Here is a 72089-nt window from a genome sequence, read left to right on the forward strand (position 1 = left end):
TGAATTCCAGCGAAACCAGTAGTCCTTGATGCCTGAAACAATACCAAACTCGAATCTTTGAGACCAATAAACAGATGCTCCAACCAACGCCTTAGCAACGTGTCACTTTCCTTGGCGCTTTTATCAGTCAATCCATAAAGGTTACTAGGACCACCGAATCCTTACAATGCTGGATAACCATCCTGCGGAACCCTGACCGCAGATCTTCCACATATACTCCTGACACGGTCTTGATCATAAACCAAATTGACACTGCACACTACCAACCCGCAATTAGGGAAATGACCTTTCGCTACCCAATAAAATCCTCGGTAGTCTGGCGAAAATCTAATAACTCTTGCGTCAAACTTTTGCGCTTTAAACGCCTGGGCGAACTCTGCCCGAAATCTGGTTGAAAATTCATCCCATGACATAGTATCGACCGCCTCACCACTCGACTCACTATCAACCTTTTCCCGCCAATCGCAAGCTCTGAACTTCCCAAAACATCAACGCACGCCTCTAACATGACCGCCATCTCAATGCAAAAGGCTCCCTGCCTCTTATCAAAAATCTCCAAGATGCCCTCTTTGACCGTACCGAAGATCAAAGGAGTCTGGTCCAACAATCTGCTCGTATTCTCAGTGGATATAAATTCTCTCATCTGTTCCCCGAGCTAACTAGCTCCTGAACCCGAGCCTGATCCCTCACCGGCGCCAGAACCGTCGACTGGTCAATCCCTAAGTGCCACCAAGCTCGCAACGTATCATCATCAGAATACTCCCCACTCACGAGGGATCACACACACTACAAGTTCCCTGGTCTCATCTCGGCCCTTCTTGAATCGAGTACGGATCCTCTGCTTTCAGTAGTACGGGCCCATACTACCTTCCACATCTATCCGTACTTTCCTCAAGAATTGCCTCAACTCCACTAAATCCCTTTCACTACTACTACTGATCTCATGCTAAACTCATCCTAGGCTTGCCTTAGGGAAAACTTCTGTCGCACCCCGTCCTCAGTTGCTGAAGGAATTCCCGTCACTGTCAACTAGATAACTCATGAATATAGCCACATGCAACAGAGATCAGATAATCCTTCGAGTAAAAGACTCATCCCTAGAACGGTTGGACTCAGACAAGAGATGCGCAATAGAGTCAAGTCTATCACTCTGAGATTATCCGGTCTGTGCCCCATGTGACTTAGCATATTCACTTACTAACTAACTCACATTTCCAGGAGTCCAACAAAGCACAAAGCAAGCAGCATTCGGACCATAGAAAACTAACCACATAAACCAATCAAATTGTTTTATCCTCTACTCAGGAATCTGTAGTAGCATGCAATTAATAAAGCTCACACACATATATCAGGCATAACATAAATAGGCTATCGTACCACTGGCTGATCAATTCTAGCATGCAATTCTACTAGCTCATAAAAGCATACAAAGGCATCTCTTCCTAGATCCTCAGCTCTAATCTAGCAGGCAGTTCTCATATTCATATCATAACATAACATAAACTTGTATGGGTAATTTGGGAGTACTTACTTGAGCTCGGGTGATTGCATGCACCACATCCTTTCCTCTTTTCAAAGTTCTTTTCCTTATATATATATATATATATATATATATATATATATATATATATATATATATATATATATATATATATATATATATATATATATATATATATTAAATTTATTTCTTTTCCCGAAAATCCTTTTATAAAAATGGTTTTTCTTTTGAAAATTCTATACCAATTCCTTAGTTTGAGTTCAGAAACACCCGAAAGTGTGCCCGAATCCCTCAAACCAAGGCTCTGATACCAACTTGATGGTAAGCTTGTTCAGTTCGCGATAATCTATGCACATCCGAAAGGACCTATCTTTCTTTTTCACAAATAAGACCGGGGCTCCCCAGGGTGAGGAACTTGGTCTGATGAATCCCTTGTTGAGTAGTTCATTGAGCTGGTTGGATAACTCTTGCATTTCTGCCGGTGCTAGACGGTATGGGGATTTGGCTACGGGGGTAACTCCGGGAATTAAGTCGATTCGGAACTCGACTGGACGCTCGAGAGGAAATTCCAGGAAGACCTTCACGGAAGACATCAGGAAAGTTGCAGTGAAACATCCCAAAAATATGACCCAAAAATTTCGTTTTCAAATCATTATTTAATTATAAACCATCCAAAGTCATAAGTAAATCATAAATCATGTAGCATAAAACATCATAGTATCTGTCTCAAATCAAAATCTCATAACAAACATCAGAGTAAACTCCTAGGCTGTGACTGTGGTGTGTGTCATGCGATCATCCCGAGCCCTTCCCTTTGCTAGTGGAAGTACCTGAAACCAAAACTGAAAACTGTAAGCACGAAGCTTAGTGACCTCCCCCCAAAGTACCACATACCATACAATAACACATATGACACATACTGGGCCTTGCCCACTGCATCGGGCCCCGCCCGACATCGGACCGGAGTCCGGCATAAATTGGGCCCTGCCCACTGCATCGGGCCCCGCCCGACATCGGACCGAAGTCCAGAATAACTTGGGCCCCGCCCGACATCGGACCGAAGTCCAGAATAAACTGAACATAACATAAACATGAACATATAACATAATCACATATACTGCATCGGGCTTGCCCGACATCGGACCAGAGTCCGGAACATATAACACATATCATAAACATGCATGAATCACGAAGACGTCAAGCATACATAACTACTTCTCCAGACTACCCCGGCATCGGACCGAAGTCCGGAACTAGTATCATCTAAACAGGCCGGCATTGTGGTCGTAGACCCGTTCCTAATGGAAGGAAACTCACCTCTCAATCCGGCTGCTGAAAACTCGTGCAAGGTAACTCTGTCCGCTGCTCCAACTACTCCCCGACTATTATGTCCAAACAAACACTTAGTCAAAAAAAACTGAGAATCCTTCTAAGGGTAAAATGACTGTTTTACCCCTTTTTATCTAATTTGGGCGATGACCTAGGCCCAATCCTTTCTAGTCCTTTCAAACTCACTAAAGCCCATTAAAGTCCCCAAGTGGCCCAATTTTCTAAATTGGGCCCAACTCCTCAAATGGGCTTTCCTCTCAAGCCCAACTAGTCCTTGGGCCCTTAACTGACTCCTAAAGGCCCATCACGGCCCAACTACGGCTATGTCCAAAGCTTGGCCCAAACCGAGGCCCAATAACATAAAGCCCACTACCTGAGCGTACGCTGAGCGTACCCTTCTGTACGTTGCGCGTACTGCTTGAATGGCTTGTACGCTGCGCATACTGGCATGTACGCCCAGCGTACTCTCCTGTTAAGCCACCTTCTCTAAAACAACTTAATCCCTTAAGACACTACGCTCAAACTACAGATCTGAGTCCAATACTTCGCCCTAACCCGTAAAGTCGATCACTTGGTGGCTTGCAACCCACCAAATGAACCCAACTCTAAAAAAATAGTAATAAACTTCCATAGAAATGGCTAGATCTCATGCATGGCTACATAAAGGCCTCAAAGCTTGAAACTTTACTGCTAAAGGAACACTTTGAGCTTCAAGGGTGGCAACCCTAAGTCCAGAAACGGATTTTCACCATAAAAATCCATTCTTGAAACCAAAAAGGGACAATATCCATGAAAACCTAGATCTATGATGTAGAAGCACCAAGATGAGATCTTTATACCTTCAATAGGTTGGAAATGATGTAAAACCTCTAGATCTACAAGCTCTCTTTAATCTCTTGTTTCTTCTCTAAACACCTTCTTCTTCAAAAACACCAAAATACTCCTCTAATGGCCATCCAAGCTCCAGAATCACTCAAATGAGGGCTAAGGGTCGATTTCTAGGGTTTAGAGGGTGGAGGCTGAAGATATTAGGGTTAGGTTATGAGATAAGGAGCTTAAATAGGGTCCAAGACCCTAAATAGGGTTCTGATCTGACTGGCGTACGCCCAACGTAATTATGGTACGCCCAGCGTACTCCGAAGAACATTCGCGACCATCCTGGTCAGTACGTCCAACGTACTCCGAGGTACGCCCAGCGTACTGCCTTCTTCACCAGTACGCCCCGCATACTCTTTGTGTACGCCCCGTGTACTCGGCTAAGCCTGAAAACCACGAAACTTCTGAAGGCCATAACTTCTTCGTTATAAACCCGATTCCAACCATCCTTATATCCACGGAAAGGTGGCGAGAAGCCCTACACTTCTATCAACTCATATATTCCTTAAGACCTTCCTAACAAAAGTCCATTTCCACAAAAGCCCAAACTAACACTTTACCGAAACACCCTAGGCTCCAAAACATGAACCGAACATCCGGATCACTTCTAATACATCACTCGCACCCAAAATGGGCCTAGATCTTACCTTTTTGAAAGCCATAATCCTTATGATGACCAACCTCCGGGTCACATATTCAGATTAGGAGTCAATTCGGAACACGTCGTTACATGCAGACTTTGGGGATACCCTCGAGGTCTTTAACTTCCTGCTTTTTGATAACAACATGGGCTATGAATGCATAACACTCCTTTCGCAGATATTTTTGGACTTTTATGCACGAAATGATATGAAGGCTTGAGCTGAGTTAATCACCATAGATGATGATGGCTTCGCCAGATGGCAGACTGAGGCTAATGGTTTTTTCATAAAAAAGAATATCAGCACGATTGGGGCTCAACCAATCCATGTCAATGGTGACATCGCATCGTCTCTGAGAGGTATGTGATAAGCCAGTTCGAGAGAGAGGCATTTGTTAGGGTGATAGTGCGTCTTGCGTGTATGTGTTAGTGCATTCTGTTTTGATCGAACGAGAGAACATTTTAACTACTTTTTAAATGACAACAGTTTTAATAAACAAACCACGTATCATACAAACATACAATACTTAAATATTTTTGAAAATACTCCCAAAAGTCCTAGTAAGGATCCTTGTTGCTTTTACTGGCCCAGTTGTCAAACTCCTCCTGCCCCTCCGTCATTCCCCCTCGGTTGGACAGTCCCTCTTGAAGTGTCCCGTTTCACCGCATAGATGGCATACTGGGCTCACACTGGCATTGGCGTACGAGGTGCTGTGTCGGGCCAGAGCCAGACAAAAACTGGTAGTGGGTCCTCCCATGAGGCAGTTCTTGCAATACATCTTTCGACACACTCCAGTATGATGGAGGTTGCACTTATTACATTGCGAAAGGGTTCCAACATACCAGCTTATACGGACTGGAGTGACAGATGCCGTGGCGGATGTTGAGGCAGATGTCGTGACTGATGTTGTAGCCGTAGGGGCAGCCACGAGTTGTTGCCTTTTAGCGAGTTTTTGAGATAGGTTGCACTCCTCTTTCTTCCAAAACTTTCATTTCTTGCTCTTAGGTTTGTGGCCTGAGGTGTCTTTGTCGGTAGACACCCGCTTGTGTCCCTGATCGTCACTGCGATTAGTATTTCCGGCACCGCTTCCTCTTCAGCTAGCGTTGTTAGCATTGAGTTGTGTCATGACGGCTGTCACGGCTCCGGTGACCGCAGCTTGAAAAGTAGCAAAGTCTATCTGCAGAATTGGTGTCTCGCCAGTTGGCTGATTACCTCCTACTGAAGACATGATTCTGTTGCATGACGAGAAATGATCTTGTGAGCAACGAGGGTCATTCCTTGTTGCATTCTTAAAATTTATATACACTCATACAAATTTTTGTGTTTTTTTGAACCATTTTCAATGTCTCTGCTAAACAATCCTGAGATGGGGTTATGCTAGTGGGTAGAAGTAGGTTTTATACAAGTGATAAATTTGCCCAACCTAGTACTACTCTTGCCTAGGCATGCTTAACAGCGAAGTTCTGATGGGATCCAGTGCATTAGTGCTGGTATGATCACACCCTATAGGTCTATGAAGAGGCGTCTTCCTTTAAAAGATACAAGGGAAAAATGACGATAAACCTTTTATATTGATCATGAGTCGGATATTTCGAACAAGATATATCTTAATCCTATAGCGTTAACAGAAATCTACAATAAAGGTTTACTAACATAAACCGGGAATTGCAGCTCGATCATTTGTGAGGATTAGTACTACTTGTAACGACTCTGCGCAGTGTTATAGAATTATAAAATACCCTTATAGTATTTTAACTATGTGCTTCATTAGTATAGGGTTTGGTGAGTTTTAGACTTGTCGCAACACCATAGTCACTCCCAAACACATGTTGGTCATATCTCGGACAAATATAGTTGATCAGGTTATATTGGCCCCACATATGATTACATAACTATTCAGGTCTAACCGTAATGTCTGACTCGTCCTAAATACTTTTATGTAGTTCTTATTATGATACAGCTTCTAGTACGTATGTATACTTGTATACTTCTTGTAAAATACTTAAATTTTAAAGGTATACTTTTAGTTTCAGAGCGCTTCGGCCCCTTTAGTGTAGTGTAATGTTCTTTTGTACTTGAATCCGTATATATGTCTTGTAGAGTAAAAATAATTATACTTAAATAATTATTTACAATTGTACTCTTGTTATCCAAAAAAAAATATCATTATATACTATAAATTAGTTCTACTGTAGTTTTTATGTTTGTTACGATGTACAGTTCTTGAATTTGTAAAAATGGTGTATTGAACCCGAAACTATACCTATTATAGTTTTGTATGTTTGTTTACTCGTATGTAGTGAAATCTGTAAAAGTTCGATGATGCTTCCAAAGTATGTCAACATAGTTGAATGTATAACATGTATATTACTGAAATACCTTTCAATTATCATTTCATTTTGAAAACTACCCTCATGCTCGACATGTTACATAAGGGATTAAAGTATCTAAATATTTTAAATGAACAGTAATGATTTCTCGATTTGTAACATTTACAAAGGTTTTTAAATCCATTTGAAATTATTTGTATAAACACAAATTTCTAGCGTTTTACTTGTATTCTCCCCCTGAAAACATTAAAAGTAGTAAAAGATATGGGTATGAACTCACTGTTGGTTGCGCGAATGTGCCGGACAACGAGACTGAAAACGAGGACCCTCGAGTTGATGTACGCGACAATTAACGGGATCCTAATAATAATTAAATACATATTTGCATTTAAGTTAGCGAACCCACTAGTTAAAGTGTTAGAAAAACACTTGCTTTTGACGTTAGGATTAGTTACCGGGAGTGTTGAAGTGAAACGAGGGTTGTTGGTTTCCAAAGTCTTCACTGCTGGACGGAGTTCACGGCCGAACACGGTTCACGGCCGTACACGGTTCACGACCGTGAATGATTCTTGGTGTTCTTGGTGTAATATGAAGATTTGAAGGGTTCACAGCCGTAAACCCTTCAACGAAGGTCTGTTGATTCCGCGAAAAACAGACTTTTGAGGCTTCCTAACAATACCCTAAGGCCGATTTGATGATTTTTGGGAGAAAAAGAGTATGAATTTGAGTTTGCGGTTAGAGGGTTTGAGAGAGAATAGGTGTGTTTTCGGCCATTAATGTATAAATGAGGGTAGGAACACGTATATATAGGCTAGGTTCATGGTCTGTGGTAGGGTCCACCAGCCGTGATCGGTTTACAGTCGTGATCGGGTTCACGGCCGTGAACACCAATCAGACCGGATTTTGCTGAATTTCGAAGAAAAGCTCGGGTTTTCGCGCGATTTTGGTTCCGACTCTTATATAAAATTTAATTATATAAATTAATGATTTTCCAAGCTATAAGAATTTGACGGAACAAAATAAAATTCAAAACTTATTTAACGGAATTGGGCTAACGTTAACGGAAAAAGGTTCGGGTTGTCACACTTCGAGCTTACAGTTTCAGTTTATTGTTTCATGTTCAGCGGATGACCGCGGAAAGGCGAAGGCATGACCGTACACTTCCTCGATTGATGATTATGATTTCTGGGAACTCTGATGTTTAAACTATTTTGGAAACAAATTGTAATAATAGAATGGCTTTAAATGATTTAAAAAGTTTTAAATTGGCTCAGATTTTATAGATGTTACAACTCAAGTCGATTGACTTATAAAATTAAAAACTATCAATTTATTTCACCAAAATTCAGCAGACTAAGACTCAAATTACCCTGATCATAAAATTTGGAGAAAGTTACACGAATGGTCCCTGTGGTTATGTGTTACTTGCACGTTTGGTCCCTGGAAATATTTTTTAACTCGGACCATCCCTGAAACTTTAATTTGTTACACGCCTAGTCCCTCTCTTAACTTGTCTGTTTGTTTAGCCATTAGAAACGCTCACATTGAGGGCATTTATGTCCTTTCACCTTTGAAGGGGATTAAATGTAACTATCTTCAAAAACATCCCAGAAAATGTAAAAGTAGGAGAGCGTATGAATCTCAACATTGTTTAATTGCAAAAGTTAATAATTTGCACACCATCTTTTACCAGAATTTATTTGATTTTGCATAAGAAATTGATGTGAAACCAAAGAATCAATAATTCGAAATATGGACAAAATGAAAGCGAGATATATCAACGAACGTCAATAAATTGGTTTGACCATATTTTTCAAAATTTAACCAATCGAAACATATAATCGCATTCGCTTCTCGATCTTGCTTCAATGAAAACACATATGATTGAGAATTCGAAACTTCATCATCACCATTGAAACACAAAATGAGAATCAATTTGGATCCATCCTCTATAGTTCGAAATATCATTTCTGCAAGAAATCAAATACGAGGCCCCATCGAAACTAAATCATATGTTGAATAAATCGATTTCAACGAAACCATTTCCTGCGAAACTCAAATTCGATCATCGCCCTGATTTCGAAATCCTCCATAGATTCACCAACGAAATCAGATAACTATTCACGTTCCAGCAATATCATCAACATCGAAAACAACTTCAAACCATCTACGCCCAATTAGTCGATTCACCCAAAAAAATCTGAAAATCAGCTCAACAACCCAAATAACAATCATATCCTAAACATCAACACCACAAAGGATTTTCATATCAAACAGGACATTTAAATAATCATTATTGACACAAGGGTAGAACCGGAAATATGAAGAACATGATGATGAATGATGAACCCTAAAATCCGCTGTCAATGAATGGTTTTTTTCTAAGGAATAGAAATCAATTGATGATATTAGAATGATAAGTTCAGTCGATTAAACGGGAGGAATTAATTGCAGATTCCAGGCGATGAAAACTGAGAAAACTAAGAACGAGGAAGGGGTGGATTTTAATGTAGTGGCAAAGGCGAAAGGACAAAAATGCCCTCGGTATGGAGGTTTCTAATAGCTAAATAGACGAATAAGTTAAGAGAGGGACTGGGCAGGTAACAAATTAAAGTTTCGGGATGTTCCGAGTTAAAAAATCTTTCTAGGGATCAAGCGTGCAAGTAAAACCCGTAACCATATGGACCATCCATGTAATTTACTCTAAATTTTGACATAAGGAAGCGAATTTTGAACCATTATAAACAAATAACTGAAACCAAAATTAAGAGAGTAAAGGGTAAAATTTTGACCTTCAACATGAGGATCGGCAAGAACGAACTATCCAGAAACCAAATCATTATAGAAGATGATAAATGTTCGTACTGCTGAGAGAATAAGGTTAAACTTATGATGATTGAAATAAGAGAGATAAATAGAATGGGAAAGCATAAGTAGCTGACCATGATTTCTTTCCAATTTTATTCGAGAGTTAAGGGGCTCCAACGCAGTGGCCTAGAATAAAGCGGGATCTTGCATCCATTCATGATACTTGAGGGCGTGCTGCCTCATGTGCGCCACCAATATCACTTTTGAACCCTCGAAGCTCACTTCCATTATGTCCCCTTCTCTTATGTTGGAAGTCGAGAAGATGGTGCAGATGGAGGTAGTTGGCAACCGCTGGTGTGAGTGGCCATGAAAGTGAGAAGCCAATTTCGAACATGGAGAAATACGGGAGGTCGACGACAAAGGCACTGACACCGATGAGATGGGCTCATAAAAGGAAGCGCGGTGATGGATCATATGTTGTCTGTATCTAAATAGCAGTAGTGGGCGGTAGAAACAGGTAACATGTAGCAAATATGACACAGTCATAGAAAAAAAACCAATAGGAAAGAGAATTGTTCAATGAACACAATTTATATATATATATATATATATATATATATATATATATATATATATATATATATATATATATATATAAAGAATTCTATTTATAATATAAGGAATTCTTATGAAATTTAAATTAAATTTAATGGTCAACAAGCTAAGTTTAAACGATTCAAGAGGAAAAAAAATTTAGACTGAAAATGAAACTTTTGATTAAGTAAAGTATGCATCCATTAGCGGGAAATGATTATAAAGTTGTTAGACGTGAAACTCGAAAAATTTATGTTATTGTTTCTAATAGTATGAGAGACTTACATAATTTTTTAATTTGAGATTAATATAATATTTATATTTACTTAAATGTAGAGTTATTAATTATAATTTATGAAGCTTCTATTTACACTTTTTACAACTTTTTAAAGTAGTTCTTCTTTATGTTTAAGAGCAACAACCACTTATATTTATCTTTTCTCGGAATTACAGGAGGTCACTACTCCTTTATCTTAAGCTTAATTATTTTTTAAAGGTTCTAAATGTATAATTGGCTTCGTATATCAACATTCTTGTAAATCTCTTCATATTATTCAATGTATCTCCCACACCTCGAGGCAATGCCATTAGTATGATTTTTTTTTAGAGATATGGACAACTGAAATAGATAAAAAAAGATTTGAATAAACTGATAAGCTTGACACTAATATTCTAAATTGTAATTTTCTTTGTTATTTTGAGTTAATTTCTAGTCCTTTACATTTCACACATTCAATAGTGCATGAAACATAGTTTGATTTCTTAAACATACTACATGTCATACGTTGAGAGTATTTAATAACCATTTCATGTGAGATTAGAATTCATGGTACACATAGCAAGTGAGGTCTTGTACATAAAATAATTTACATGTTGCAGGTATAAACTATTTCTCTTTAGTTATTGACGATTCTATTTTTCACTTCCGTTCAACCAAATTTCTCTCAAGAACTCTAACCCTAATTTCTTGCCATGGGGGCGTTGAGGGGGCAGTGTAGTTTTAATAACATTCAACTTTCATCAAAATCACATGGTACTTACATAGGTATGGTTGTTGTAACCATACAACTTTCAAAAACCATTCATTTAAAAAAAATTATTATAATATATATATATATATATATATATATATATATATATATATATATATATATATCCAGCCATGTCTAGAGAGATATTAAGTTTGTTCCCGAATCATTGTGAATTAGTCTATTAAGAATATTTTATTGGCAGTTGAAAGTAGAATGCTATAATAAAATTTTGAACAAAAGTATGTCGCTAAGATTTCCTTTAACCCTTGTGTTCTGGTATGTGTCTCATACTTGCATTGTAGATTCTGTATCCATCAAAAAATGGCCATGCTTCGGTTCTTTTTCTTCGGAAAATAGCAACGTACTTAACTCTTGCTATGAATGCCTACACCTCTCTTCTTGGTAGTATGAACCCACTATATTAATGGGTAGAGGGAGAGGGTGGTCGGATGCCAACCATCATCATCGAAGTACCATTTCCTTAATAAATAATTGGTCAACATTCAAAGATCCACACGCCTGTATATAATTGAAGAAGATAGAGTGTGAAGACTTAACAGTCATGACGTCGAGCAACACTAAAATGAGTTAATTTATAGGGTTCTTCAAAGAAAAATGAGTGGATGAGTGCAAGTAACAGTAAAACAAGGGCATCAATGTCAATTCCACAGATTTTAAGATCCATTGGTTTTTCAATAACCAACGACTTAACAGTTTGTGGAAATGCAAATGCAAATAAAGTACCATCTTTCAATCACATCTTATGTGATATTAGTTACATAGATATTTTTTTATTTTTAAAAAAATTTAAAGTCACGATCCGCCTTTGAGATTTAAAAGTAAATTTGATAAGTTTTAGAATAAAAAATTAATTAAAATAAGTTCAAATCTAATCTTTTTTGATTTAGTAGTTAAACAAAATCTTTCAAAGAAATACAAATTCTTATTTTCTTGGGCATAAATTTTATCATAATTTCTTAAAAGCACATATTTATGTAGATAGACAGATGATACATCCTAAATTTATATCTATGACCCCAACTGTTTGCACATAGTGTGCAAAACTGGTAATCTAGTAAACAGAGCCAGAAATCACATTTTGGAAAAAGGAAAATCAAATGGCAAGTCCATAATATAGGGCTTAACAAAAAAGTCAACACATGAACCCATCCACTCCACTTGATTCATATTCTTACAAAACTGCATGGTCATGGAACTTGATAATAGTTTATCATATAATACATCAATTAAGAAATATCAATAATCATATGTATTGAATTTGGGATTATTTTGTTAAGTCAGTGAAGCCAACAAGAATACCTAAATGACTACCTATGTTTTTTTTACTAAATATGGCTACAAGAATCATTGTAAAATAACTAAAGAACATATACTTACAGAATCAGTTATATAAAAAAAATAAAAAGGAAAACTATATTTGTATATTGTATAGATTCTTGATCTACTGTGTTTGATCAATGAATAGATTTAAAAAAAAACTAATGCATCAAAAAAATAAATGAAAAGACAAAAAAGGCAATCATACCTTAATGGTTGATAAAGTTTCCTGAACAACCACATAACTGAGTGTCATATTCCTTGACAGTTTCCCATGAGGCCATGATCACTCTACAACATAAGAGCGCACCAGTCAATTTCTCCAAGAAGCAAAACTACAATAAAAATAAAGAGGCTACTTTATTTAAAATGACAATGAAGTCGTATATGCAATGTGTTTCAAGTGTCTGGTATCATTTTTTATCCTTGTTCTTTTAACTATATTAAAAAAATATGCATTTAGTATCACAACAATTGCATCATAGTAATCAAAGTAAACACAACCATTAAATTAAATAAATATAAAAAGGTATTTACATCTGTTTGCTTAATATTTATATATATCAAATGTAGCAAAATAAAGACGAGACTCTATACGCTCCATCTTCTCAAAAGTCTGCTGAGGTACCTGTCTACTGATTTCCTGAGAATACAAGTAGTTTTGAAAAAAGAGTATCAGCATAAAAACTGGAGAGTTCATAAGCATGTTTTTGTAATGAAAATATGTCATTAAATCTGTAAAATTTTTGTATGCTTCCCAAGAAAATCCAATATTTTCTAACATATATTCTTATTACTGTGTTCTGTAGTAGTGTATAATGTATTAATTTGTATATCTGGTTACCACCAGCTGTATTGTATAACGTTGTTTTGAATGAAACCTTTTTGTATGAAAACCCTGGCTATCACCAGTAATGTATAGAATGTTCTGTTTAAAAACCCTGGTCACTACCAGTATATATAGTAGTTTCAATACTTAAAATAAAACTATGAGTTGAAATCCCTGGAATCCTCCAGTTGTATAAAACTATGAAAATAAAACTAAAGAAGAATGAAATCCCGTAAACAATAAGGTTAGTTTATACTATTGTGAGTCGCATAACCATGCTTGATATGACTGATGACCACTACGACGTTCTTCAGGCATCGGACAGTATGATATTTGTCACCCTAGGCATGCCTGCCTAACTGTACCTAGCAGTTCAGGTGTGGGATTGTAAGTCCCGAATAGATCTATTCACAAATCTCACGCTCTCCCTCCAGGAGACTCTGGTTATACTAAAGGATAGGATTTATTCCGTACTCCGAAGGGTACAATTGAAGAGATGTCTCACAATCTTGTATTAACTAGTTTACATGTGGCTTTGTATTGTTCTCTTGTATTTGAATCCGTTTGTATACTTGTAGTGTAACAATAATTATACTTAAATAATTATCTAGTTTTGTACTCTCTAATTTCCGAAAGTTGTAACGTCGTATATCATAACCTAAGTCTGGCATAGTTTATATGTTTGTTAATGTATAAACTCTGAATTTGTAAAATTGTGTATTGAAATCCCAAACTAGACCTATTATAGTTTGTATGTATGTTGTGTACTTGATTCGTGTATTGATTTGAAAACTATGCAATTATGGTTGTATGTTGAAAACGTCCCTTATGCTCAACATGTTACAAAAGGGATAAAATATCTAAATATTTTATAAAACATGAAAATCTTTTGGTTGTATCAATTGCATAAGTTTTAAACCTGTTGAAATTCTTTTGTATAAGTTCACTAAATCATTTGTGTTTGGATTGTATTCCCCCTGGAAACGTTAAAAATAATAAAAGCATAGGGGTATGAACTCACTGTTAGTTGTACGAAAGCGTCGGACAACGAAACTGGGAATGAAGACCCTCGGGTTGATATACACGACACTCAACGGGATACTAATAACAATTAATACATATATGTATTTTATTAGCGAAACCATTTATTATAGTGTTGGAAAAACACTTGTTTTCGGTTTAGGAATGTTACCGGGACTCAATTGAATCGAGGAAAGTGGGTTTTCAGTCAAGTTCACCACTTAAGAAGGGTTTGCGTCCGTGAAGGGATTACGGCCGTACACGGTTCTCGGCCGTGAACAGCCCCTTGAAGGGTTTACGGCCGTGAACGGTGTTTTTAAAGGAACTTTGAAGATTTGAAGGGGGTACGGCCGTAAACGGTTTGCGGTCTTTGAAGATTTGAAGCGTGTACGGCCGTAAACTCAAGAACAATGATGTTGGATTCGATGAAAAACGCGTTTTAGATGCTCCAAAACAACCTCCAAAGGTGATTCTTGATGATTTTCGGAAGAAAAGAGGGTGTTTTGGGGTTTACGGTTGAGAGTTTTCGGCTAGAAAAGTGTAAATGAAGGGTAAATGCTCATATTTATAGGGAAGTTCCATGGTCGGTGGTGGGGGACACCTGCCACTGGCCGTAAATGGGTGTACGGCCGTAAACTCGTTTACGGCCGTGGACATCACTCAGGCCGAAAACTATTGATTTTTCAAAGGAAACTCGGGTTTTTCGCGTGATTTTGGTTCCAACTCATATATAAAACTCAATTCTATAACTAAACGATTTTCCAAACCAAAGGAATTTGACGGAACTCAATAAAATTCAAAGTTTATTAACGGAAATCGGCTAAAGGTAATGGAAAAAGGTTCGGGTTGTCACATCATCCCCCCGTTAGAGGGAATTTCGTCCCGAAATTTAAACATAGAATACAAATCATGGACTCGGAAAAAGATGAGGATACTTCTATTGTATTGAATCTTCGCACTCCCAAGTGAATTCAGGTCCCCGCTTGGCATTCCAGCGGACCTTCACTATCGGTATGCGACTTTGTTTTGTTCGTTTGACTTCCCGGTCCATGATTTCGACTGGTTCTTCCACGAAATTGAGGTTCTCGTTGATCTCGATCTCATCAATAGGGATCACAAGGGTTTCGTCGGATAGGCACTTTTTAAGGTTTGACACGTGGAAGATAGGATGGATGTTGCTAAGTTCTTGGGGTAGACGAAGTTTGTATGCTACGGGACCGATCCTAGCGAGGATCTCGAATGGTCCTATGTATCTTGGGTTCAACTTTCCACGCTTTCCAAAGCGTATCATGCCTTTCCAGGGTGAGACTTTCAAAAGAACACGGTCACCAACCTGGAACTCCAAAGGTTTTCGTCTCCTATCGGCGTAGCTCTTTTTTCTATCTCTTGAAGCTTTTAGTCGTTCCCGGATTTGTATGATCTTTTCTGTAGTTTCTCGGATGATTTATGGGCCTCTAAGAGTGCTATCGGGGACTTGACCCTTAGCTAGCTGCGTGACACCCACTTTAGCCCAGCAAAGAGTGGATCTGCACTTACGGCCATAGAGGGCTTCAAACGGTGCAACCTTGATGCTGGTATGGTAGCTGTTGTTGTAGGAGAACTCGACCAAGGGAAAATGGGTGTCCCACAACTTACCAAAGTCTATGACACATGCCCTCAACATGTATTCCAATGTTTGAATGGTCCTCTCACTTTGTCCATCGATCTGTGGATGGTAAGCTGTGCTAATATCCAGCTTAGTTCCAAGAGAATATAAGTAGTTTTGAAAAGAGAGTATCAGCATAAAAATTGGTGAGTTCATAAGCATGTTTTTGTAATGAAAACCTACTATTGAATCTGTAAAATGTTTGTATACTTCCTAAGAAAATCTAATATTTTCTAACATATATGCTTATTACTGTGTTCTGTAGTAGTGTATAATGTATTAATTTGTATGTCTGGTTACCACCAGCTGTATTGTATAACATTGTTTTGAATGAAACCCTTTTGTATGAAAACCCTGGCTATCACCAGTAATGTATAGAATGTTCTGTTTGAAAACCCTGGTCACTACCAGTATATATAGTAGTTTCATTACTTCAAATAAAACTATGAGTTGAAATCCCTAGAATCCTCCATTTGTATAAAACTATGAAAATAAAACTAAAGAAGAGTGAAATCCCGTAAACAATAAGCTTAGTTTATACTATTGTGAGTCGCATAACCATGCTTGATATGACCGATGACCTCTACGACGTTCTTCAAGCGTCGGACATTATGATATTTGTCACCCCAGGCATGCCTGCCTAACTGTACCTAGCAGTTTAGGTGTGGGATTGTAAGTCCCGAATAGATCTATTCACAAATCTCACACTCTCCCTCCAGGAGACTCTGGTTATACTAAAGGACAAGATTTATTTTGTACTCCGAAGGGTACAATTGAAGAGATGTCTCACAATCCTGTATTAACTAGTTTACACGTGGCTCTATATTGTTCTCTTGTATTTGAATCCGTTTGTATACTTGTAGTGTAACAATAATTATACTTAAATAATTATCTAGTGTTGTACTCTCTAATTTCCGAAAGTAGTAACGTATATCATATATCATAAACTAAGTCTGTCATAGTTTATATGTTTGTTAATGTATAAACTCTGAATTTGTAAAATTGTGTATTGAAATCCCAAACTATACCTATTACAATTTGTATGTATGTTGTGTACTTGATTCGTGTATTGATCTGAAAACTATACAATTGTGGCTGTTTGTTGAAAACGTCCATTATGCTCAGCATGTTACAAAAGGGATAAAATATCTAAATATTTTATAAAACATGGAAATCTTTTGGTTGTATCAATTGCATAAGGTTTAAACCAGTTGAAATTCTTTTGTATAAGTTCACTAAATCATTTGTGTTTGGCTTGTATTCCCCCCTGAAAACGTTAAAATTAGTAAAAGCATAGGGGTATGAACTCACTGTTAGTTGTGTGAAAGCGTCAGACAACGAAACTGGGAATGAAGACCCTTGGGTTGATGTACGTGGCACTCAACGGGATCCTAATAACAATTAATACATATATGTATTTTACTAGCGAAACCATTTATTATAGTGTTGGAAAAACACTTGTTTTTGGTTTAGGAATGTTACCGGGACTCAACTGAATCGAGGAAAGTGGGTTTTTAGTCAAGTTCACCACTTAAGAAGGGTTTGCGGCCGTGAAGGGATTACGGCCGTGAACAGCTCCTTGAAGGGTTTACGGCCGTGAACGGTGTTCTTGAAGGAACTTTGAAGATTTGAAGGGGGTACGGTCGTAAACGGTTTGCTGTCTTTGAAGATTTGAAGCATGTACGGCCGTAAACTCAAGAACAATGATGTTGGATTCGATGAAATACGCGTTTTAGATGCTCCAAAACAACCTCCAAAGGTGATTTTGATGATTTTCGGAAGAAAAGAGGGTGTTTTGGGGTTTACGGTTGAGAGGTTAGAAAGGGAAATGAGGGAGTTTTCGGCCAGAAAAGTGTAAATGAGGGGTAGATGCTCATATTTATAGGGAGGTTCCATGGTCGGTGGTGGGGGCCACCTGGCCGTAAACGGGTGTACGGCCGTAAACGATTTTACGGCCGTGGACATCATTCAGGCCGAAAACTATTGATTTTTCAAAGGAAACTCGGGTTTTTCGCGTGATTTTGGTTCCGACTCATATATAACACTCAATTATATAACTAAACGATTTTCCAAACCAAAGGAATTTGATGGAACTCAATAAAATTCGAATTTTATTTACGGAAATCGGCTAATGGTAACGGAAAAAGGTTCGGGTTGTCACATTATTATTATTATTATTATTATTATTATTATTATTATTATTATTATTATTATTATTATTATTTTGCACTAACTAAGCTCCAATTCCAAGCATTTAAAAAACTTATTCTCCTTGTTTTTCACATTTATGAAATCTTTTGAAGCAATTGCCCTGATTTAACCAAAATGATTAGTTGGAAGGTGTAGAAGAAGAAATAAAGACATAGATATCTTTAGGAGATCAAAGAATTAAAAAAATGATTAATCACAAAAGAAAAAACCACAAAACAACAAATTAGAAAATATTAGGGTTGAAACCTACCTCAATCGTGTAGCCGATGGTTGCAATGAAACGAGAAGAAATTCAAGAGTAAGGGCAATTTGAGGAAATTAGGTTTAGACACCATCGTTCATCAAAATCCAAAAAAACATAAATCCTTCAAATAAACAAGCTTTAAGTTAGAAATAGAAACAAAGAAAGTGAGAGCAGCTGGTGGTAGATTTTTTATAGTTCTAACCTGAGAGGCGGTGGTCGACAATCAGAACGAAGGAACCCAACCTCCACTATCTTTATCGCCTTCGTTGAAGGTGTTTGCCAGCAACTTCAACTGCACAAAATACATATGAACCAACAACAATGTTAGAGACATGATAATTAAACATCAAACGCCTAATTTATACATAACACATTAAACCTAAATAAATAAAACTAATTGTTTAGCTTGTTCGGTATTAACAGTAAGAAAAAGAAGAACAAGATTAAAAAAATCAACAAACATGACTCTCTTGTTTTAAACAAACATCGTGATATTATTAAACAAAAAAACAGACGGCTTACTTCAAATGGACTAATCATCCATCCATAGATAACCATAACATGTTTCTACTGACAATACAAGGCTACCATCTATGAGACGGTCTGAAGGACCCAAGATGCTTACCAACATATAGGTTAAAAATGGCCGTCAGAGACCTTACTATTGGCGGAGGAAGAGTTTATTGATGTCGCCCAAAAGACATTTTCTTAACATAAAGGTGTTACTCAGCCGAATGGAGGTATGAAGAAGAAACAGACCAAGAGGATCAATTATAAATAAGTACAATAGAGGATAGGATCAACATACCTGAAAAGTGGAGGTGGGGTATGAAGAAAAAGCGGTGTAACCTACGTCTACCAATTAAGCAACATGTTTTCAGATGGCACCTGAAACCAAGCAAAAGCTTGAGATTTGTTGGAAACGCCGCCAAACAAGGAATATAGGCGGTGAGCAACCAAGCTGCTGACCACATATAAGTTAAGAATGACCGTTCATCGCCTAATTATTGGAGGAAGGAATCAGCTCGTCGGCGTGTACCAAAAGTAGGCGCCTTGGTGACACAGGCAGCCACCTCGATGAGGCAGGCAGCCAAGCTGCTTAACGCATATACGTTAAAAATGGCCACCCCAGTCTTTCAATCGGAAAGGGAAGAACTCACCGACGTGGACCAAAACTGAAACCTTTAACATATAGGTAATGTGTGTGTATATATATATATATATATATATATATATATATATATATATATATATATATATATATATATATATATATATATATATATATAAAACAATATATATAAAACAAGGTTTTATATATATATATATATATATATATATATATATATATATATATATGAAACCTAGTATATATATATATATATATGTATATATACTAGGTTTAAACCCGTAGAAATCACAGTTTAGAATGGAAAGAAACTATTAAAAATTCAAAATCGTATTGTCTTATCAAATATTTACAAAAACATTATTAATTTACAATATTATAAGTTTTGTAAGTAAGTTTATAATTTTGTTTTAAAATAAATATATACATTATTGTTAATATCCAATTTAAATTTTGTAAGTTCAAATAATATCCAATCGGTGGACGGGTTGGCTGATAAATAAAATTTCATTTAGTGTTTACTCAAATAAACATATAGATTTACGTATACTTTTTATCTTATTATTTTATTTTTTGCATATGGACTAACTACTATTTACAAACAATTTTTAACACTTTTAATATCAACATACATTGACAGAAAAACAATAAAAATGCAATAATGTAATTAAAAATAAAATATAATGAATTGTTCTTTCTTAAAAAAAGGCTAATCTAATAAACATTTAGAACATGAAGTCAAAGAACGTTGGACCAATAATAAGCAAAAAAATGGAATTACATATTTCGATGTATTTTTACCATCAACTTGTTTTTGTTCCTATTATTGAGTTGCTCCAGCAAATCAATTCATAGCAAAAAGTTTTCCTTGTAGCCTTCAACTTTCAATTTTTCTGATACTTTCCACAATCACATTGATGGAGAGCTTTGACAAAAAATTCATATTAAAATTATAGATAGAAAATGTTAACCTTGTTTTTGGGAATTAGAAAACTTATAAACTAAATAGAAAGTTGTATTTGTCCTAATCCCAAAATCCAATTTTAAATTTACTTCACCCATTCCATGATATTTTTTCGGATCCCCAACCATCTTCAAATTTGCATCATCAAGATTACATAATTCTATCAACACCCCACAATTGCGCCAACGACCACCGAGCACCACCGCCCTCCTTCACCACCAGAGCTATTTCCAGCCACCCCCATTGTTCCGTCCACCATCCGACAGACCTCCCCTATTACTTCAAAGATTCAGAAGCTGGAAAAGGAGCATATTGGCTATCTACCCTAGATGGTCAAGTATTAACAAGATCCTGGAACGCTATACATATTAAGACCCATTTGCCTAAACTCGATATTTTGGTCTAAGATATTCAGGTACATTTCCTTTCTAATTTCAATTATCAATTATTAGTTTTCATTATCAATACTAACTTAAGCCTCAGAGAGATGTTAGTTAAGCTAAAACCCACCCTTTACCCAAGATCTTTGTTTTGCATACATCGAAGATCTTGACCAATAATTTGGGGGCTGATCACTCCCTATAAGATCCAAGGTATCCAAGATACCTTCTATGGTTTAAAAATTGACGTCTTTTTACAAGATTAGGTTTAAACACCTCGCTTGGACACACGATTTCTAGCAATATTGAAAGGATATGTGGATCGACTTATGCTTTAGTAACCGACAACCTATATATTACTAAAAATAAGTTAGAACTTAAGAAAAATTCAATGGAATGACATGGGCGTGCCATATAGCTGAGAACTTATACCCATACATTTAACATTGACATGTTAAACATAAGCACAAGGGAACATCCTAAAGATATGGAAAAGCCCAATGGAACCATCCTAGGATGAGGTAATCCCAGTATATGCAACATTTCTATGTTGTCAATTGGTTTGAACATGGTCGTGTTCACTAAGCTAAAGAGAAGCATATCTAATATATAAAACAAAGCTTTAAAACAGTAAGGGCATCCCAAGATATCAAACGAAGTTATTTCAACCCAAGATATCATCCCAATATATCCTTCAAAAACCTTTGACATAACGTATACATTCCCTCAAATATCTTTGCACTTATTCTCGAGATTGTTTCACACATATTCTACTTAAGCTATCCCAAACACTCAAATTTGGATCTGTAGCTCATACTTCTAAAAACGTTTCTCTTTTATTTTTTAAAGATAGGACTAAGAATTCTAGTTTAGACTTATCTAAATTAATTATTTTTCTTTATATTTTTTAAGGTTGGAAAATCATTTTGCTAGGAAATTATCTTTAGCTACCCATCAATAACTTACCGTATATTTGAATCTTTGTCTTTTTTAATTTTACTTTTACTTCCTATAATATACTCTTTTAGAAATAAAATTTGAGATATCTTTAGAGATACTTCCGAATACTTTTATAATAAATTAAGGGAGGAAAAGGAAAAAAAAATCCTAAGTTAGAAGGAAAGATGATAGAAACAGACCCAACACGTAGATACAAAATCAGGTCTTAATTTCGTATTATACTAGATTATAACCTGCGTTAAACGCGGGGGAATGTATTAAAAAAATATAAAAACATTTATATATATTGCATAATAATTATAAAAGAAAGTTTATGGCTATTGTTATTAATGAAATGTGAAGAAGAAACACTGAAATCGATACATATCTATAAACGTTGCAGTACCTCTTTGTAGATAACGTTTTTTTTTCTTTTATTAGTTGAACGACCTTCCTCGTCACATATGAGTACCTTCAAACCTTTTTTGCTTGTTACATGAGAAACAACTACATATAACTGACCATAGGTGAAGACAGGTCTACGAAAGTATAATCCAACATTTGATAATGATTGTCCTTGACTTTTGTTAATGGTCATAGCGAAACAAACTGCTATTGGGAATTGTCTACGTTGAAAATGGAATGGAATTTTTTTATCGGATGGGGTCAACTTCATGCGATGTGTATAAGTAGTCTCGTTTAAAAATCTACCAGATATGATTTGTGCTTCAATGACGTGTCTTCCAAGCCTTATGATTTGTAATCTAGTACCATTGCATAGTCCTCTGGTTTGGTCGATATTAAGAAGCAACATGACCGGAACACCTTTTTTTAGTATAAGTTTATGGTTGGGAATTCCGGAGGCCTTAAAAGCATTCAACACATCCAGAGAGTATATTGATTCCTCAAAAGAATCTCCTGCCTCAGTCTCACATAAGGAATCTGAACTCAGATATGTTTTCCCTTCAATGTTCATCAATTCTAACATGTAGTCGTTGATAGCATCAACTTCTTCATTAGTAAGGACCAAAATAGCTTTATCTTGAAAATACGATGGATCATCAAGATTGTTCTGAAAGGATGAATAAATGCAGGATACAATTCGTAGAAACAGTTTTCAAAACTAAAGCAAGGAACTTGTGAATCTTATCATAAAATGTAATATTTTACAAAGGATTCATACAAAACATAAACAGGATTTTCGGTATTATTACATGCAAATTGTTAGTCTAAAGTTGGAGACACGTCCTTGGTAACACTCCCACCGGATTCGAGAGTGTAGGACTAGCACTTGTAACCATAATCTCTTGTAGGGAGAGCGTGACTATTGTGTATAGATCTATACGGGACTGACTATCCCGCACCTCGCTGCTAGCTACAGTTGGACCGTCAGGTCTACGGGTGACAAAGTCATAAAAAGATATTGGCCCCGTTACGTGCCATATCAAGTCTAAGTACGGTTATGACACTCACAACCTAGATAACAAAATTTACTTTTGTAATAATAAAACAAATGAACTAACCTTAAAGTAATAACTTATTTGATTACTAGAGGGTATTGATAGTACCCTTAGGATTTAGTTCACCACTTATTTATTAGTTTTATTTATGTAATAAGGCTAATACACCCCACATGGAACAAACAGGGTTTTTCAAGGAAATTACATCTAACGATACAAGTATGGTAGATACTTGTACACCTCAGACAAGAACAGATAACCAACTGTCAACTTTTAAGGAAAATATAGGATTTTCCTGGGATAACTCAACCTTACATAAACAGGCTGTTAAACAAATAACGAATGGATAATCAAACATCTTTCATAAGAAATACAGGATTTTCTTGGGAAACACTTTTCAAAGGATCAAATAAACATTTCTTTCACCAGAACTAAACGCTTATGAACTCACCAGCTTTATGCTGATATTTTAAAACTGCTTGTATTCTCAGGGCAACAATAGACAGGTACTCTTGCCAACTTTTGGAGAAGACGGGGCATTTTGGAGTCACGTCTTTTACTTTTGTTATATACTGTTATGTACAAACTATGTTTTCAAACAGATGTAAATAATCATATTAATGTAATGGTTGTGTTTACTTCGCTTGCTATGATACAACTGTTGTGATACTACGCATGACGTCACCTGCCCCCGGACGTTTCCGTCGTCCGTTCCGACGGTTCGGGGGTGTGACAGATTGGTATCAGAGCTATTGTTTATAGTGAACTAAGTATACCGAACCTTACATGGTATACAACTATAAACACTAAGGGGCCGAAGTGCTCTGAACTAAAAGTATACTTTTAAAATACAAGTATTTTTGCAAAAAGTATACAAGTATACCTACATACCAGAAACAGTATCATGAGTAGAACAAAACAAAAGTATTTGGATGTTGAACACTGCGGTTAAACCTGGACAGTTATGTAATCATGTCTAGGGTCAATATAGCCTGATCAACTATATTTATTCGAGACATGACCAACATGTGCTTGGGAGTGACTGTGGTGTTGCAACAGGCCTAAAACTTACCTAGTATCCATACAACAAGGTATCAAAAGAACAAAACATACAACTTAAAATACTATAGGAGTATTTTAGCCAGAGCTGAATACATTGTAGAAATTCATTCCTAATGTTGCTACCTATTCGTTTCTTAGCGATAACTTACTGGTATTAGTAACCTTTCTTTGCTTACCGCTTGGTAGAACACTTTATTATCAGGATGGGATATATTTTGTTTCATATATCTTGAGGACTTACCATCCTCTTCTTCCTGGTTGTTTTTAGAACAAGATGCCTCCCCGAAGAAGACCCATCAGAAGAAATGACAACACTCCTCCACCACCACCACCCCCTCAGTTCGATCCCGTTATGTTCCAGGCAGCTGTTACTGCTACTGTGGCTGCCGCGATGTCACAGATTAATCCTGGCAGATCTGGCAGGCAGGGAGGTGGTACTCATCCCCAAAATCATGAAGGTGGTCAGGGACACCAGAAGGAGTACTCTTATAAGGACTTCATGAACGCGAAACCCACATCTTTCGAAGGAAAAGGAGGGGTTATTACCCTGACCCAATGGTTCGAGAAGATCGAGTCCATTTTCGAAATCTGTTCCTGTTCTGAAGCCAACAAAGTAAAATTTGCCGCTTGCACTTTCGCCAACAGAGCACTGACCTAGTGGAATGGTCAAGTCAAATCCATAACCCTGCCAGTGTCGAATGCTACGGGTTGGGAAAGTTTAAAGGAACTCATGTTGGCTAAGTACTGCCCACGGGGCGAGATGCAGAAACTGGAGCACGAACTCTGGAACCTAAAGATGAAGGATTCTGACATTACTACATACACTTCTAGGTTTGAAGACCTAGCGCTTCTTTGCCTAGGAATGGTCACCCCGGAAAGCAAGAAGATAGAGAGATACATTTGGGGACTGACACAACCCACCAAAGGAAATGTCTTGGCTGCTAGGCCAAACACTTTTGACAGCACCAAGTGCCTGGCACAAACCCTCATAGATCACGGAGTTGATCTTGATAAAGTGACAACCACTCCCGAACCAGCAAAGGTGAGCGGTGAGAAAAGAAAATTCTGGAAGCAGCGAAAGGGCCAGTCTTTGCAGGAGCCCTCAAAGAAACAGCAAACGGTGGCAGTCCACACTGCTACTACTCCTGCCGCTGCTCCTGCCACTCAAGCACCTACCAGTAAATATGTTGGTACCCTTCCTCGGTGCGACAAGTGTAACTATCATCATAATCCCGGCCCATGCCGAGAAATGTCATGCACCAGCTGTGGCAAAAAGGGGCACACAACTCGAGTTTGCAAAACACCAGTACAACCAACCAATCAGGCATCTGGAGCAGGCGTTGGTCAAGCCTGTTATGCTTGTGGAGAAGTCGGGCACTACAAGAGAAACTGCCCCAAGGCAACAACAGCTGGTAGCACGGGGAGAGTGCTAGCGATGGGCCAAGAAGAGGCAGTTGTAGATCCCACCGTTGTTTCGGGTACGTTCCTCCTCGACAACTCTTATGCATGCATTCTTTTCGATTCTGGTGCGGAGAGAAGTTTTATTAGCCATGCATTCAAACATCTCCTCAAAAATAAACCTCAACCATCGACCTTATGCCAGTTTCCATAAAGAGCTTTGACGTCATTATCGGCATGGATTGGTTGAGCCCCAATCGTGCTGATATCCTTTGTTACGAAAAAGCTATCCGTATCAATCTTTCCTTTGGTGAAACTCTCATGATTTACAGTAATAAACTCAGTTCAAACCTCCGTATCATTTCGTGCATCAAAGCCCAGAAACTCCTGTGAAAAGAGTGTCAGGCATTCCTAGCCCATGTCATTAACGAGAAGCAGGAAGTTAAGGACCTCGAGAGCATCCCCGAAGTCTGCAACTTTCCCGATGTTTTTCCCGAAGATCTTCCGGGAATCCTTCCCGAGCGCCAAGTCGAGTTTCGCATCGACTTAGTCCCCGGAGCTACCCCCGTAGCTAAATCCCCATACCGATTAGCACCAGCAGAAATGCAGGAGTTATCCAGTCAGCTCAATGAGCTGCTCAGCAAAGGATTCATCAGACCGAGTTCCTCACCCTGGGGAGCCCCGATCTTATTTGTGAAAAAAAAGGATGGATCCTTTCGGATGTGCATTGACTATCGCGAACTGAACAAGCTCACAGTTAAAAATCGTTACCCTCTTCCTCGAATCGACGACCTCTTCGATCAACTTCAGGGAGCCAGTTACTTCTCCAAAATAGACCTAAGATCAGGGTACCATCAACTGCGAGTCCATGAGAGTGATGTTCCTAGGACAACATTTTGGACTCGGTATGGTCACTACGAATTTGTAGTGATGCCCTTCGGTCTAACCAACGCACCGACGGTATTCATGGACCTGATGAATTGGGTGTGCCATTCTTTCCTGGACAAATTCGTAATCGTGTTCATCGACGATATACTCGTTTATTCCAGAAGTGAGGAAGATCATCGACAGCACTTGAGATCGGTGCTAGAAACCCTAAGGACGGAGAAGTTGTACGCGAAATTCTCCAAGTGCGAATTCTGGATTCGAAAAGTAACCTTCCTAGGTCACGTGGTAAGTGAGGAAGGCATACACGTGGACCCCTCCAAGATCAAAGCGATAGAGAACTGGTCAGCACCGAAGACGCCCACAGAAATCCATCAATTCTTGGGTCTCGCTGGCTATTATCGCAGATTTATCCAGAATTTTTCCAGAATTGCCAAACCCTTAACCACTCTGACTCAGAAAGGTGTACCTTTCTGTTGGAGTGAAAAGCAAGACACTGCGTTCCAAACGTTGAAGCAGGCCCTGTGCAGCGCACCTATCTTGTCCCTGCCCGAAGGGACGGAGGACTTCGTTGTCTACTGTGATGCATCCAATCAGGGCCTAGGCTATGTGATCATGCAACGGGGAAAAGTCATTGCTTATGCCTCAAGATAGCTAAAAGCACACGAAGTCAACTACACAACGCACGACCTAGAGTTGGGAGCGGTGGTCTTCGCATTGAAGATATGGTGACATTATCTCTACGGAACCAAGTGCACTATCTTCACTGACCATAAAAGTCTGCAGCATATCTTCGACCAGAAGGAGCTGAACATGAGACAACGGCGATGGGTTGAGCTACTCAGCGATTACGAGTGCGAAATCCGCTACCATCCCGGCAAGGCCAATGTGGTGGCAGATGCCCTCAGCCGGAAGGAGTACTCATGTCGTAGAGTGAAGGCACTGACCATGACTATCCATTCCCATTTATCCGCGCAAATCAAGGAGGCTCAGCTGGAAGCCTTAAAACCAGAGAACATGTCGGGTGAAGCCTTGAGAGGAATGGAAAAGAACCTAGAGATCAAGGGAGACGGAGTCTATTATTTCATGGACCCCAAAGTTCGGTGGTTACAGAGAGGTTGTAATGAACGAAGCTCACAAGACTAGATACTCCGTTCATCCAGGTTCGGACAAGATGTACCTCGATCTCAAGAAACTGTATTGGTGGCCGAACATGAAAGCAGAGATCGCTACCTTCGTGGGCAAGTGCCTGACTTGCGCCAAGGTGAAGGTCGAATATCAGAAGCCCTCAAGTCTACTCCACTAGCCGGAGATACCTGAGTGGAAATGGGAGAGAATTACTATGGATTTTATCAACAAATTACCCAAGTCTCCGAGTGGTCACGACGCCATTTGGGTAGTTGTTGACCGACTGACTAAATCCGCCAACTTCCTGCCGATCAAGGAAAACTTCAAAATGGAGAGACTCACGCAAATCTACATCCGAGAGATAGTTCGACTGCATGGTGTGCCAGTATCCATTATCTCCGATCGAGATAGCAGATTCACTTCGAGGTTCTGGCAGTCACTACAGAAAGCTCTTGGAACTAAGCTGGATATGAGCACAGCTTATCATCCTCAGACAGATGGGCAGAGTGAGAGAACCATCCAGACCTTGGAAGACATGTTGAGAGCATGTGTCACTGACTTCGGTGAGTCGTGGGACACCCATTTGCCCTTGGTCGAGTTTTCCTACAACAACAGTTACCATACCAACATCAAGGTTGCGCCTTTCGAAGCCCTCTATGGTCGCAAGTGCAGATCCCCTCTGTGCTGGGCTGAGGTGGGCGACACACAGCTAGCCAAGGGGCAAGTCCCTGACAGCACTCTCACTGGCCCAGAAATCATCCGCGAAACCACAGAAAAGATCGTACAAATCCGAGAACGACTTAAGGTCTCATGAGATAGACAAAAGAGGTACGCTGATAAACGACGAAAACCCTTGGAGTTCCAAGTCGGAGACCGCATTCTGCTAAAAGTCTCACCCTGGAAAGGCATGATACGCTTTGGAAAGCATGGAAAGCTAAATCCAAGATACATAGGACCCTTCGAGATCCTCGCTAGGATCGGTCCCGTAGCCTACAAACTTCGTTTACCACAAGAACTTAGCAACATTCATCCTGTCTTCCACGTTTCGAATCTTAAGAAATACGTATCTGACGAAACCCTTACGATTCCTCTCGACGAGATTGAGATCAACGAGAACCTGAACTTCATGGAAGAACCAGTCGAAATCATGGATAGAGAGATCAAACGAACGAAACAAAGTCGCATCCCGATAGTGAAGGTTCGCTGGAATGCCAAGCGGGGACCTGAATTCACTTGGGAGCGCGAAGATCAGATGAAACAGAAGTATCCGCATCTCTTTTCTAATCCATGATTTGTATTCTATGTTCGAATTTCGGGACGAAATTCCCTCTATCGGGGGGATGATGTGACAACCCGAAACTTTTTCCGTTATCCTTACCCAGTTTCCGTTAATAAAATTTGGGTTTTTATTTAATTCCGTCAAATTTCTTAGTTTGGGAAGGACCTTACGTTTTAAATAAATTTGAATTGATTTATTTTCGTTCACGTTAGTATTATTTTTGTTCTAACGGAATATTCTAAGCTCAGTTCAATCGAGTTTTGGATTCAAAAACGAGGTTTTCTAAGTCAAAGCATAGCATCCGGGCCAAACAACCCTTCGAGAGGAGTTTGCGGCCGCAAACTCAGTTTATGACCGTAAACCCTGTTTACGACCGTAAACCCTGTTTACGACCGTAAACCCTGTTTACGACCGTAAACCCTGTTCACGGCCGTAAACCCTCCACCCCACCCCTTGGCCGTAAACTCACCCCTATATAAGGGATGAGTGGCCTTCATTTCTCACTTTACACACTCCAGAAGCTTTCTCTCTCTACTCTCTCTCTCTCTACAAACTTCGAATTTGCTCAAGGATCCTCAAGAATGTAAGTGATTCTTCACTTTGATTGTGTTTCTACCCTTATTCTAGTGATGAATCCATGTCTCGTCTCCTAAATTTCATCATTTTCTAGATTTTCTCTCTCACCAAGAACACCAAGAACACACACTAGTTCTTGGTGGCTAAAAACCTCATTCCAAGCTTCTTAACAGTAAGTAACTACCATCTATACTTGTTAACTACTAGAAACCATCGATTTTCGCCTAAAAATCGACCTAAAACGCATGAACTGAGTGTTTACGGCCGTACACCCTTCAATGGCCGTAAACTCCATTTTTAATCGATTATTGACCTTTAAACTCTTCCTTGAGCTGGGCACGAGGCTTAGAACACTTCCAGAAGGCTAGAAAGGACCTTGAAACACCGAAAATCGCACTTTTCGCCAAGTGTTTACGGCCGTAAACCCATGGGCCGTAAACCCATGGACCGCAAACCCTTGGACCGTAAACATATGGGCCGTAAACCCTATTGGGCCGCAAACCCTTGACTGTACACTCCTATTACGACTGCAAACTCCCCATTTTCAAATCACATGCGATTCTAACAATTAGTTTCAAGTGTTTCCTAGTCCCTAAAGTGGTTCTTTCCATAACAACTAGTGTTATGCCCTCACCTAATGAATATATGTACTTTTACATGCTAAATAGGATCCGTTTGTGCCCGAGGCTTTATTTGACACTCAGCAAATTCCTAGCAACTTACACTCGAATCCCATGTCAAACTGTGAGTTCATACCCCTACGCTTTTACGATTTTTTCATGTTTTCAGGGGGGGAATACAAGCAAAAGTACAAGGAAACTTGTGCTCAAAGTATATTATTTTGTATAAAATAATCATATATGTTCAGTATGCTTTTAACACAGAAAACAGTTTTACCAAACGATTAAGAAATCAACTCGTAGAAACAGTTTTCATAACTAAAGCAAGGAACTTGTGAATCTTATCATAAACTGTAATATTTTACAAAGGATTCATACAAAACATAAACAGGATTTTCGGTATTATGACATGCAAATTGTTAGTCTAAAGTTGAAGACACGTCCTTGGTACTACTCCCACCGGATTCGAGAGTGTAGGACTAGCACTTGTAACCAGAATCTCTTGTAGGGAGAGCGTGACTATTGTGTATAGATCTATACGGGACTGACTATCCCGCACCTCGCTGCTAGCTACAGTTGGACCGTCAGGTCTACGGGTGACAACGTCATAAAAGATATTGGCCCCCGTTACGTGCCATATCAAGTTTAATGTATGGTTATAAAAATCGCAACCTAGATAACAAAGATTTACTTTTGTAATAATGAAACGTGTGAACTAACCTCAAAGTAATAACCGATTTGATTACTAGAGGGCATTAGTAATACCCTTAGGATCTAGTTCACTACTATTTATTAGTTTTATTTATGTAATAAGGCTAATACATCTCACTGAGAGCAAACAAGGTTTTTCAAGGAAACTACATCTAACGATACAAGTATGGTAGATACTTGTACACCTCATACCAGAACAGATAACCAACTATCAACTTTTAAGGAAATATATAGGATTTTCCTGGGATAACTCAACCTTACATAAACAGGCTATTTAACAAATAACGAATGGATAATCAAACATCTTTTATAAGAAAATATAGGATTTTCTTGGGAAACACTTTTCAAAGGATCAAGGAAACATTTCTTTCACTAGAACTAAACGCTTATGAACTCACCAGCTTTATGTTGATATTTTAAAACTGCTTGTCTTCTCAGGGCAACAATAGACAGATACTCTTGCCAACTTTTGGAGAAGTCAGAGCATTTTGGAGTCACGTCTTTTACTTTTGGAGTCACGTCTTTTACTTTTGTTATATACCGTTACGTGCCATATCAAGTCTAAGTACGGTTATGACACTCACAACCTAGATAACAAAATTTACTTTTGTAATAATAAAACAAATGAACTAACCTCAAAGTAATAACTGATTTGATTACTAGAGGGTATTGATAGTACCCTTAGGATTTAGTTCACCACTTATTTATTAGTTTTATTTATGTAATAAGGCTAATACACCCCACATGGAACAAACAGAGTTTTTCAAGGAAACTACATCTAATGATACAAGTATGGTAGATACTTGTACACCTCAGACAAGAACAGATAACCAACTGTCAACTTTTAAGGAAACTACATCTAACGATACAAGTATGGTAGATACTTGTACACCTCAGACAAGAACAGATAACCAACTGTCAACTTTTAAGGAAAATATAGGATTTTCCTGGGATAACTCAACCTTACATAAACAGGCTGTTAAACAAATAACGAATGGATAATCAAACATCTTTCATAAGAAAATACAGGATTTTCTTGGGAAACACTTTTCAAAGGATCAAATAAACATTTCTTTCACCAGAACTAAACGCTTATGAACTCACCAGCTTTATGCTGATATTTTAAAACTGCTTGTATTCTCAGGGCAACAATAGACAGGTACTCTTGCCAACTTTTGGAGAAGACGGGGCATTTTGGAGTCACGTCTTTTACTTTTGTTATATACTGTTATGTACAAACTATGTTTTCAAACAGATGTAAATAATCATATTAATGTAATGGTTGTGTTTACTTCGCTTGCTATGATACAACTGTTGTGATACTACGCATGACGTCACCTGCCCCCGGACGTTTCCGTCGTCCGTTCCGACGGTTCGGGGGTGTGACAGATTGGTATCAGAGCTATTGTTTATAGTGAACTAAGTATACCGAACCTTACATGGTATACAACTATAAACACTAAGGGGCCGAAGTGCTCTGAACTAAAAGTAACTTTTAAAATACAAGTATTTTTGCAAAAAGTATACAAGTATACCTACATACCAGAAACAGTATCATGAGTAGAACAAAACAAAAGTATTTGGATGTTGAACACTGCGGTTAAACCTGGACAGTTATGTAATCATGTCTAGGGTCAATATAGCCTGATCAACTATATTTATTCGAGACATGACCAACATGTGCTTGGGAGTGACTGTGGTGTTGCAACAGGCCTAAAACTTACCTAGTATCAATACAACAAGGTATCAAAAGAACAAAACATACAACTTAAAATATTGTAGGAGTATTTTAGCCAGAGCCGAATACATTGTAGAAATTCATTCCTAATGTTGCTACCTATTCGTTTCTTAGCGATAACTTACTGGTATTAGTAACCTTTCTTTGCTTACCGCTTGGTAGAACACTTTATTATCAGGATGGGATATATTTTGTTTCTTATATCTTGAGGACTTACCATCCTCTTCTTCCTGGTTGTTTTTAGAACAAGATGCCTCCCCGAAGAAGACCCATCAGAAGAAATGACAACACTCCTCCACCACCACCACCCCCTCAGTTCGATCCCGTTATGTTCCAGGCAGCTGTTACTGCTGCTGTGGCTGCCGCGATGTCACAGATTAATCCTGGCGGATCTAGCGGGCAGGGAGGTGGTACTCATCCCCAAAATCATGAAGGTGGTCAGGGACACCAGAAGGAGTGCTCTTATAAGGACTTCATGAATGCGAAACCCACATCTTTCGACGGCAAAGGAGGGGTTATTGCCCTAACCCAATGGTTCGAGAAGATCGAGTCCATTTTCGAAATCTGTTCCTGTTCTGAAGCCAACAAAGTAAAATTTGCCGCTTGCACTTTCGCCAACAGAGCACTGACCTAGTGGAATGGTCGAGTCAAATCCCTAACCCTGCCAGTGGCGAATGCTATGGGTTGGGAAAGTATAAAGGAACTCATGCTGGCTGAGTACTGCCCACGGGGCGAGATGCGGAAACTGGAGCATGAACTCTGGAACCTAAAGATGAAGGATTCCGACATTGCTACATACACTTCTAGGTTTGAAGACCTAGCGCTTCTTTGCCCAGGAATGGTCACCCCGGAAAGCAAGAAGATAGAGAGATACATTTGGGGACTGACACAACCCACCAAAGGAAATGTCCTGGCTGCTAGGCCAAACACTTTTGACAGCGCCAAGTGAGTGGCACAAATCCTCATAGATCACGGAGTTGATCTTGATAAAGTGACAACTTCATATCCAAGACATGAGCACATACATACTTTCCATCTTTGTGTCTTTTTGCCAATAGGGCTTGAGTGACTTTGAACTTTTCAAGTCTTCAAACACATCGGCTAGGGATAATTATTGGAGGAGGTGGAGAAAGTGAAGCATGATTTCCATTTCCACAATCTAATCGTGGAACACCATCTTCAAGTGGAAAACTTTTTCCAACGGATTCAGGAAGACCATAGTTGTTAGACTTTGACATCTACCAAAAAAGATAAATTCAAGTTAGTTGATAAAATCCTCAATATAGCACCCAAATGAAATATTGAGGCTAGGATCCAACACAATATTCTACAATTTTGGAAGAGGGATGCCGTAATCCAAATTGCAGAACATTTAAAGGTAGGTAAATGAATATTTACCAATTTCCACCATGAAAAACGAAAATTGAAAATTAGGTTTTAGATGAATTGAAACTCCTAGATCTTTTGAGATTCATTGAACTTTTCAATGACATGTTTAAATCTCGATTGTGCCCTTCATGTTTGCGACTAGGATGTCGAGGATCACAAACAATGTGTGGATAACCATGCAAATTAGCTTGGTACTCTCGAAGACGTATATCACCTAATCAATGTGCCGGTTAACCACACACGCTCCATTGATCTATGATAATCTACAAGCTACCCGTTGTCATCCTTCATCGGTCCCATATTAGTGTGCCGATTAACGACACACGCTCCACTAACGACCAACAAGGTGCAATGTGCAATTTCATGGATTAGCACCAACTCCACATTTTTCCTAAAGTAACTAAGATTTGGGAATTTATAAAAAATGTTTAGTTACTTCGTACTTCATTATACTTATAATGGAAGGTTGTGTCCTATCCTACCCGTTCGGCTAACGATCCTCCACTAGTCAAGAGTGCGGTGGGTAAGAGTGGATACCCATTCAATCGCCATTTTATAGGCAATTTCCTTAAACACCCCTTATAGACCAGCTTCGTGAATGAGGCCTACTAACCGTAAGACTGACTCTTTACTCATACATATATAATATTAGACTTTTAATTTTATATATATAGTATAAGGATGTATTTTACACTTTTAAAATACTAGGTGGTCTAATTCAATAAATTATACTTTTAATTTAATTAAACCTAAACCATATCATTATGTATTAACTCTCTTTTAATTATACACTTAATTAATTAATAAAGTCATAAGGGTGTAATTTGAACTTTTCAAAATACTAGGGGTTTAGAATTTAATATTTCAAAATTAAAACTTTTTAATTAAATTTTAAATTCCAAAACTTGAGGACAAATTTTGAAACTTTTCAAAACATTAGGGTTTAACTATTTAAATTTCAAAAACTGAAACCTTTTAAGTTCAAATTTAAACTATAAAACCTAAAGGGTGTAATTGAAACTTTTCAAACTTACTAGGTCTATTTGACTTATAATAATCTTATATTATCCATATTTAACCAAATCCATAACTTTTGATAAGGATAATCATTCCAAACATAAAAAATCGATTTTAAGGAATCAAAATGAGTTTTGGTAATTATCCTTAACAAAATCTGCTCAAAAAATCGAAAATCCCGGCAACAGCACCTTGGACTCGCCGAGTCGGTGTCGCAGATAGCAAAAAATTCGACTTTTTGATCCTTTGGCAGTTCACTTTTGCATCTATTCAACTAGAAAAACGACCTAGGCTCTGATACCACTGATGGGTTATGAGCATATCATCATTCCTATGGTGTTCATGCAACCCTAATTGCTTTCATCTAGGTTTTTCTAAATAAACATACAACATTGAATACCAAAGCAATAAACCCTAGATCTAGCATTCTATAATCAAATTAAACATATAATTAGGTTTTAGATCTTACCTTGATTGTTATGTAGTAATAACAATCATAAATCTTCTTGATCTTGATTTATGAAAGCTTAATGCCTCAAGTGTTGCACCTCAAATGGAGTCACAAACACCATAAGCAACAAGATGACTTAGGAAAGGGATGAGGAACACCAAAAACGTCCAAGATCTTCTAGAGAAAGCTTAGCCACATTTTTGGGGCCTAAAGGGTTCCTTTTATACTTAGGCTTTTAGGGTTATCAACTAGGAAACCCTAATCCAGTTGCTTAGGCCTTAAGCAGCCCATAGGATCTTTCCAGAAGGCCCTTGGACGATTTCTATATGGACTTTCATATAGAATTCGTCCATGCTTCCTTTATGGATCCTAAGCCCAACTTTGTAACTATCATATAATTACAATATCAGTCCCCTTTATTTAATTAATCTCTTTTAGCCACAAAACTAATTCTTAATTAATTCTTGACTAATATTAATTAAACAATATGATTTCTCTTTTAATATATTATTCACATAATATATTAATAAATCATAATTAATCATCTTTCTCCTTAATTCATCCTATCAGTTGCTATGGTGAAGGCAACCCAAAAGGACCATGCTCATAATCGGGTCAAGTACATACCAAAATAGTTATGGGCTTAGACACCTAATCCAACAAAATTAACATGCATTACAGTGAAATAATAATTCAATTCAATAGAATATGCTACAATTTTCGTAGTTTTTGGATATGAAAATCCCACCACAGAGTTTAAATAAACTTCCACAAAATATCTCAAACGAAATTAAAAATTCGTCTTGGCATATCTCTGATGTTAGCTGCTTCCAACATCTTCGGTTCAAACACTATGTTTGTTAAATCGGTTGAAATCGAAACATATACTGCAAATAAAATAATAATCTATAAATGGTGTTAATTACTTATATTTATATTACTTTAAGGAGGAAACAATAAAATGTATATATACTACTATGTAATCATTCAAAACAAAAAGGATTGGTTACCTGCTGTAATAGATGTTGACAGATTAATCTGTGATGATGAATTTGATAATGTAAACTCAATCTCGCAAGAAAAAGAATACAGTTGAAGTAACAACAGAAACATGAATATTACAACTATAGAATTGATAAGTTATGAAACAGGATGATACTTGCATAAATCAATCAGGTTTTAGCAAACAAGTTATTGGAATACTTAAAGCATCCACAAAACCTGTTAAGTGAAAAGAAGTGATTAAAAAACAACATGATGATCTTATTGTTCATATGCATGATACTTTTTAAAAAACATATCCAAGTAGTACAAAACCATACTTTTTATCTAGAATTTAGATGGTCAATTTGGGTTAAATTTTACGGATAGGATACTAAACAACAATTTTAGGTAGCAGATAAAACATAAATCAGGTCAATGCAATGAGTATACATATAGCTATTATATTATACATTGAAAAAAAATTGTATGTCTGACTATTTTGCTAATGTAATGCTTTTTGTAATCACACATATCTCAGCAACAATAATAATAATATAGTAAACCTACCATAAAAATTTAACACGCATGCATTACTTAAGCCACACCACAATTCCAGATCATTAATCCAAAAATGAGTAATGCTTTTTGAATCACACATATTTTCGTTTCTTTTTTTTTCAATGTGTTCTATCATCTGGAGTAGTGGGGACAAGTGCATACCATTTTGTTGGTTGGCATTATCTTCACCTACATTATCATGTGGAATGCCTTCATGATCACCTCCCTCACTATATTCTTTATTTCTTTTCTTTTTCTTCAGTGATTTTGATCAAATGATAAAGGGGTATTTTAGTAAAAAATTTGCAGATGGCAATGGAAGTTTCCAAAGTTTTTTTTTGTTCACACATTTTATCAAACAACTAATATGCATCCTAAATAAATCTATATTAATGTTCAAATGGAAGCTACAAAAACCCAAAGCAATTAATTTCATCAAAAAATTTGTAATAAGAACTGAAACTTTAAAACTCGTAATAATTGCAAAACTAACCATGCATCACAATATCAGAAGGCAATTTCAAAAAAGTTACCTCCAGATTCAGATTCATTCAGGTATGATGTTTAATTTTCTGGCAACAAATAGGGATAGATTAGGCAATATCAATCGGAATTTTTATTAGCAAAATCAACAAAAGATACAGTAGGCAATATCAGTGAAATTTGAATTAGCAAAATCAATAGAAGATAAAGTAGGCAAGATCAATAACATTTTTTATTAGCAGCATTGAGACAAAAAAAAGAATGTGTACCTTGAGAAGAAGAAAAGCGCACTGGAATAATCTTTGGTAGTCAATCTCAATTTCAAGTTGTTGGTGACAAACACGATGCAGGAGATGCATTGATGGAGAAGATAAGTGGCTCGTTATATATAATAATATGGCTTAATGATCATTGATTTTGAGGAGGAAGAACATGGATAGAAATTGGAGAGATCATTGGCTCTTGATATTATCTTCATCAGAGAGAGAAATAGGAAGAGAGCAATCCGTATTTTGGAGGAAAAATGGTTTTAGACGGTAACAAGAAAGTATTTGTAGTTCCTTTTGTTATGATGACATCAGCGAAATAGATCCGGTGGTTTAAAATAATCAATGAAAAACATTGAAGGGGCCGATTGTTTTAGGTGATGTAATTAGGTTTCTGTTTTAATATATATAGAGATGACTTTAAAATTGTTTAAGAGGGAAATTTCCCTTCAGCCCAAAAGACTCAATTTTTCTATATGTGAATCGTGTTTTAAAGGATTCATGCATCTATAAAATCTTCATAGATAAAACCCTCATTGTCATTTTTTGAAATAACAAGAGCTTTATCCATGATCTAGAAGAAAACACAAGAACTACATGGAGGACGAGATTTAACTAAGATACTGATCAAGTATAGAAAAATCAACAAGGGCAAGGTTTAATTTATAATGCCTCACAAGTAGGATAAATTGAATTCAAATCTCCTGGGAAATCGAACAGTCAGTCTAACTCTTCAGTGTATACCGATTAACAGGTTTCTAGAAATCTCAAACACTCAGGATCTTCAATTGACGATTTACGGGGACAATTTTTGTGGGTAGAAATTTTAACTTACTAATTCTATATCTTGAACCTGTACTAACATCCCGCGTAAGCCCAAGGTCTTGGATTTAATGAATATCTTGGCTTGCCATGGTATTTCTTGTGATATCTTATGCATGAACTTAAAGCTTGACTAAAAAACAATAGACCAAGTCAAACCTCACGTGGTTAATGCCTAATGAATGTTGGAGACTCTTGTAAAAAACAGGTCAAGCAAAGATCAAGGAGAATCTTAAAATTGTTGGCATTATAGTTATTGTTGTAATGTATATATAAAGACTAGTTGATCGATGCACACACATACACTTCCACTACTACTTCTTATATGATTCTCTCCATACTTGAACACATTCACTTCATTACCTAGATCAGCTAGCATTTGTAACTTTATTTCAATTTAATATAAGTTCTAAGGCAGGTGATTTCATCACCTCCCAAGGTTTTATGTCGGAGATCCAAAAGGAGTAAGGGCTTTCCTCGTAATTTACTATGTTCTTGCATTTACTTTCATTTACTTATTGTTGTTTCATCAATATCAAGTTACTCTACTGTTAGGTTAATTGTTAATCTGTTTTCTTTATTAAAAATACTAAGATATCTTTTAGTATCTTGGTATCTTTTTGAGTATCTTTAAGCTTTATTACACATATTCACTTATTAGTCACTTTAATTTTATTTTTGTCCCAAATACATTCATTTATATTTGAAAGTACCACACTTTAAATTAACAACATTTCAAGCATTATTGTTTTCCACTGCGGATCTTGAGCACAACCAAGATCTTCAATAACTTTCAATAACATAAGCACACTAGTTTTAATAGCGTATTTCTAAAATCACACCACACTTACTAATTCGTTACGAAATTAGTTTGTTAATATTTGTCCAAAGCATGCCCTATTTAAAGGATGTGATGGTAAGGGTTTCTCCCACCCTCAGCCTCCATTACTCCAAACTCAAAACCCAAGCCTTATATTGTTGTTTTTGAGTTATTTTTGCCTTTGATGTCTATTGAAGAAAGAAGTATGTCATTTGTAGTGAAAGAAGACATCTAGCAAACACAAACATTTCCTTTGAGCATCTTCTGGACCATTGTAAGTCTTCAAGGCTCCATCTTTATGGTTCATTTCTTGTAGAACTAGATACTTAACATGTACTGGTCTATTGGTTGAGTTTAAATGAAGGTTGCAATAAAGTTTACAAATTTGCTACTTTCTGTGGTCCTAAGAGTGTTATAATTTTTGAATACGAAGGTTCATGTTGTTTTGGTGCCATGCATGGTATTTGATCCCATTTTCTCACCATTTTTACCTAGCTTAGGAAGGACATGTATTGGACATTCATGTTTATAAAGTTATGATTTTTATGGATCATTAGGGTTCCATGAAGCTTTCTGGAAAGTATTAATGGAGGAGTAAGCGAATTAAGGACTTAATGAAAAGTTGGATCTGCCAGCATAACCGCGGCATGGTCAACTGCTGACCACGACATGGTGGGCTAATCCATCACGTTTTTGTTCGAGCTAGAACACAACATGGCCATGGTCTTTCCATGACGTGGTGATCTTCATGGTTGACTTTGAACGTTGACCGTTGACAATTGACTTTTTGACTAGTTTGGCTTTTAGTCAACTTGATAGTTTTAGATTGAAGACTAATGGTTGACCTTTGATTAATGTTAGGTGGATGTAGTACTATCCTTTACGATCTTACGAGTTGTGGTGTTAGTCTACTTCAACAATGAGATGAGTCTTCTCACTATATCATATAGGACACTAAGTGTCATGTTATGATCTTTGTGACTTGCATGCTATATTGCAAGTGAAACAGACATGTTAGCTAGAATAGGCCATATGGTTGAAACAGACGCGTTGGCTGAAATAGGTCGTAGGGCTGAAACAGACATGTTGGTTGAAATAGGTCGTAGAGTTAAAACAGACCCATTGGCTGAAATAGGTCGTAGGGTTGAAATAGGTCTGTTGGATGAAATAGATCGTCGGGTTGAAACAAACGTGTTGGATTAAGTAGGTCGTTACTGTTATGTATGATATTATGTGTGGTATTTTGGATTTTGGGGAACTCACTAAGCTTCATGATTACGGTTTAAAATTTAAATGTTTCTGGTCCTTCTAATAGCAAGGGGAAGGGACAGGCTTGATTGCATCGCATCCAATGGAGATTCCACACTATCTATTTGTTGTTTTTTCACTCCGATGTTTTAAAACTATAACTTATTACTCTGATGATCATTTGAGAAATTGAATGGTTTTAGTATGTTAACAATGAAAATTTTACTCTTTCATTTTGGGGACATCACAACCAGATGTCGAGCCTACACCCAAGAGACAATAAATGCATAGATCTACTCCATCAGCGGCACAACAGGGATCAAAGCTAGCCATTGATCTTTCTTACCTTCTTCAACACATCAAGGGGATTGAGTTGCAACAACAATGGGTCGACTATGCCATACCAAAATTCTTAGACTACCAAGGTTTTTAGTATCCATGCCCTTTTCCTTCACCTTACCCACCTTATTTATAGTGGTACGCGTCATACCCATGACCGAGCGATGGAGTTGGGCGATTAGGGACACAAGATGATGATGATGACGAGTGGCCATGTTATCCTTTTTATTTTATTTAACTAGACTTAGTTTTTAGTATTTTTTTTATTTTGATGTGTTGATTCATTTTGATGTTTTAGATCTTTGCAAATTTTTTACCTTTATGATGCTGACAGTAAGTTCAACGATTAGGACCAACTGGGATTTCGTAACGAGAGATATTTCACAAAAGGTGTTGCTTCACATAAGTGTGGGGTCACTTACCCACATGAGAGAGGGATCGAGGCTTCATTAAAATTTGTTACTGATACGAAAGGGAAGAGTGTATATGAGATAAAAGATCAGTGTTTGGCTGACACAAATCGAGTTGATTTTTATTTGTAATGAATTCCATAGTTCACTATTCGATACACATACCATGCATATGCACATCGTAAAGATATCTATATTCGTGAACAGATCCCCGAAATTATGTAGACACATCGCACCTATCCATATGGCATGTGCTTTCGTAGTTCCCCAAATATTACATTTTTCTATTATATGATGTTTTTGTCAATCGTTTTGCGCACCAAGTATCAACTTGATTAGAAAAGATATAGCAGATCTAGTTTTAGTTTTCGGAAAAATCAGAAGGAACTTCATTTCAGTAACATAATTTTGAACCAACCCATTACAATCAGATTAAATCTTGCCACTATTATCCTATGGGAGTCTGTTTTTTTCTCTCTTTAACTTTTTTGTGCTATATTTATTTTATGCATACGATAAGGGCATTGTATAAAATAAGTGTGGTAAGGGGATCAAATTATGAAAAATACATGCTAGATGAAAATTTGGGTCTAAATTTATAATATTTGTTTTGATAAAGTTGCATAAAAATGGAGTTTATTGATTTGTGTTGGGTAATTTGGAACAAATTCAAGGGTTGTATTTAGCAGATATGTTATTGTATATATTTGGCTTTCGGGTTTTACTGAAATCATTAGCCAAAAATGTAAACTTGCCGTTTGAGGGATGTAAGGGTCGAAGACCTGTTGTAATATGTCGAAGACTTAAGATTATTTTACAAGGCATTTTTGTAACGAAGCGTAGTGTTTTAGTCCTTGTAATTTTTTGTGTGCTTTCATGTTTCCTATAAATAGGGATATTACTTAGAGTTAGATAAGAGTCTTTGTACGAACTTGTCTATTTTCTCTCTGTAAGAATTGAAAGCATAATAGAGCTGAAACCAGATCATATTTACATCGTGTGTTCAAATTACATTTTTGTTACTCTGATTTGTTACATTCTCGATTCATCACTTCATCAATTGGTATCAGAGCAGGAATCATTATCTACGATCTGATTTTCACTCTGATTCAAAAGGTTTTTGAATCAAATTTCTGGTTCAAAAAGTTTCCGCACCTTTTGACGTGAAAAAGTGTTCTAGATCTTCAGTTGTGATTTGATTCTGCAACTGATTTGTTGAATCGAGTGTTCTACTTGATATCTCTGTTCAATTCAGCAATTTGCTTTCAAATTCTCTTTGATTTCTCAAAAATTCTCAAAAATTTTCTTTCGTACATAAATGGCGAACTTCAATCTCAACTCGATGACTACATACTCTCATCTGCTAGGATCTTCAACTAAGATTCCTATGCTCATTCCGGAATACTATGATTAGTGGTCTGATCGTATGCAAGACTACTTGAATGGACTCGATGAAGAGCTTTGGTCATGCATCTTAGGGAATGTTACTCTTCCGACAAATCTTCAACCAATTGGATCTTCATCTGGTACTACGAGTGTTGATGCTCAAACTGATCGAATGAAGAAACTTGAAAAACGATGCATAAGGGATTTACGCGGTGCATTGCCTCCAGTTGTGTATAACTATGTCAGAAGTTGTACAACTGCAAAAGAAATCTGGAATAATCTCAAAGAAAAGTTTCAAGGTAGCGAGAAGACGAAAATCAATTCAGTTAAGCACTGTTTGATTGAATTGAAGGATTTCAAGCAAAAAGATGGTGAAACGATTGAAAGTTACTATGATAGGCTGAATGAGTTGATTTACAAATGCAATCGTTATGGAATCACGAGGTCTGCTATGGAATTCAATCTCACCTTCGTTATGGGACTCCGTAAAGAATGGAGGAGTGTTAGCATGATGGTGAAAAATCAACAGAGTTTCGACACATCTTCTCTAAATGATTTGTACAATCAAATGAAAACTCACGAAAGTGAAGTGAACGAAATGGCAGAAGAGTCGAAGGTTAGTCTGGGAGGTCCATTAGCACTTGTTTCTAAAGTGTCTGAAAAGGAAGCAGTCGAAAAAGGTGATTCTGATGATGAAGAGGGGTTTATCATGAATTCGAAATGATGAGGCAATAGCTTTTTACTCAAACAACCGAGTCAAAAAGTTTTTCAACAAACCGTTTAATCCAAAGGTGAAGCAAAGTGAGGGAAAAGTAAGTTTTGTGAACAAGGCTGCAAGAGAGGAGAAGAAGAAGCATGAGAAGAATGATGGGAAGGTTGATGAGGAGAAGAAAGAGAAGAAACTGCAAGGAGATTCAGGTATGGATTGTCATTATTGCAACGGAGCAAATCATCTAGCAAATGATTGCATGCTTCGAAAGAAGGATGAGAAAAAGAATAGGGTAAAGGACGAAGCGTATTATGTGGAGAGATTGGAAGAGGTGCGTGCGAAGGCTAAAAATTTGTCTTTGGTGGCTAGAGGTGCACAGGAGGATGATGGCACGTATCAAATTTAGTCTTCGGGCTCAGATGATGAAGAAATGCGTAATCCTACGCATGGAGCCATGTATGCGAAGCTGGAGGAAGATTCGGACGAAGAGGTGACGGGCCGATGCTTTGTGTCAAAGTCTGCTGATAAGTCTCCAATGACAACTAAGGTACGTAATATTCTTCAATCTTTCAATATTCCTTTGAGTGCATATGATTCTGAAATTGTTGCTTTTGATGATACTGTTGCTTATTTTGATAATTTGGTTGTTTCTGCTAGCAATGAAGCTAAGAAATTAAGCAATCAATTGTTAGAGACTCAGAAGAAGTTAGATTCGAAAGTTGTCAAGATAGAATGTTTAGAATTGCAGATAACAAACATTATGAGTGATAGGGATTCGTTGTCTAGTGATGTAAAACTCTTATTAGCTCAACAAAATATATATTGTAATTCTGCTAAATGTCTATATGGCAAACTAACTGCATTGCATCATTCGTGTGGAATTAGGAAGGAACAACATAGGAAATTATTACCTTTTTTAGCATACGAGAGAGAGAAGGTTGATAATATTTTGTATGATTGTGAGAAAAATATTGCTGAGTTTGACAAAATTCCTGATGATAGATATGCTTACGGAATTGTCAAAATTGATGAATGTCTGGATTCGAATGAATTAGTTAACATTGTAAATGATACTTTGACTAAATCAGAACAAATCACGATTTTGAAAAAGAATGAGAATTCAACATCTGATTCTCAATCTAATTTTGCCGATATTGAAGATAACTCTGACAATATTAGCGAAATTAGTGATATTAAGGATGTTGATTGTTCTCAGTTGTCTATCATTAATGTTGCATCAAAATCTAAAGGAAAAGGATTTGATGGTTAAGATTGACACTAACAAACCTTCAACTTCGAAAGTTTATGATCCCGATTTTATGGATATCCGAGATAGTCAAACGGATAGCAGTGATGATGAAAATGATGAAGAAAATTCGCACAAAAAGGTCTCATCAAACAAAGATTCGAAAGAAACTAAAAATCCACGTATTGTAGTTGATCACGTGTTTGGGGACACTGACAATTTTGACAAAATTCTGTCTAAAAAAGGAGCCCATTATTTGGAAACAAATCAATTGGTGTATCCAAATTTCAAGTGTACAGATGATGTTGTTTTTCCAAATCAAGTGTTTGTCACTACTGGAAATGTTGAAAACATTAAACCAGAATTCAACAAAATGGTCGAAAATGACAACAAGAAAACAACAGACGAAGGATTCTTTTCAAATCAAAGCACTGTCGAAAATAATCTAACAAAGAATTCGTATGTTTTTCAAAGACAAAAACCACAACGCAAATGGGTTGAAAAATCTAAAGTTGTGAAAGAAGTTACAAAAGAGGTTGTTATGGAAAATGAAATTGTTGTCAAATTAAATTCAAAAGAATTTAAAGAACAAATTGACAAGTTTTCAAAAGAAAATGAAATTTCAAAAAGACAAGCTCGAAAGAAGATTTTCTGACAAACTGTGGAGTCTCGAAAGAAACAAAATGGTTTGACATTGAAAACGTCTGAAAACACAAAGACTAAATCTGTTGAGAACAAGTCTTCGAATTCAGCATCTTATTCAGATCAAAAGAAAAATCTCGCTCAATCAAATAAAACAAAATCTGAATTTTATCCAAAAACAAATTTTTCGAAAGTACAAAATAAAACTTTTTCCACAAATAACAAACATACCTCAAAGAGCTTTCCAAATCAACCCTCAAAACAACGATTTTCTTCTAATCAACAACCAAGATTTTCTCAAAAACAAAATTTTACAATCGCTTTTCTCAAAATACAAGCGTTGGAAACAATGTTGGAAGTGGATATGCAATGGCATTTCGTCCTAAATCAAATGTTGATTTCGTCCCACAAAAACCGAAATTTTCAAATCCTTCAGGAAAACAAACCTTAAAAGTTTCGTACATAAAATGGTTGTTTCGTGACAAAAACATCGATCATTGGCTTGAAGGAAAAGGACGAATGTATCAATCAAGGAAATACTCTCAACAACAAATTCAAGATGCTTATGAGAAGTATGTGACTACTTCGTCAACTGAAAGCTCATCTTTAAAAGATTCGAATGTTTCGGTAAAAACTTGGCAACCGGTTTTGAAAGAAAAGCATGTTCATACACAATCTAAAAGGACGAAGGCATGTGTAAGTGACAATCCCAAACTAACAAAAACTTATGTTTCCGTTCCTTTACCTAGTGATGTGGACTTAATTGATGGTCTCAAAACTAAAGTTTGTGATTGGGTTAAAAGTTCTGCATTTCATTCTGTTTTCAAAGCTAATTTCCAAAACCCAAACAGCCTTGGGTACCTAAATTCTTTCATTGATCGCAGGTGCTATGTGACGAGCAATATAATGAGAAATGGTATATCGATAGTGGTTGCTCACGTCACATGATTGGACGAAAGGAAAATTTGAGAGATTTTCGAAGCTTGTTAAATGCAGGTGTTGTGAAGTTTGGAAACAATCATAAATGTCAAGTGAAAGGCTATGGGAATGTAACGAATGGACAGTTTACAGTAAATCGTGTTGCTTATGTCGAAGGTCTTAAACATAATTTGATAAGTGTTTCACAACTAGTTGTGGGCACTGGCAATCAAGTTGTGTTTAACGAAGAAGGGAGTATTATCTCAAAGGTTGAAACGAACGAATTGTTACTGAAGTCAAAACGCTATGGTGATATGTTTACTCTTGATCTAAAACCGATTGTTGGGAAACCCTCAGTGTGCTTACTTTTGAAAGCTTCCTCTGATGTCAGCTGGCTATGGCATCGACGACTATCACATTTAAACTTTCGAAATTTGAATAAATTGGTTGTTGATGATCTTGTTCGAGGCTTACCGTTTTAAAAGTTGACAATGATACCTTATGTGTAGCTTGCGATCAAGGGAAACAACATAGGAAAGGACATCCAATTGTGATAGATTCGAAAATTGTGGAACCGTTGGAACTTCTTCATATTGACCTTTGTGGACCATCAACTGTTGAAACTCTCAACAAGAAACGATGCATTTTGGTCATTGTTGATGATTTTTCTCGATTCACTTGGGTGTATTTTCTCAGGTTAAAATCTGAAGTCGCTCAAACAATGATTGATTTTATCAAGAAAATTAAGATGAGTTTGAAAAAGAATGTTCAAAAAATCAAAAGTGATAATGGCTCTGAGTTCAAAAACAATATGTTGGATTCGTACTTAATCGAGAAAGGAATTTCGCATAACTTTTCGTCCCCATATACACCACAACAAAATGGTGTAGTTGAACGAAGAAATAGGTCACTTTGCGAAGCAGCCAGAACAATGTTAACATATGCGAATCTTCCTCAATACCTATGGGCTGACGAAGGAATATTTTTGGGATATTCGCACAACTCGGTGGCATACAGAGTGTTGAATAAGCGCACACGAAAAGTCGAAGAGACATTTAATCTTACTTTTGATGACTACTATGTCAAACAAGTTGAAAAACATTTCGAACAAAAGCCGATTTTTAATGAATCAACAAATGAATATGAAGTTGTGAGTTCATCTAATTTTGATTATGATTTAATGTTCGGTGTTCCTAACAGGGCTATGGATGCTGAAGTTCGTGCAAATGATAATCAACAATCTGAATCTTCGAAGCATATTGATGACTCCGAACCCACTCAAACTATTGATGATAGGAATTCAACATCGAATTCTCCAGGAGTTGGCGAAAGTATGCACCATAATCCAGTGAAGGGGGAGCACTTGGATTCGAATACTCTGATTGAGGGGGAGCATTATTTCGAGGGGGAGAATGGGAGAATGGATGAAGATGTTGAGGGGAGCATATTGTTGAGGGGGAGAATCAGAATTATAATTTTGTCGAAAATAGACATAATGATGATCAGATGATAAGTCTTGATCAAAATGATGAATTTCATGATCTAAATGATAATCTTTCTGTTGCAGGTTCTGAATATGAAGAGATGTACAAAGATGCACCTTTGGAATTTGATCCGACATATCCACCGTTAGATAAATGGACAAGGACTCATCCGAAAGATCAAGTCATTGGGAATCCTCAAGATGGAGTATTGACAAGAGCTCAAATTCGTGCACAGAATGAGGTATTAAATACTCATTGAGAAATTTGTATGTTCAATGTTTTCATATCTAAAATTGAACCAAAGGCAGTTAAGGTTGCAATGGAACACTCAGATTGGGTTGTTGCAATGCAATCTGAACTGGCTGAATTCGAAAGAAACAAGGTTTGGAGATTAATTCCTAAACCTGAAAATGTTTCGATTGTCGGGTTAAAATGGATTTTCAAAAACAAAACCGACAAAGATGGAAATATTGTACAAAATAAAGCACGATTAGTCGTAAAAGGATATTCGCAACAAGAAGGTATCGATTATGAAAAAACCTTTGCCCCTGTCGCAAGACTCGAGGCTGTTCGAATATTTTTAGCTTATGCAGCTCACAAGGATTTCGATGTCTATCAAATGGATGTGAAATGTGCTTTTCTTAATGGTGAACTCGAAGAAACTGTTTACGTTGAACAACCTCCAGGTTTCGTAAATGAAATGCATCCTGATCATGTGTATATTTTAGATAAAGCTGTATATGGGTTAAAACAAGCACCAAGAGCATGGTATGCAACTCTTACTAGTTTCTTAAAACAGTCGAAATTTAAACAAGGATCAGTTGACCCCACATTATTTCGAAAGAAAGTTGGGAATCATCTAATGCTTGTTCAAATTTATTTCGACGATATTATTTTTGGCTCTACTGACCCTGCTTTGTCTAGTGAATTCGAAAATTTGATGAAAAGCCAATTCGAAATGAGCATGATGGGTAAAATCAATAATTTTCTTGGCTTAAACATTTATCAAAGCAGAGAAGGCATTTTCATCAATCAGGAAAAATATACAAGGAATTTGCTCGAAAAATTTGGAATGACGAATAGCACAAAGTTCAGAGTACCAATGGCGGTTGGTACAAGGCTATCACCTTCGTTAGAAACGCATGCGGTTGATCTTACCTTATACATGAGCATGATAGGTTCATTACCTAATCTTACTGCAAGTAGACCTGATATCATGTTTTCTGTATGTAATTGTGCTAGGTATCAAGCAAATCCACGAGAACCACATTTAACTATTGTGAAGAATATCTTTCGTAATCTCAAGGGAACATTTTTGTTAGGATTGTGGTATCCTTTGAAATCAGGATTTTTTATTCAGGCATTTTCAGATGCAGATCTAGGAGGGTGTACTTTGGATCGAAAAAACACAAGTGGTAGATGTCAATTTCTGGATGGAAAGTTGGTTAGTTGGCAGTCGAAGAAGCAGATGTGTGTTTCGATTTCTACTGCTGAAGCTGAATATGTTGCAGCTGCTGCTTGTACTTCACAAATTATTTGGATCCAGAGTCAGTTGCGAGATTACGCCACTAATATGAAAAAGATTCCATTGTACTGTGATTCACAAAGTGCTATACGTATTTGTCATAATCCAGTACAACATTCGAAAACAAAACATATTGCTCTTCGTTATCATTTTATCAAAGATCATGTGGAAGATGGCAACATTTAAGTCCATTTTGTAAAAACAACTGATCAGCTTGCTGATATTTTTACAAAAGCTTTGGATGAGAAATCATTTGTTCGAATTTTGACAGGTTTGGGAATGATCGAAGCAAGTTCAGTTACAGGAATGATTTCGAATGTATAACAAAGAAGTGTTGTAAAAATGTGTCGATTCTGAGGCAATAATACTTCATTCAGAGGCTGATAGTATTAACCATTCAGGGGTTACTGTTCATAGTCAACGCTTCGACACGCTTCGAATTCGACACATTGTGCATGTTGGTTTTGTGGTACAACTTTTCATTAGTTTGTCAAATATTCGTTATATTGTCAAATTTTCGTTAGTTTACAAATTTTCGTATGTTTGTAAAAATGACTTTCATTAGTTAGTATATTTGCTTTATTTTCGAAAAATCAAAAACTACAAAAAGATTTTATTTTTTGTATTGTCGTTTTATTTTCGAAAATTCAAAAACTCCAAAAAGATTTTATTTTTGTTTTGTTATTTTATTTTCGAAAAATCAAAATTTTCAAAAATATTTTCTTTTGTTAATTGTCATCTTTTTCGAAAAACTTACAAAAACACAAAAATATTTTCTTTCTTTTCGAAAAACCAAAAATATCAAAAAGATTGTTGTTATTTTGTTGTGTTTTCTTTGTACAGATTTCACTTTCCAAGGGTCATGCTTGTGTTTCTATGGGAAGGTACAATTTCGACAACTATGTACTAGTTAGACTGTCCCTAGAAGCATGCTGCAGCATGTCGACCCAAGCCTCTATTGACTGAATGTGTGATTTCAAAAGCCTTAATGAAATTTTTCATACGAAAATTTCTTCCCAATCAGGCTTACATTCACATTAGTCTCCTGAGCTACCTTACTCTTTTCAAATGAGTTAAGAGTTGTCTGTTTGGTCCAATCATAACAGAGGTACACTTGATTTCGTGAACCAATCTTTTTCATCCCAAAATTCTTACACTCTCACACACAATGACATATGTCTGAGAGGTCATTGATCAAACCAATCATGACTTAGGCATATCAAACTTCTGTGTTAATGATCTAACATCATGAGACCGTGATGAAAGTGAAACCCAACCTTACGAACCCATATAAGGAATTGACGGGGAACCTTGTTCCAGTTTTAACGAAACATTTGTTTCTGTACCAATTTTCGAAACTCCAAATCATATTCAATTCGTTTGAGTGGTCTTGATCAAATATTTGAATCCCACGATATTTGTTACCCAACAAGATCCAGCACACAAATTTTATTTTCTTGAATGTGATTTCCGTGTGAGTTTCATTTGCTTTCTAAGTCACATGTAAAATAATTCAAAGCATACTTGTCCCTGACTACACTGATCAAACAGGTAATTTCTGTTACAATTACTCACCTTATGTTTAGGTTGATATGTAACGAAATTGTAAACCACCCACAAAGCCTTGCAAAAGAAGCCCTTCGATACTTCTCTATAAGTATTCGATTGAAATTCATGGGAACATACACATGCAGTTGATTATCTCTCTTGATAATTAACGAAGCAACCTTTGCCCGGGGTTTATCTGCTTTTGTGTCGAAAATTTGTTTTTCGACATCACAGTTCCAAATTTTTGTTAATTTGCTTCTTATCTTATCTTTGGAACACTGCACTCAAGAAATCCTTGAGGTTCTGAGTACTACCAACTCAGGCTGATGATTTTGAACGTCTAGCAAATGACTTCGTCTCTAAACCCAAAGACGAAAGAGCTTTACCTCCATCTGAAGGTTGGTGACGGTTACAATTCTATTGGGAGACACGAACAGACTGTGTGACACGACGTTTTGTATTCAGTCCGACTTTCAAGGCGATGTGACAGTTACTTTTTGACGCATGGCTACTTTATCGGCAGAGTGGTGCGAGTTTCAAGGTGCCACGTCAGATCTTATTTAATGCTTATCCCGCGTTAAATTCAAATTCCATGGTTAAATATAAAAGGGGAATCAAGGGTTCTTTCTCAGTTTACGCTCACAAAAGAAAAATTCCCCAAATTGTATCTGTTCTTCAAAGCTTCAAAACCCTAATCATGGCTGCTCATGCTGGTGTTGATTCTGCATCCCGAACAACTGAAGAAATCACTTCCCAACCGATTATGAAGATTCAAAGCACAAATTATCAAGTCGAGAGGGATGTTTCACTGTATCCCGAAGAATTAAAGATGTTGATTGTCGCGTTGAAAAGCTCTGTTCTTTCGACTACCATGTTCAACTCGTTTGTTGTTCCTCTTTCATGGCTTTCACAAGCAGGATCCAGTGCTACTTACAGCAAAGCAATAGATATTATTACCTTTCAACTGGTGAATGAGAAGAAGATACGCTTGACCAAGAAGATATTCTGTCAGATTCTTGATATCCCTAATTCTCCACCATATACTGATCTTTCTTTTGCTCAAGTCAACTATATGTTCAATGAGATGGGTCGTCAACCCCCACTCACCAAGATCAGTGATTTCAAGAAATCAGGACCTCCGACTGTTTGGAATTTTCTCTTTGGAATCTTTTTACGCTGCTTGACTGGTCGCAGTGTTGGTTTAGATAAAGGTCGAATGGAAGTTTATGCTATGGTTGCTGGATTGTATTATGATATTTCAGTGGATTACTCAACTCAGATGTGGAAGGAATTTCAGAAAGTGTTGAGAACACAAACGTGGTTCAAGGAATTTCGTGTGCAAGGTATTGGAGTTTGATTCTTCGTTATTTCTATGACAAAGAAGGGATTCAGTTGCCTGCTGATGAAGAGACTGCTGAATTCATGAAATATCACTTTCCAAAGGAGGTTTCTGATGATGCTGAGGTATTTACACACATTGCCAGGATCCCTGATGCAATGTTGAAGCGTGTTGATCCAACAAACTTGGTGTTGGTTGAGTATTTGAAGACTATCAATCCTGCTGTTGAAACATGAAAGTTATTGTCCAAAGAGGATGCTGGTCCTTCTAAGAAATCGAACCGTTTGAAGAAGGATGCAAAGGCTACTCCTGAGAAGCTTGTGCAAGAATCCAAGCCCAAAAAGTCTCCAAAGAAACAGTCTACGACAGAGGAGCATGTTTCGTATGATGAGACAAAGTCTATTGAGCCAACGAAGCCTACTGAGCCTGTTGATGATGATCAAGTTAAGGAAACAGTTCCTTCGAAGTCTGGTGTTTTTAGAAAACTAAAGCAACAAGTTCGTGGTTCACGAAAGTCTACAGATGGATCTTCTAGGTTTTCTCCCACAATGGTTCGTAAACCACATATTACTCACCAAGGGGTCCTTATTCGGGAAGTTCCAGCTCCAGTTTCTCCTTCATCAATGAAACGAAGAGCTGAAGATGTGGCAAAACATATTTCTAAGAAGAAGCTAAAGAAACGAAAGTTGGTTATTCAAGAAGATTCTTCCGAAGATGAGAAAGTTCCTGAAACACCTGAAGCCACTCTTTCTAAATCGACTCTTGAGAAGACTGAGGTCATACCACCCGAAGTTTCGTTAACTGAGTCAGTAATTGAGGAGGTTCGAACTTCAGACATCACTACAAACGTATCTGATACGGATGTAAATGTCAATATGGGCGAAGGAGATTTGAATCAAGAAGCTCCAAAATCAACTCAAGGTAATCCTGATTCTTCAGTTATGGATACTTTTGTTACCTTACCACCGTTTATCATTCCTGTTTCAACCACAACCACAACAACTTCACCCACTTACGAAAACATTCTCAATCAACCTTTTACTACTTTGTTTTCATCCCAATCAACTGATCCACCCAAACCTAATGAAGACACTAATACTGACGAAGGGGGTTTTGGGGGAACTTTTGAAGATTTGGAGTTTGATGATGAGGAAGAGAATTTTCCTGATCATATGTTGATGTCCATGAAGCAATTCAAGATTCGGAACAAGAAGTTGAATTCAGTTATTCAGTCTCAAGCTGACATGGGGGGAAGTCAATCTGTATCCAGTTTCGAAATTGATGTAATGATGAAAGCATTCGAAGCCAGGGTGATTAGCAAAGTTTCTGGAATGATTCGAGACTCGGGGTCTAGAATCTTAGAGAAGATAGACCATCATGATCAGAACAATGAGTTACGAGTGAACTCTAAGCCCGCGAATTTTCTGCGTGAAGTAAAAGAACTCAAAAGTGAGGCCAAAGAAAGACATACCTTATTCGTTCTTGATGTGAAGAAAGTTTGTGAAGATGTCAATCTCAAGCTTCAAGAACTTCGTGAAGATATGGTGAAAGAGATTGCTAGTGCTCAGCAAGACTATGCATCTCTCAGTCAGAAGGTGGATATTATTTGTGATGCTGTCACAAAGTATGTTACGATGTACGAAAGTTTGAGTCCTCAACTTACTCAACTTTCTACAAGTGATAGTCAAAATTTTGTGGAGGTCATTAATCTGCTAAAGGAGCTGAAAGAATTATCTGTCAAACCTGTTTCCTCTTCGATCATTACACCAGAATTCTTGTCTCAGAAGTTTTCTCAATTCGAAGCTGTTTTGCATAAACAGTTGGCTCCATTGTCCAGGATCTCAAATCTTCTACCAACAGTTGCCCCACCTGTTACCACAGGGGTGCAAGGGGGAGAAAAGAAGGTTGGTGATGCGAAGGTTGGTGGGATTTCGCATGAAGATGTTAAGACTGTTGGCAAAGTTTATTCAACAAAGATTCCAACAACAAAACCAATTCTTTCATCTGCTGGGCCAGTTACTTCAACGGTTGTTACCACGATACCAATTATAAGGCCAATTTTGAAAGGAATTGTGATTGGTTCTTCTGCTGGAGGTGGTAGTAGTTCGAAGCCAAAAGAAGTTGTTGATAGCTCTTCGATCAAAGACAAAGGGAAAACAATTGTGATCGAAAAGTCGAAAGAGGAGAAGAAAGCTGAAGCAGAAGCTGAGTTGGAAAAATTAAGAGTGGTTCAAAGCATAATGAGACTTCGTGCAAGTGATCCTCCTGGAATGGATAAGGGAGATCATGCTAAGCATTACAATTATGAAACAATTGAAGCAAAAGTGGCATTCAATCATATGTATGCTTTTGAGAAGAAGCCTAAGTAGAGCTATATAGTTACGAATACAGATATGAGTTAGCCTGACTTTCCAATCAATGAAATGATGTTCATCATGGCTCAGTACAAAATTGCTGAGAAATTTGATAATGATGATGATTACACATATATGAAACTCAGGTTTCATGCTGTTCTTGGGAAAGCTCCAGAGGAAATATGGTCACTTGTGAAGATAAAGAAGGTGATCAGCATTAAGAAGGATGTTATGTTCAAAAACTTGATGCAAAATTTTCGTTTCTTTGTTGCAAGAGCGAATGGTCAAGTCTGTGATTTTTCTGTGGCTGATTTTCCGTTGATGAACTTGTATGATCTTATACAAGTTGCATTTCTTTTAAAAGATAAAGATGCTTCGTATCTTCGAGAGACTAATCCAGAAGTTTTTCGACTTGGGCTTACTCACATCAAAATATTCATAGACAAGTACTATGAATGTTTGGCATCAAAGCATATTTCTCATAATGAGTGAACTTACACGTGATTGGAAACTCACATACTACAACTTCTAAGATTCAAAACTTTTACGGTTTCAACAAAATATACCAATATAGTTTTTTTATTTAATGTTAAGATTCTTATATAAAAGGGGTAAACTTATGAGTTACTATATTATTACAAATCCATGTCGTAATTAAGTGTAAAACCACTTTCACTTGAAGAATTTATAAAACCAACATCAATAATAATCTCATCAACGAACAAGAATATGGAACTTAAACCTCTTTGTGATAATTTTAACTCCTCCATGCATGATTATATCTGGATGAACGGAATGGTCAAATCAAGAGCTCGACGAATCTTTGTAGGGTCAAAGACCTTAACCACAATTGAAAAAACTGATCTAACGGGCCGATGATCGGACATTTGTGAATCCACACTTTCGTAACGAAGTTGTTCAATGCCTTTTCCCTTCCATAAAATACGATCGCACCTGCATTTCATGACTTAGATTCATTATGTTTTCAATCGATAATAATATAAATACATTTGAGTTTATCCAGACCTTTAGCTTGTAAATTTTTTTCACAAAATGTGAATATGAATATCAAGTAATCACAGCCAGCAAGGTTTTGTTGTAAACAAAGAGGGTAAATTATATAATAAAAAATTAGATTATTTTAAAATTTTATTATATATATATATATATATATATATATATATATATATATATATATATATATATATATATATATATATAAAAGGAGGGAATGAATCATGATCACTCATTTCAAATCTGTCGCTTAAGCGCTCTAGCGTACCGGGACGACTGAACATATCATACTCATATATGAATATGTATATTCATACTCATATATCAATAAGTATGTGTCCGTTCACAAGTGATTAATCATATATAAATAGGGTGGTTGGTGGCGGTTAGTGACAGAGGTGGTGACAGTGACACTGATGGTAGCGATGATGACCGTTACAATAGCGAGGATGGTGGCAACACTAGCGGACATGGTGCTGGTAGATGTGGCAGAGGTGGTTGTGGTGGTGGTAGTGGCGGTGGTGGTGGCGGTTACAGTGACGGTGGGTAGCCGAGATGTTGGTGACCATGAAAGTGTCGATGACAGTGGCGAAGGTGATGATGGAGGTGGTGGTGACGGTTGTGGTAGTTGGTGGTGGAGGTGGTGGTGGTAGGGGTAGCGGTAGCGGTGGTAGTGGTGGTAGTGGTACAGACATTGGAGGAGGTGGTGGTGACAGCGGTGACGGAGGTGGTGATGGGTGGTGATGGAGGTAACGGTGGCAGTGGCGGAGGTAGTAGTAGTGGTAGAGGTGGTGGAAATGGCAGTGGAAAGGTGGTGGAGGGGAGGGTAGGTGGTGTGTGTGTGTGTGTGTGTGTGTGTGTGTGTGTATATATATATATATATATATATATATATATATATATATATATATATATATATATATATATTAGGCGAATATCCTCGCGTTGCGCATAATACAACAATATATTTGAAATCTCTACAAATATATGTTTTTTAAATATATCAATGATGTTGTTAGCTCTTATATAATAAATCTTATAATAAGTTGGTATAAACATTGTTTGTTTTGAATTATATGATAACGTAGACGTCTTTTAAAATTTATAATTTCAAATGTCTCAGTGGTTTCTATCTGCATGTTATTTATGAATAAAATTAAATATAATATATGGTTTATTGATATTTATAGTTGTTATGATTAATTAATTTTAAAAAGTTTATTTGCTTAAAATTTTAATTTCTATCATTGAAATTATTTAAAACATCAAACACTATTTTTGTTTTTAAAGATAACAATATAGCGATACATTTAACTATTGTTGTTATAAGTTAATGTAAAATATCGTATTTAGAGACTCGTAATTATTTTAATTTGGTTTCAGAAATTTAATTTTTTTAAAAATTTATCTGATGAACATGGTTAGTTTCTTTGATTGTAATTATTGAAAATAACAAGCATTGTTTTTTGTTTTAAAGATAACATTATAAGTTTTTATATAATATCAATTTTAACTATTCTTATTGTAAGTTATTTTTAAACTACTTATTTGAAAATTTTTAATGATTATAAAAAATAGTTTTTATGGTTTTTTTGTTAATTTAGGATTACAATTTTGGTTTAACAATATAATTTATAACTTTTAACAATGTATAAAATAATCTCTCGATTTTCTTCAAGTTTAACTGAAATTTTGATTTAAGTTAACCGTTTAACATATATTGAAGTTAATATATTAACTATTTTACATAAAATCGTAGATTATACAAAAGTTGTGTCTTTAAAATGATAATTGCTAACATACGACAACGTATTTAAAATTATAAGTTAACTATAATATGTTAAAAAGATAAAGTAATAATTTTATAAATAGAAGTAAATATGATATTTTAATATTGTAGTTCAGTTAAATGATGATTAGAATTTAGTTTTTATATTAATTCAACATTATTAACCAATTATAATAATTATTAAAAAGAAATTGAAAGTCATGGAGGTTACAAATGCATGGTGCAAGTAAAATGTCTCTTTTATAAGTATAGTAGGCGAATGTTCGCGCGTTGCGCAGAAACACCTATATAGTTGAAATCTTTACAAATATATGTATTCTTAAATATAACAATAACGTTGTTGTTAAATTTGATATAATAATTTGTATATTAAGTTGATATGATATATTGATTATTTTGAATAACGTTGTTTTAGGTGCTGTTTGTTTTTTCGAAGTGAAAATTCGTGAGGTCTGTGGACCACATCTGCAATCCTCTGTAGCAGAAGAGGTGGAACAAACGGCTGCAACCCATAATAAGAAACATGTTTGTTTTTTAACATCTGCAGACTGCTGCAGTAAACTAAAATTTAAATAAACTAATTTTATAAACTGAAAATAGTTTTCAACACCGAAATTTAAATAATTCTAGTCTTAAAACATTGAAAGAATACTAAAAAGAACATTTGAAAAACAAAAATATAAAACTTTTAAAAAAAACTTACAAAAATATAAAAGAGGCTAACAGCTTTATTCTAGAAAAAAACTAACTTTAAAAAACATAAAAAAGAAAATAATAAAATAATTAAGAAAGAATTGCAAACAATGTCTTCAAAGTTCGTAAAAAATTACACACATTAAAAAAGATGAAATTGAAACTGAAAATATTATTAACAGAAACGGTAAAAAAATTAAAGTTTTTTTTTTAAAATCAAGTTCAAAAAATTTTGTGAAAACTATAATAAGAAATTGTATCAAATCCGTAAATAAAAGTTTAAAAAAATCTAAGTTTTTTAAAAAAATAAAAGTTAAAAAAAATAAGTTATACCAAAATTCTAAAAAAAACACTTAAAAAAAATGAAAGATGAAGAGGTTTGAAGAGGCAAGTCAAGTGCTGCGCCACGCAGCACACGCGCAGAGGTTTTGTAGTCTGAAGTCTTCCAAAAAACAAACTGCTGGGAGAGGGAAAATGTTGCGTGTATGCTGCACCGCGCAGTAGAAAGTGGTTTGAAGAAGCTTTTTTTAAAAAAACAAACAGTACCTTAATGATCTCTACTCGCGGGTTACTCATGAATGAAAATAAAAAATAATATATGATTTAATGTTATTTATAGTTGTTATTATTGTTAATTATATTTTTAAATTTTATTAGCTTAACGTTTAATTTCTATCATTATAATTATTTAAAACATCAAATATTGTTTTTTGTTTTTAAAATTAACAATATAATCATTTATACAATGTTATTTTTAACTATTGTTATTGTAAGCTACTTGTTTGGAAACATTTAATGATTATAAAAATATCCTCGAAAATACTTTAGTTAAATTGAAATTTCAATTTAGTTTATGCATTTAGCACTACAATTTATCACTTTTAACTATTCACAAAATATTCTTTAGCTTTTTTAAAGTGGAATTAAAATTTATATTTAAGTTGATCATGTAATGTTATATTTAAATTAACAATTTAAGTATTTTATCCAAACTGTTCAAAAATTGTAGCTTTAAACTGATAATCATTTACATACATCAACATATTAAATATATTAAGTTAAGATTAATATGTTAAAAGTTAAAGATATAACTTTACGAGTAAAAGTAAATATATTACTTTAATATTGAAATTTAGTTTATTTATGATTACACTTTGTATTTGATATTTATTCAACCTTATTAACCAAATTATAATTATTAATAGAAAGAAACTAAAATTTATCAACTTTAACTATTTACAAAATATTCTTTGGGTTGTTTAAGTTGAACTAAAATTTATATTTAAGTTGACCCTATGATATTATATTTAAATTAATAATTAAAGTATTATTAGAGAGAAATTGAAAAGTCATGGGAGTTTCAAATAAATGTGGTGAAAAGAAAATGCTTCCTTTATAAGTATACTAGGCGAATACCCGCGCGTTGCGCAGAATACAATAATATATTTGAAATCTTTACAAATATATGTTTTTTAAATATATGCCAATGATGTTTTTGTTAGTTCTTATAATAATTTGGTATAAACATTGTTTAAATTATATGATAATGTAGACATTTTTTAAAATTCTATAATCTCAATTGTCTCAATGGCCTCTACCTGTGGGTTAGTGATGAATAAAATTATATATAAAATATGGTTTAATGATATTTATAGTTGCTGTTATGATTAATTCTTATATTCTAGTGTTCGTATTAATATTTCAATGTAAAATATGTTAAAAATATTGTTCTAGAATATTAGAATAATACGTATATTATACTTTTATGAACACTAGAATATTTCATCAGAAAAAAATAGTCTCACACTTACATAACAATAGACTTTCTCACATGAACATATATATATATATATATATATATATATATATATATATATATATATATATAGAGAGAGAGAGAGAGAGAGGTATATTCATTGAGATTATAAAAAAAATAGAGATTTTGAGATTCAATCTGAACCATATATTTCCTATTTGCCACTCTAGCCCTCTGATATACCGGCACGGTGGGGGGTTTATAATAATAAATGAATATGGAGCGCCGCATGTTCCCTTTTCCTACACCGCCTTCCCCACCACCGCAATCGCCACCTCCACCACCACCACCACCCCGCGACTAACCGACCATACTACTACCACTTCCATCAACTATACAATAGCCACCTCTTCCACCACCACCTCCCCCCACCACCAACCACTATAATGATATATGATTAAGCCCTTTTGAATAAATATATATGTATTATCATTTATGATTAGACATATATGTATAAATATGTATAATCATATATGATTATACCTCTTCGCTATATAGTCATCTATAATTGGGCATACCCCGTTGTTGCCAGTACGTTGGAATGTTAGAGCGGAAAATGAGAAATATGTTGTTGAGGTTGAAATATCAAGATCTCTATTTTTTTAGAATCTCAAGTCAACCATTCTATATATATATATATATATATATATATATATATATATATATATATATATATATATATATATATATATATATATATATATATATATATATATATATATATATATATAGAGAGAGAGAGAGAGAGAGAGCAAAGTTCTTTTGAGAACCAAAAGATTTGTGAGAACTTGTGAACTCATAATCAACTCATCATTTTTCAGCACCAATCTTCTCCAAATGATGCGTCTAAGCCATATCAAGACTTATAAAAAGATTTGACGATTTTTTTTTTTTTGGTTTTTTGTATAACTGTTGATGAGCATAATCAGTAGTCATATAGACTGCTAATGAGCACACTCAGCAGTCATATGGACTGCTGATTTCTCATCAACAGTCCATATGGTTGTGGATTGTGCACATCCGATGTCCATATGACTGCTAATTGTGCTTATGAGCAGTCCATATGATTACTGATATTGCATACATGCAAATTTCAAAAAATAAATAAAATAAATTGTCAATTTTTTTAGCGTAGATGTGGCTTAGACACACCATTTGGAGAAGATTGGTGTTTTTGGTTTTGAAAAATGATGAGTTGATTATGAGTTTCGAAGTTCACATGCTTTTTTTAGTTCTCACAAGAATCAGCCCTATATATATATTCAAAAGAAATATACCAAAGGTACGTATAGTGGCGAAGTCAGGGTCAAAGTAAAGATATCCCAAAATGATGGGTTTAGTTTTTCGGTTTTCCATATTCGGGTTCGGGTTTAAACCTAAACCCATTCAAAAGTTTAACTTGCTGGGAATTGAGAAGTTTGTGTTGCTTATATAACAAATGTATAGGAGCTATATTTCATGTTATGGAAGATGTGGGAAAATTTTAAAATTATAAGAAACAAGTTGAAGGGATATAGGATAGAAACTAATAAACAAAATAAAATACACCCGTGTCAAGACCGAGATTCAAAATCGGGACATCAAAGTTAAAAGTTCAGCACTTTACCACTTGGATAACTCGATACTTGTGTTTAATATTCACAACATCATAATAGGTATAAAATATGGATAATTTTATATAAAATCCTTTTATATAGCCGCGAAAATAAAAGAAAAAAAATGTAAGAAAGAAGATTCAAACTTGCAACCTCTGGAAAAATGCCTTATCGCCATAACCACATGAACCAACTACAACTTTTGCTATTTTTGTCGCTAAACATATTTATATTATGTATATATACACTACATAAAATGAATTTTTCCTAAAAGAATTAAAGTATTGGAAAAAATTTATGGGGCATCTCGGGCTACCCCGGGCTTTACATTGGATTCGCCCCTGGGTATGTGGGTCTTTTATTAGAAGGAAAAATAAAATTTAATTCTTTCATCCATATCCTAGACATTCAAAAATCCACGGAAGTGTTCGCCATAATTAAAATTCAACTTTTTCTTAGGGGATTTGAAAGAGGATTGAACACATGTAATTTCAGTTTGTAGCTTTGAAAAAGCGTTAAAGATTGTCTAATTTTTTTTTATTTTTTAAAACTTTATCATAATATGAGACTTATTTAGCCTTAAAAAAGTTGTTTGGTTGACCTCAAAACTTTCAAAACATTCACATACCATGCTGGTGTTCTTCTTTTCTCCTCTTCTTTTGGAGTTTCACCTATATAGAGATCCGAATTGATTTTATACTTGTAAGTGGGTGGGAAGTTGATAACACCTTCCTTCCATCCCTCGAAGACACACCCGCTTCTAAGCTCTTTGCATAACTGTCATTAATATTAAACTGTAACTATTTTGGATAACGAAGAGAATAAGGGCTTTTATGTCTTTTGCACGGGTTTTATGTGTTTTGCACAGATTAGAGACCGAGAGAGAGTCTTTGTTACATCTTTTTGGATGTGATAGAAAATTGAAAATTTTGTCCCGTGAAATTGCATTGCACATCAAAGGCAGTATAAGGTCGCCATGTTTTTTTTTATCGCCTAACAAATAGAGTCCTAAGCATGACATATGCTAAACGTTATAAACATGACTCTAATTACTTTACCTGATCGTTATATAGCAGTTTCTCCCACTGCTTCAGGGCAACAATTTTTCTGACGTCTGCGTCTGCCATATTGATACGATAATTCAAATCGCCAAACCAGAATATCTGGCTGTTTAATTGAGAAAGAACGACTTAGTATCAGAAGTATGAAAATGGAGGCTTTCCTGGCTAGGTCCGAACTTTTTTACAAATCTAAACAATTTTCTTATATCCACATCATTTTCTAACATATTAATTAAACCATCGTTTATCTAGACAACACTTGAAAGAAAAAAGAAAGAAAAAAACATGGCCTTACTCATGAGATGGAATTGTTTTAGGTTGATCATGGTCTAATACCGATAAGAAATGAGTTCGTCTCAAGATTTCATTAACATCAGAGTTGCGCCTCCCATCATCCTTGTCCTTGTGTCCGGATGTCAAATGAGAACAAACGAAACATATGCGTGTTTGATAAAGAGACATGCTAACAGAAATAGATCCCTGAACCAAAAACTTTCAATTACGTTCTTCTCAATAAGAAGGCCTAGAAGCAAGAAAGAACAATGTAAATTCATTTATTTGTGTGTTATAGTATATTGCATTCTTACTTTTGCTTCGTGGCATTACAACCTTACAACGGTACAACATGATACTTTCATTTTCTTCTTATTAAGGCACTGGGTGAGTTATCCATTAGAAAAAGGTATTATACTTTGGAAAATGTACCCTTACAACAATGTACTTTTCCTTATTTTCTTATAAAGACATTATAGTATGAAAGTTCCACCAATTGTAGCAGTCTAGTTCTAGTTAGTTTATTTTCATGACATTATACTTTGAAATCTAACCACTTATAGCAACATAAATTGGTTTCAATTTAAATGACATTGTTATAATTGTGTAGATTTTCCAGCTTACAATATACTAGGAGGATATGAATGTATTTTGAAGTTTTTTCAAATTATGGCATTATAACTTGAAAATTCTAAAAGAATATGAATGTACTTTCAAAATTATTTTTTAATTAGGACATTATACATAAAAAAATTTACCCAATTATAGGAGTGATAATTGTTTTTGAATTTGTCTGCAGTTCTATAACTTGATATATTTTTTCATAGTAGAATGTTCTAATAGGAGGAAAGCAAAGTATGATGCTATAATAAATAAGTTAATCAAAGTATATTGTTAATTATTGTGCACATACAAAGACTTCTCATCATGGGTTGATTCAATAAGTTGCAAAAACGTTACCTTATTTCCCATGTAGCCCATTAGCCCGATGCCAATGGGCGTTACTTTTACGTTGCTGATATGCCTTCTCAACCTTTTACGAACCCAAATCGAAAGGTATATACCCACCATCTGCTTACTTACGATTCGCACATACCTAATACATAACAAGTACTTTTGGTTTAGTTTGGTCTAGTGCTAGTAAGTTTAATTTGTCATATTACAAACCGACATGTATCAAAGGGAGTTTAAATTAATTAAGCTAATCATGTTTTATATATTCTTAAAAAGGAAATTGTTTATTTTTTTGATATAACAGACAACATATTAGAAAATACGGAAAAGCACTTACAACTTCACCGTTTTATCAAATTAGTCACATCACTATTTTCTATATTAAAACATTATACTCTTTGAACCGGTTCTAAAATGACCATTCTTGGTGCTTATCCGATTTTGAGAAATGGTAAACACATCCATGCATGTACTTCCATCATTATTGATTTCGCCACAAAACTATTAATTTATTTAAATTTTACTATTATGATAATAGATCAGTTAAAGTGATACAATATAATTGTTTATTAGCTAAGTCGATACGATTGTCATTATATATATTTTTACAATTATATCAAAATAGGGTAATGAGAAAGATGTTTTTCATAAAATATGTGTAACGATTTAAAAACTACCAAAAATAGTTAGACAACTAAATTCGATAATCTAGTGGAAATACAAGGTATTTTTTCCTACAAGGTTGAGAAACATACCTATCAATTTTTCGGCCACTAGTTATCGGTGGATTTCCTTGTTCAACTTTTATTCCGTCCATGAGAGAATCATCTTCTTCTTCCATCAGTTGTCCGGATAAATCATAGAGAGAATCAACAAGATCGGCCCTCTCTTGTTTCTCCGTCCAAAGCAAACCCATGTCGCACGAGCTATGACGCACTATTCTCAAACCCCCAGGATCAACCACATGGTCTCGCGGACCGAAATTGTTAGCTGTCAAGTACGAACAAGAATATTGTGGTTAGTTGTGCTAGTAAAAGTTAGTGTAAGATATATTCTTTTCTCTCTTTAACTAGTATAAAGATACAAATACTTTGTAGTTCAATTGAGGAATACAATTCAAATGATTTCAATGAATACTCAAACTGTCACATACATTCATGGGTTAAGCAATCTTTACCAACTTGATATGGGCTACTTAGTACTCTACGTAAGTTGTTACCTGAAAAACAAATATCTTGTTTTCTATCCAATGTGTATTCGGGCCAATCGAGGCCGTATAATCCCGTTAACCAAGTAATCTCTTTCCTTTCGGGATCGGTGATTTCTGTCGTTGACGGGAAATCCACATTGCTTTTGAGCTCGGCAACAGGAGAGGTCGGGGCACTATAGCTTTTAGGTATGTATTCAGGTTCTTGTGATTTGTTAAGAGATTTTCGAATGATTGCCTCCCATTTTATAATCGGTGCTCGAGTCTCGGCTCCAAGCACATTCCCCGCATTCAAAGGAACAACTTCTTGAAAACTGTTAACCAAAATTTCTGTTAGAGATTCTGGTTTTATTAAAAAGTTATTTAAAAAAGAAATTCGAACTCATAAACAACAATTTTAATTCGGATGCAACAAGTGAATTAGATAACTTTTCTAAACCAAAATTCGATGTATTCTAAATATTGTCATTATCAATAATGACACAACAAATTTCACAACAATATAACACATAACACATGTGAAATTTGTCTACAGTGGCATTGTACTTTTGCTTCAACCGTTTTATAATATTGGAAAAGGAAAAACTGCAATAAAGTCCTTATATATTGACCTAATAATCGATTTAGTCATTATATTTTTTTTATTCAATTAAGTTCCAAAAACCGGTAACCGTATTCAATTAAACCCTTTTACCCGGTCAACATTTCATCCAACTTTTAAAAATTATAATTTTGGTCCAAACTTCAAAATTTATTACAATTTTGGTCCAAATTTTACACTTTTGGCCCAGATTTTGAATTTTATTACAAATTTGGTCCAAAATTTACCCTTTTTGCCCAAATTTTAGAATTTTGATATGAATTCATCATAACTTTATTTTTATTTTTTATTTTTTTATTTTTTTATAACTTTTTTTTCTCAAAATTTTGTTTCGAGTATGTTTTTCTTTATAAAATCATATTTATACAAAAAACATATTTTCACATAAAAAATCTTTATATTTTCTATATAAAAACTTTTTTTTTAAAAAACTTTTTTGTATGCGAAATACCTATTTATAAAAATAGGTATTTATTAATTACATAAATATATACAAATCCGTTTTTATAAAAAAAAATGTATACAGTCACATATTTTATAAAAACAAATGTATAAAAACACCTATTTTATTATAAATACATTTGCATGTAAACACATATTTATAAAAAAATATATATACAACCAGCTATTTCATAGTAACATATTCATTTCTTTTGTAAAACATATATATATATATATATATATATATATATATATATATATATATATATATTTATAATAAAGGCATTTGTATTCATTCAAGTTTATATATAAAAATTATTCAAACACGTTTTTATAAAAGAAATGTATACAAATACGATTTTATAAAAAAATATAGACACACCGATTATATATATATATATATATATATATATATATATATATATATATATATATATATATATATATATATATATAGTATGAAAACAGGTGTTTGTTTATATTTTTTATATAACTATGTGTTTGTATACAAATGTATTTATAATATAATATGTGTTTTTATATATATTTTTTTGTTAAAATACGTGTTTGTATACATTTTTTGACAAAAACGGATTTGTATATATTTATGTACTTTATAAATACTTATTTTTATAAATAGATATTTCGTATGCAAAAAAGTTTTCTGTAGAAAATATAAGATTTTTTTTTGTGAAAATATGATTTTTTTTGTATAAATATGATTTTATAAAGAAAAAACATATTCGAAACAAAATTTTGAGAAAAAAAAGTTGTAAAAAACTATGGTTAGGATGAGTTCATAACAAAGTTCTAAAATTTAGGCCAAAATGGTAAATTTGGGACCAAATCTGTAATAAAATTAAAAATCTAGGCCAAAAGTGTAGCTTTAGGACCAAATTTGTAATAAATTTTGAAATTTGGGCCAAAAATGTAAATTTTGAAGTTGGATGACCTGTTGGCCAGGTAAAAAGGTTAAATTGAATACAATTACCGGTTTGTGAGACTTAATTTAATAAAAAGAAAAGATATAAGAACTAAATCGATTATAAAACCAATATGTAAAGATTTTATTGCAATTTTTCCTATTGAAAAAACCAAAACTTAGTTATATTTTAATTCGTTGTTTTAATCAAAAGCTCCGTGTGAACAAAAGATATTAAATTTCAGAAGGATGAAAAAAAAATCTACAAAACTTGACAGTAATTTTACACAGCTACCACTAAAAACATAAGTTGCGTCAAAGCAAAATTACAACAATAACATTAGTTTACCCGAGAATATATACGTCAGCCGGTTGGTGCATACTAAGCCAATCGTCGACATCAAGGCCATCAGGGGGAAGCCTTCCCGCAACATTCCAAGTCCCGATCATTAACCTACAAGACATGCATGTATGGGTGTTACAATATAATATATATACGAATATAAATTTTCAAGAATTGTGATTTTAATGGAGAAGCAAGTCTATTATATTTATAGCCAAACCTCAGATCTTTCGTTTTAATACCGTGAAGATCCTCAGATTTCCCCCTTTTGTGTTTTACCAATGGTTTTACAGGCGTCACTAAAAATGTACAACCATTAAACCTGCTTAGAAAAGCTCTTTATATAGCAACGATTAAGTACAAATATTATTTGAAAATTAAATTAGGGATGAACTACAGTTTGGTCACATTAGGACCAGATTAATTAGCGACGGATTTGCAATGGATTCCAGGCGTGTCAGATTAGCGAGAGATTGGTTGCGGATTATGGACTGATATATTAATGACAGATGAGCAGATGGACGAATGCCAGCATTCTAATATACTGAAATGGCATTGTTTTGTCATTATTTGAATATTTTATGATCTATAACATCTACTGTTTTACATTTGCTTTTGATTTTCATTTAGTGATTAAAACAAATTATTTTACAAAAAATGAGATAATTACCATTTGAGGCTTCGCTCAAGCATGTAGACATGTTCCTTTGTATTATAGGAGAATTCTCCTCTTTATGAGAGGAACCTGCAAAACGTTCAAACAATGATAACTAAAAAATAAGACTTCAACTCTCCTAGCTTTGTCACATGATGCGACCTGAAAGATTAAGTTGTACTGTGTTTTTGTATGTATTAGAAACAATGGCACAAAGAATGATTTCAATGACATCTAAAATGCAACTTTTTTCCCATCTACTAAGATAGGACAAGGGCTAGACTCACTCACTTTTTTGTGAAAATGACATAAATGACCTTCTCTCATGATTGCCCTAGAAATATTCTCAGGTCTCAATATTAAAATCTACTCAATATTAGACTAGAAAAATTAAAGCTTTTTCATGATCAAAACATACCATCATCTTCACTTTCAGTATCCATTTCGTCTTCACTAAAATCATTATTCTTTGGATGAATATTTAACCATTTTTTCATCACAATTGACGGCCAAAATGCCTACAAAAACGCGCATCCTTCAAACAAAAAAACCAAAAAAAAAAATCATCAAGAAAAGCAATAAAGTTTACTCAAAATATACCACAGATCGTTTCCCTCTTCGAACTTGCATGCTTCCAAAGAATTATCAAAAGCCCGGAAGAAAAAGATGTGAACTTTAAGAAACAGTTGAATGTGAAGTTTATTTAAATGAAGAGTAAATTACATGAATGGTCCCTATGGTTTGGGGTAATTTGCGCACTTGGTCCCTAACTTATTTTTTTTAACTCGGAAGGTCCCTACTGTTTGTTTTTATTACATGCTTGGTCCATACTATTTGTTTTTGTTACACACTTAGTCACTGTCTTACCTAAAAAGACTATTATTTAAATAGAAAAAAATGGTGGGGTCTGTAAGGTAAGGTGGGGGGTGAATTGAGGTGTGTTTATTTAAATAAATTAAAAAAATCAATGGCAAACTAATCTTTTTAGGTAAGACAAGGACCAAACGTGTAACAAAAACAAACAATAGGGACCTTCCGAGTTAAAAAAACAAGTTAGGGACCAAACATGCAAATTACCCTAAACCATAGGGACAATTCGTGTAATTTACTCTTAAATGAATTCACCGTTCCAGAAGCCACGTTTATATAAATAATTTTTCAACACGGAAACTCACAAAACTCAACTTGCAAGAAAAATCAATATTTTGGACCTCACTACAAAAAACTTACATGAAACATCACAATCCTTTCAAATAACGACATAAAAAAAGCCAAATAGCTCCAAGACATCACTTTCAAACACAACTTCAATCGAAGAGATAATGTAGTTTATGTAAGATCACCAACCAAAACATTACTCAAATTATGATTTATTTAGTGAGACAGAAAAATTTATAACATGTTAAGAATGTATTCAATCAAACTCACTTGACAAAATCAAAATAATATAATGATTACACAGAAAGGGTTATCGGCAACAACGTCGATAGTTGTATTTGTTGACAGGCTTTTCTTTGTTAGATATTTAGGCTAAAAGGTATCCTCAAACGTGAGAAGGGAAGAAAAAAAGCCACGTCATTAAAAGAAAAAAAAGAGGTGGGTTTTTTGGTAAGGATGTAGATTTTTTGGTATAATCTGGTGTGTATGCGTCCAATATAAAAGTGTACATCTATTTCCTTGGACGTTGATCATTATGATTTCCGACGCTCACGATTGGTTCATTGGTTCCTTGTTAATTATTGTTTTCTATTGAACCTCACACACACTCTCTCTCTCTCTCTCTCTCTCTCTCTCTCTATATATATATATATATATATATATATATATATATATATATAAAGAGAGAGATGTAAGTTCAATTGAAAAAATAAAAGTTTGAGAATGGAAAATCATTCTCAGCCAATTATTTATATTTGCCGCAAAACGTTTCGGCGAACCGGGCCGAAGAAGGATGAGTAATATTCATATATGAATATAAATATAAATATATTAATATATGAATACATCACCTACCCTCCGCCACCAACCACCACCACACCCACCACCAACCACCACCGTCATCTTCGTCACCACCACCACCTCCATAACCAACCACCTCCAACAACCGGCAGCTCCGCCACCACCCACCGCCACCATATTCATATATGAATAATCACTTTTATTATAATTATTCGTATATGAATATATATATATATATATATATATATATATATATATATTAGGTATGAAACTCATGTATTACATGAGTTTATTTAAAAACAAAAAACTAAATATCAAATTCTAAACATTGAGAAGTTTGAATTTATAAGAAAAATGTGAAAAATATTAAATTATAAAAATTAAAGTGTTTTTTTTCTCTAAGTTTAAACAAATAATTTAGATAAATAAATAAAGGAAATTAATGAATCCTTAATTTAGTAATTTTAAAATTAAAAAGGAAAGTTTATTAAGGAAATTAATATGCATTTATTATTGCATTTAAATACTATGTAAAATTAATAAAATAGAAAAACCATAAAATGACATGTGGAATAAAAATTAATTCAAAATAACTACAAAATGACATTTGGTAAATTGAATGAGAGTGTGACAAATAACAAAAAAAAACCTTCATTTACTATATATATATATATATATATATATATATATATATATATATATATATATATATATATATATTGCATTTTATCTTGAATATCATGCATTTGAAACCCCTTTTTTAACTTTCTCAAACCACATTCATTTGAAATCCCATTTTTTAACTAATGCAACTCAAAAGTTTTCTTAATTATGATTTAACACTCAAAAGTTTATAACTTATATTATGTTTAATTAGCATTTAGTGAGAAGTTTACTATAAAAATGTCAATCTTTTGGAAAGACATGCATACAAATCATATACAAATTTCAGAAAGAAAACAAACTTAAAGGTTTTTGTGTTGGGTTAAGGTCTTATGACCACTTTTGGAGATATGTTATTATATTACAGCTTTTAATTTGTAAGTTTGTTATACTAGTTCGTTTTTATATTTTCTTCGTTTTTTGATTATTGTAATACATAATATATTGATCATATGTAGTATAGGTTGTGACAATCCGAAATTTCTCTCGTTATTTTTAACCCATCTCCCGTAATAAAATTTAATCTTATTAACTTTTCCGTCAACTTCTTGGGTTAAGTAAATCAACTAGGGATATAATTAAAATTCTATACGATTCGGAATAAACCGGGAATCATGCGAAAAACTTGAAACTTCCTCGAAAATCACCGAGTTCACGGTTAGAACGAGTTTACGGTCGTAAACTCGTGTTGACCGTAAACCCGTTTACGGTCGGTGCCGGGTGGACCCCTTTGACCGAGAACTCTACCCTATATATATAGTATACGACCTTCATTTCACCCTTTACACACTTCAAAGGCTTTCTCTCTCTACTCTCTCTCTACCTTCATCAAGTTTACTCAAGGAAAACCCTCAAGAAAGTAAGTGATTCCTTCCTTTGGGTGTTAATCCTTACTATATTCATGATTCACTCTTGATTCATTCAAGGATTTCATATTTTTATCTAGATCTTCAAGAATCCTCAAGAACACCTTAGTGTTTTGGACCGAAAACACCTCTCTTTGCCTTTAAATCGTAAGTATCATTCTCTTATACTTATATCTAGTTAGGATTCTCGAGTTTTGCCTTGAAATCGTCATTTTTCCATGAACAAAAGTGTTTACGGTCTAGTGTATCTCCTTAGACCGTACACCCTTCAATGAGCGTAAACTCATGGGACGTAAACCCAAAGACCGTAAACTCATGGACCGTAAACCCTATGACCGTAAGGTCATTAGACCGTGAACCTTATGACCGTAAGGTCATTAGACCGTGAACCCATGGAACCGTAAACCCATGGACCGTAAACCCCTGACCGCACACTCCTGATTACGTCCGCAAACTCCCCTTTTCAATCACATGTGATTCTAACACTTAGTTTTAAGTGTTTCCTAGTCCCTAAGGTGGTTCTTTCCATAACAAATAGTGTTATGCCCGCACCTAATACATATATGTACTTCTACATGCTAAATAGGAATCCGTTTGTGCCCGAGGCTTTATTTGACACTCAACAATTCCTAG

The 72089-nt window shown here is 35.3% G+C and overlaps 1 protein-coding gene and 1 pseudogene across 2 annotated transcripts; both read right to left on the reverse strand.

Moving 5' to 3' along the window:
* Nucleotides 1-18620: 18620 nt before the first annotated feature.
* LOC145121959 (uncharacterized) lies at nt 18621-37907 on the reverse strand. The gene is made up of 3 exons (XM_079057638.1): nt 37818-37907; nt 22282-22881; nt 18621-18689 (listed from the first exon to the last, which is right to left on the reverse strand). The coding sequence occupies exons 1-3, from the start codon at nt 37905-37907 to the stop codon at nt 18621-18623; spliced, it is 759 nt and encodes a 252-aa protein (XP_078913764.1).
* A 17289-nt stretch (nt 37908-55196) lies between these two features.
* Nucleotides 55197-68642, reverse strand: LOC145120839 (type I inositol polyphosphate 5-phosphatase 2-like; annotated as a pseudogene). The gene is made up of 12 exons (XR_013714393.1): nt 68569-68642; nt 68387-68486; nt 67984-68058; nt 67534-67612; nt 67320-67424; nt 65019-65320; nt 64555-64789; nt 63806-63941; nt 62868-63052; nt 62570-62678; nt 62140-62288; nt 55197-55558 (listed from the first exon to the last, which is right to left on the reverse strand). The product of XR_013714393.1 is annotated as a type I inositol polyphosphate 5-phosphatase 2-like (transcript).
* Between the last annotated feature and the right edge of the window lie 3447 nt (nt 68643-72089).

The sequence above is a fragment of the Lactuca virosa genome, chromosome 6 (genome assembly GCF_052849685.1).
Source record: "Lactuca virosa cultivar CGN04683 chromosome 6, Lactuca_virosa_CGN04683_v6, whole genome shotgun sequence".
NCBI lineage: Eukaryota > Viridiplantae > Streptophyta > Magnoliopsida > Asterales > Asteraceae > Lactuca > Lactuca virosa.

Bases quoted from the DNA above. Each gene is read 5' to 3' on its own strand.
- LOC145121959 (XM_079057638.1), bottom strand. From the start codon at position 37,907: ATGCATCTCCTGCATCGTGTTTGTCACCAACAACTTGAAATTGAGATT. The intron at 22,882-37,817 runs GTACACATTCTT...TCATCCTTTCAG, and splicing joins GCGCTTTTCTTCTTCTCAAG to AACAATCTTGATGATCCATC. The intron at 18,690-22,281 runs GTACTCATATGT...TATTTTGTGCAG, and splicing joins CAAGCAAAAAAGGTTTGAAG to TTGAAGTTGCTGGCAAACAC.